Genomic DNA, 72,089 nt, shown 5'->3' with positions numbered 1-72,089 from the left:
CGATGCCATGAGAACACTGCTAAGGAAACCCAGATGATGTAGTGCCAGTAATATATTTGTGGCTGCAGGAGTCAGTACTTTAGAAGCTATCCTAAGAAATCACATGTATAAATTCATTTGCAGGATAAATGACTCTAAAAATGTAATTATTGTGGCCTTGTCAAACATAAGGGTTAGCACTACACGCTACGAATCCCAGTTGTGGAGACACTGGTATCGTTGTGTCATTGTAGGACATTGATCATTCTTTTAATCTGGATTTTTAACTCATGTATTGTGTTTTAAAAACATATAATTTATGATGCTTTTATGTGATTATACTAAGATTTTATATGTATTTTATGATATCTTTTTTTAATATGCAATGCATTTTTTTTAATGTAATGTTGCCCCTTGCCTGGACCTCGAGTCCGTAATAATGTTTATTATTATTATTATTATTATTATAACTCCTTGGGACAGGCAGCATCTCTTCAAATTCACACACAAACTGGAGGAACATCCTCTTTGATAGCTTCCAATCCAACGTCATGAACTTTGAATTCTCTAATTTTAGTTAACCAACAACCCTCTCCCCTTTTCCCTCTCCTCCTGCCCCACGTGGATGCACACCCATTTCTCAGACTATCCCACCGCTCTGCCACCTCCTCCCCATCGGCTTCCACCACCATCACATTTCATACCTCTTCCCTCCTTATCACAGCCTTTTGTTTCCTTTTCGTCCTTGGTCTTCTCTCCCCTATTACAATCAGTCTAAAGAAGTGTCCCGACCTGAAATGTTGCCCATCCATGTTCTCCAGAGATGCTGCATGACCAACTGACTTACTCCTGCAATGCATGTCTTTTTTTGTAAACCTGCATCTGCAGCTCCTTGTATCTACAGTGGCTTGTTAATAAAGAGGCCTTGGTGTGAATATAGCCCAAGTCTTATTTCTGCAGCAGCAGCAGACTATCTCACTCACTTGAAAGGCACACCTGAAATCTCTGCGGCCAGCCCCACAAATGATCAGGGAACCAACTTCAGAAAGCCATTATATCATCACCTCATGTATAGGAAGGAACTGCAGATGTTAGTTTAAACCAAAGATAGACACAAAGATCTGGTGTAACTCAGGTGGTCAGACAGCATCTCTGGAGAAAAGGAATAGGTGACGTTTTGGGTCGCGATGCTGTCTGACCCGCTGAGTTACTCCAGCCTTTTGTGTCTATCACCTCACACAGAATACTGTATGTGCAGAAATTTAAATTGGATGACTTTTGTAGGTCTAGTTTAAGCAGACTTATTACATGCAAACGTGCAGTTGTTTAACATTTATTTGAGGACAGGGGTTGTGGGGAAGCCATGTACTGAGTGACCAGGGCCGGATTTAGATAAAGAGAGGCCCTAAGCTATTTCCTTGTTCATTACCATTTGTCTGGATGCTTTTTTATCTAAATCAATGTATAAAAGAGATGGTTTTCAGCATCAGCTCAGAGAGGACTCCCACAGACACTTGGGCTCTGTGTGACTCTCTCTCTCACAATAAAGTTCGTTCAGTTTCTACCTCCGTTTTTGTAATAGTCTTTGTTGGAAAATTTCTAACATAATTGGCGCCCAAACGTGGGGCCCCAATACCTCTGTTGCCGGTTTTCAGGGGAACCAAGAGCGCTCATTTTAAGGTTCCTTACGGACACCGGGGCAGAGTGACGGGGCTCAACCGACACGTGTATATAATGATCCCATTAAAATGTATAATTATGTCACAAACTATGGAATTCATATTTTCATTATTGTTATCAAGGAAAAGAAAGCAGTTCCAATTGTTCGATACTATTTGACATTGTTTAATATTATTCATATGGAGGAGAAAATATAATAGATTTAAAACCAACCTTAATTTTGCAATTTCAATAAAGATAATCCCTCTTTCCCTCTCCCCTCCACCTCTCTCTCCCTCCCCCATCTCTATCTCCCCTCCCCTCCTTCCTCTCTCTCTCTCTCTCTCTCTCTCTCTCTCTCTCTCCTCCCCCCCCCCCCCCCACTCGCTGTGAGGGACCGCGGCAGGGGGGAAAGAAAGGCATGGGCCCGGCGGTGGTGGGGGGGGGGGGGGGGGGGGGTGGTGTCATGGTCCCGGAGGTGGGAGAGGCGAAGGCCAGGCCGGAGCAGAGCGGCGCCTGATGTCGAGGTTACGGCCGCTGCCAGCCGTACCCGCTCCCACCCGGCGACGGGAGAACTGTCTCTTGTTAGACCCTCGCGGGTAGTTTGCTACCCAGGATAAAAACCAGACTCCCCCTCCCACAACACAATATTCCACTACTTACCAGAGTAGACACAAGGCATCCAGGCGATCGCTGATTGTGTGGACTGCAAAATGCGATCTGATCACGCCCGGACCCACTGCGCACACGCGGAGAAGTGTTATTTTGCGTCGCTACGGTGTCACCGGCTTCCCCCAACTGCGCAGGCGCGGATGGTCGCAATTTTTCCCCCCAAATCATCCAGCCGGGAACCAGAATTTTGTAAACACTGATTGTGCTCCAAATCTTTTATTTTTTCTTAAATGCGAATGGACGGCCATGACTAATAATTGGAGATGGTTTTCACACATACAGCTCTCTAACTACTGTCCACACTGACACATTATCCCCCTCATGTGTGCCTCTCTCCACACTCCATAGGTTCTTGGTTCAGTTTCGACCTCCGTTTTGAATAGTCTTGGTTGTTGGAAAATTTCTAACATATTTGGCGCCCAAACGGGGAGCCCCAATAACCTCTGTATGCCAGTTTTTCAGGGGAACCAAGAGCGCTCATTTTAAGGTTCCTTACGGAAACCGGGGCAGAGTGACGGGGCTCAACCGACACGTGTATATAATGATCCCATTAAAATGTATAATTATGTCACAAACTATGGAATTCATATTTTCATTATTGTTATCAAGGAAAAGAAAGCAGTTCCAATTGTTCGATACTATTTGACATTGTTTAATATTATTCATATGGAGGAGAAAATAATAGATCTAAAACCAACCTTAATTTTGCAATTTCAATAAAGATAACCCCTCTTTCCCTCTCCCCTCCACATCTCTCTCCCTCCCCCATCTCTATCTCCCCTCCCCTCCTTCCCCTCTCTCTCTCTCTCCCCCCCCCCCCCCCACTCGCTGTGAGGGACCGCGGTAGGGGGGAAAGAAAGGCATGGGCCCGGCGGTGGTGGGGGGGGGGGGGGGGGGGGGTGATGTCATGGTCCCTGAGGTGGGAGAGGCGAAGGCCAGGCCGGAGCAGAGCGGCGCCTGATGTCAAGGTTACAGCCGCTGCCAGCCGTACCCGCTCCCACCCGGCGACGGGAGAACGGTCTCTTGTTAGACCCTCGCGGGTAGTTTGCTACCCAGGATAAAAACCAGACTCCCCCTCCCACAACACAATATTCCACTACTTACCAGAGTAGACACAAGGCATCCAGGCGATCGCTGATTGTGTGGACTGCAAAATGCGATCTGATCACGCCCGGACCCACTGCGCACACGCGGAGAGACTGTTATTTTGCGTCGCTACGGTGTCACCGGCTTCCCCCAACTGCGCAGGCGCGGATGGTCGCAATTTTTTCCCCCAAATCATCCAGCGGGCGGGAACCAGAATTTTGGGGTAAACACTGATTGCGCTCCAAATCTTTTTTTCCTCGGGATTTTTTCTTACTGTGGGAAAAAAAGGGGGGTGCGAGCGCACCCAACGCACCCCCCCTTTGGACGGCCATGACTACTTGGATAATTGGAGGTTTTTCTCATATTTTGAAAATGTGTGTAGGTTTTGTTCTTGACAAGTTATAGGTGTAAAAGAACTTGTTCGACACACAAAGTCTCTTACTAAGTATCTTTATTAAGTCACTACACACATTGTGCTCTAGCTGTCCGTGGTCATCACTGGGACTAGAGAGAGAGCTAGAGGCGGGGAAGCTACAATTATACAGGAGACAATGGGGAGTGGTTAGTAGTGGTGAGGTCACTATGTTAAAGGAGCATGCACTGATCTACATCCTTCCTCTTGGAAACAAAGCGACCACGGCTCATACGCTAGAGGCAAACCAGAAACAGTTGGAAAACATTATGAAGCCGACTACTCGCACACTCCGTACCGGACAGGCGGCTTGACCAAACGCCCAGAGCGGGTGCGCAACCCGCCTTCCCCTTCCACCGCAGGAGCTACAGGAACGGGGGCAGGGACAGAGATAGGGGAACCGGGAGACAAACGCCCAGGGGAAGGAGGAGAACGAGGCGGAGGAACGGGCCCCTCAGCAGGTGAAGAAGGAGAAGGGGGACCTCGTGGGCAGGGCACCATGAGCTGAGAGGGAAGAGTCCGTGGCGTGCGAGGAGTGACAGGGGCAGGAGGAGTCGTAGGCGGCGGTGAATGGACTGGCGGCGGGGAAGGGACAGGCGGCGGGGATTGGACAGACGGCGAATACGGGTCCGCTGGAGGCGGAGCAGGCTCGTTGACTAGCAGCAGGTGCTGGCGTGTCCGACGGTACACAGTGCCCTCGTAATTAACCAGGTAGGACCGGGGAGAGTCGGCATTGCCAACGACAACGGCCAGCCGGTGATGACCGGAGGTGGACATCATCCGGACAACCTGGCCTGGGAACAAACGGGGAAGCAGTCGGGAAGATTTGTCAAAGGAGCGCTTTTGGATGACCTGTTTCTCGATGATGCGCTCCTTGACAGCAGCAGGGCTGCGGACAGCGGGCTTTAGAGACTGCTGAGAAACCGGGAGAGGGGGTCTAGTGGTGCGGGACATGAGGCGCTGGGCAGGCGAACCAAGTGCGGGGTCCCGGGAAATGTTGCGGAGGTTGAGGAGGGCAAGATAGAAGTCCGAATGGGACAGACGACAATGTTGCAGCAGCTCCTTGGCGCTGCGGACAGCGCGCTCCGCAAGGCCGTTGCTCTGCGGGTACTCGGGGCTGCTGGTGATGTGGCGAAAATTCCATTGGGCGGCGAAGGCGGCGAACTCTGCGCTGGAAAACTGTCCGCCGTTGTCGGATTGGAGAGTCACCGGGGAACCAAAGGTCGAAAAGTGGCGGCGAAGCTTCCCGATGACGGCAGCAGACGTGAGGGAAGGCAGCTGGTCTACCTCGAACCAGCTGGAGTAGGAGTCCACCAGGACCAGGAAGTGTTTGCCGCGCCATTCGAAAATGTCAGTTGCGACAGCCATCCACGGCAACTCGGGATCCGGCTGCTGCATGAGAGGTTGGCGTCGTTGATGAGGCAGTAGGCTGTTGCAGGCAGCACAGGCGGAGACCCTGTCACGAATCTCCTGAATCATGCCAGGCCAGAAAAACTGAGCTTGGGCCTGGGACAGAGTGGCCTCCACCCCGGGGTGACCGCTGTGTGCAGTTTGGTAGTAGTGGTCACGCAGAGCGTCCGGCACCACGACCTTGTGACCCTTCACCACCACGCCGCTGTGCAGCACCAATTCGTCCCGAACCAGGAAGTAGGGCACGGCACCGGCCGGTAGGGAAGAGCGTCGGTCAGGCCAGCCACGGCGGATGACGCCCGCAAGCTGTTGCAGGGCAGGATCAGCGGCAGTGTGTTCGACCAGGGACTGCATCTGCCAAGAGGGAACAATATTAACGTTCAGCACCATCAGGTCAGACGATTCGTATGGATGGCGGGCAACGGAAGGGAGCAGCGCACGGGACAATGTGTCGGCCACGAACATTTCCTTGCCCTTGCGGTACACAATGTTGAACGTAAATCGTTGGAGCTGCAGCATCATTCGCTGCAACCGCGAGGAGGCCACATGGATAGGCTTGTTCAAGATAGAAACCAGCGGCTGGTGGTCCGTTTCAATGGTGAAAGTGTTGCCCAGAATGTAGTCTTTGAATTTGGAGCATGCGAAAACCACGGCAAGGAGCTCCTTCTCGATCTGAGCGTAGCGCTGCTCAGCAGGGGTCATGGTGCGAGAGGCATAGGAGACAGGCAGCTGCCGATCGTCCTGGAGCTGCAGGCAGGCAGCACCGAGTCCGAACCGAGATGCATCGCAGGTGAGGACGATTGGCCTGTTCAGGTCAAAATACGTTAAAGTCGGGGTGCGAGCGAGCTTGGACTTCAGGGCTACGAATGCCGACTGGTGATGCGGTAGCCAGACCCAGGCATTGTCCTTTTTGATTAGCTCCCTCAGGGGGGCACTCAGTTCACTGAGGTCGGGTATGAACTTACCCAGGTAGTTGACCATGCCCAGAAAGCGCTGCAGTCCGGGCACGTCGGAGGGATCTGCCAAAAGGAGCTCTTGGCATCTAGGACCGAGAAGACTGTGGCAGAACCGACCTGTGCAGCGACGTCCTCCACCGTCCGCATGGGGTAGTGCGGGCGTTGGATAGCAAGGTTCAGGTCCTTCGGGTTGATGCAGATCCTGATCTCGCTCGCATCTTTCTTGGCAGCGACGACCATGGTGGAGACCCACAGGGTGGGAGCGCTCACCTCCTTGAGAATGCCAGTGGAAACCATATCACGAAGTGTGGACTCCACGCGGCCCTTCATGGCAAAAGACATACGGTGGGCCGGTCTAACCACCGGGTCGACCCCCGGGTCAACAACGATCTTATAGGCACAGGGCAGTTTGCCCAGAATGTCATCGAAACGGTCGGGATACTCTATCAGGGGGTCCATGGGGGCCTGCACCAGGTGGACGTCGCGGTGAAAAGAGACCAATCCCAAGTCCTGGCATGCACGGGCGCCCAGCAGGGTGACGTTATCAGAGTCCAGCAGGAGAAAAGTGAGGGGCCGAGAGGTCTTGAGAACTGTGCAGATAACCGTGGCCTTCCCCATGGCGACCAGAACACCTCCCCCATAGGCATGAAGGCGGGAGTCATCGGGAAGCACTCTCTCCCCCGAGCTTATCTGTTTGAAGAAGCGAACAGACATAACGTTTGCAAACGCACCAGTATCGACCTTGGCCGAGAAGGAGTGTCCATTCACAGTAACATGTATGGAGGGATCCGTTATCAAAGCAGGTGCACTCAGGAGCGCAAACACAGTCGGATCACCATGGGAGGAAATCGTATCAGAATCAGGGAGTTCGAGCTGGTACTGGGAACCAGGCGCGCTATCAGTGTCCGCAAGAATGTTTAGACTCCTTCTAGGAGCAGGGACAGGTTTCCCACGAGAACGACAGGCTGCGGAAAAATGGTTTAGTTTCCCGCAGGAGTTGCAAGTTTTACCCAGCGCTGGGCAAACGTTGTACTGGTGCGAGGAGAAATTACAATTTTGGCATCGACGAGGGGTGACCTTAGCGGGAGTGGAGGGGGTTAACTGACGAGGCGGGCTATTGATCCGCCGGCGGCCAGCGGTACCAGTGAAGTTGATGTCCTGGGACGGCGGGTGGGATACGGAGCCGACAGCAGAGGCCATACGAGCAGAATGCATGGCATCCTTTAGCGTGAGGTCGGGTTTCATTAGGAGATCTTCGCGCAGCTTTGAGTTTAGGAGACCGTTGACCAGGACGTCCCTGATCAATTCGTCCGTTGTAATCGCTTCAAGGCGGCACCGCCGAGCCATATGTCGCAAAGAGGCAATGTAAGCGTCAATGTGCTCACCGGGAACCTGACGTCTTGTGAAGAACTTGAAACGCTCAATAATGTTATTGGTGGGAATGTCACATAGGGCAGTAAATTTGGTCATGAGACATACCGGGTCATGGCGGTCTTCCGGAGGGACGAACTCGAACGCCGCATAATGTTCCATAGCCTCCGGACCAGCCAGGTTGAGGAGTAGGTGAGCCTGTACCACAGGAGTGGCACCAGGATGAGCAATAGCGATGTAATGTTCATAGTCGCGCTGGAAGACAGTCCAGCGGTGCACGATGTCCGCGTCAAAAACGAGCTTGTCAGGACGACGGCACGAGTTAGCCATAGTAAAAAGCAAAGGTGGGAAAACAACTGGGAGAAACAAATAATAAAATAAAGCCGATAAACAGGAGACGCAAGTCTACCGCGCTGACACCATGTAAAAGGACTTGTTCGACACACAAAGTCTCTTACTAAGTATCTTTATTAAGTCACTACACACATTGTGCTCTAGCTGTCCATGGTCATCACTGGGACTAGAGAGAGAGCTAGAGGCGGGGAAGCTACAATTATACAGGAGACAATGGGGAGTGGTTAGTAGTGGTGAGGTCACTATGTTAAAGGAGCATGCACTGATCTACAATAGGTATGATTTCTATAATATTTTTACACAATATGGGATAAATACAGGTAGATACGTGATTTGGGTCACAAAACAAATTGAAAAAGTACCTCGGCCCAAGGTCTATTTATTTTTAACGTGGAGATTGAGAAATTCTTGATTAGTATGTGTGCAAAAGGTTATATGGAGAAGGTAGGAGAAGTTGAGAGAAAAAGAGGCGGCCACGGTGGCACAGCGGTAGAGTTGTTGCCTTACAGAAAAAATGCAGCGCCAGAGAACCGGGTTCGATCCCGAATATGGGCGCTGTCTGTATGGAGTTTGTACGTTCTCCCCGTGATCTGCGTGGGTTTTCTCCGAGATCTTCGGTTTCCTCCCACACTCCAAAGACGTACAGGTTTGTCGGTTAATTGGCTTGGTAAAAATGTAAGATTGTCTAAGTTGGTGAAATGCAGAGTACTGTCCTGACTGTCGGTACTGTCTGTACGTTTGTTTGTACATTATCCCTGTGACCTGCATGGATTTTCTCTGGGTGCCTCGGTTTCCTTCCACACTCCAAAGGTTTGTTGGGTAATTTGCTTGGTAAAATTGTAAATTGTCTCTAGTGTGTGTAGGATAGTGTTAGTGTTCTGGGATCGCTGGCCGGCATGGACCCAGTGGGCTGAAGGACTTTCCCTGAAGGATGTATCTCTAAACTAAAACTAAAAAGGTGGTTAAACATGATTGATGGGATGTGCAAATGCATATGTTGCAAGGGAAAGAATAGTGAGGGCTAATTACTAGTAAATAATGATGTGGACTGTACTAATATGTGACAGTGAACCACAGACAAAGCCTAAAAATAGCGACATGGAATGCAGCAGTGATAACACCCAAGTTTCAAGAAATTCATTGATTATATTATGGCATGCACCCATCATTGTAACAGAAAATTGGATCTACTGTCAACTAAGTTAGATCTGTGGATAATCATTTCATTCTGATATCAAGACCTAGTTTGTCACATAATTAAGTCTTTCTGTAAGCTCCATTCTGGAATCAAGACTGAGTTTTACTGTTAATCAATTGTCTATGTCAGAAGCTGTAAAAGCAAATGTAAAAGCTGTACAAAAGTTGTGCTCAGGAGACCTGCTTTGACTAGTCTCCTGGTAAGCACTAATTTTAATAAATCACCTGTTACTTTAAACAGCAACTCCACATGGCCTTTCCATTTGCTCTAACAACATACAAGCCGTTTCCATGGACAATTCTACAGACCAAACAATTATTTTAAAATTGAGAATAATCTGTGATTTAACAATATCCTGCAAAACACAATTTTAACATGATTTTACAATGTCCTGCAAAACACAGAGTACTGGAATAATTCAGCAGGTCGGGCAGCATCTGTGGAGGGAATAGACTGGTGACATTTTAGGTTGGGACTTTGCTTCAGACTGATTGTAGCAGAATAAAAACTAAATTCAAAACTAAAACTGTCCAAACGCTCTTCATACATTCTCAGTACTATACATTCAACAGTGTCATACAGAATAGTGTTTGCACTTATCTTTAAACAAAACACCTTTGCCAATCACCAGTTTCTTATGTCATCCTTCTCCCTGTTTGGTTTGTAGATGAGGGTGATAATGCCCTTTCCCATGGAGTCTGACATTTTTCTTTGTAATAAATACATTTTTTAGTTTAATTTAGTTTAGAGATACAGCACAGAAACAGACCCTTCGGCCCACCGAGTCTGCACCCACCAACGATTCCCGCACACTAACACTATCCTACACACATTAGGGACAATTTACATTTATACCAAGCCAATTAGCCTAGAAACCTGTACGTCTTGGATTGTGGGAGAAAACTGGAGATCCCGAAGAAAACCCACGCATGTCACAGGGAGAACGTACAAACTCCATACAGACATGCACCCATAGTCAGGATCTAACCCAGGCCTCTGGTGCTATAAGCTCTGCAAGGCAGCAACTCTACCACTGCACCACCCTAGGCCTTACATAATAGCATCGTACACTTCTAGCATGTCCAGACCCAATTGGCCAGCCATCACTTCTGGGAATTTTGAGGCAAAGGAATGGATAGAGCTAATCAGCTCTTCCAGGGTCAGTGGTTGGGCTGAACTCTCCCATTTGCTGTCCTCCAAGATCTCCATGATAGAGGATGGGAGACTGCAGCCTTTCTGTCATTCAGACCAGCAGAGAAGATCTGCAGATTATCAATATGTCTGTCTGTGAGGATATTACTTAGGTGTTTTCTTCCTTATGACTGTGGATCACAGAGCACCCCCCCCCCCCCCCCCCCCCCCCCCCCCAGTCAACCTTTGGTGAACCCGGTGGCACATCCCTCCCTGCTCCATGGAGTTGGTTTTGGGTCGTAAGATGATTTTGGAGAATTCTGAGGCAAAATCTGTGGCTTATCGGCTCTCTGTTCCTCACATTTACCCTCCCATCGACTGCAAAAGGTGGAGTTGCTGCAAGTTTGTCTGGAGTTGGTACAATTCCCTCTGACCCCATCATACTTTCCTAGAGAATGGAGAACACCTTGATGTTCACCTTAGTGCTTCCCACTAGTGTATCAGGCAGTCAAAAAGGGCTTCAAAGTTCTCCAACTTTTGTTCCTCGACATTCTATACGGTCAGCGGTTTGACATTTAACTTCCACGTGACCCTGCCTGCCCTCGGGTTATAAGGCCTTATGTGACAGGAGCAGAATTAGGCCATTCGGCCCATAAAGTCTACTCCGTCATTCAATTATGGCTGATCTATCTCTCCCTCCTAACCCTGTGGTTCTACTGTAGGTGACGGGAAGCCCAATGAAAGTGGTGGTAAGAGATGACCAATGGCGTGGTGTTGGTATGTCTGACCATGACGGCCTTCGACGTGAAGTGGAAGTCTGTCCGGTCTCAATCAGGTGAATTGCAGCCATGCTCTGCCTGCAGGGGTTGCTGAAAGCATCACACAGCTTTGTGTCTTTGATCATCTCCATCAGGAGCCTGCAGGTGCTGTCCAATCTGTTGTGGGCCCCGCCGGATCATCCATCGCATTGACGGTGCAGGTGAAGTCACTGGCTGGAACGAGCGACTGGGACATCGCCAACAGCAGTGAGAGCTGCTGGAGGATGGCCAGCCGCTCGCCTCGCACGGGCAAGGTGTGCACATTGATCAGCTTCAGCGGAGAGTCACAGTGCACTACATGCATCACAAGTAGACATCCGCCAAACCACCTCCCCGATTTTGTGATTGAGAAATTGCAGGATCCCTAGGGCAGAAGCAAGACTGTCATTGGCTCCCGACTGATCCATGTGGACACCATCGCGATCACCTCCAACACCTGCAGAGGAGTAGCAGCCCATACACTTGTAGAAAAGTCACATCTGCTTTGACTTTGGCAAGGTACTGCAATGCCTTAACACATCTCAGTGTTGTCATTGACTTTCGATTGCTGATCCTCCAACACTCCTGCAGCCCCAGTAAAGACGTTAACTGCACCTGCAGACAACCCATAGAGGGAGCCACTGTGCAGCTTTCTGCAGCAAATTTAATAATAAGATTAAACGAGAACTTACCAGTTTGAAGTTTGATCTTTATTTTATGAGGAGTTACGACGAGGGACTATGTGAAACATAGAAACATAGAAACATAGAAAGTAGGTGCGAGAGTAGACCACCAGGTCCGTCGAGCCCGCACCGCCATTCGCTCATGGCTGAACACTAAACAGACACACTTACCCACAAACAGTAGACACAAGACACAGAACACAAGACACTACCCTCCCTTTTATACCGCTATCACCCCTCTCCACCCCAAAAACCTCGTGATCTCCTGGGAGAGGCAAAAAAACGGATAAAAACCCAGGTCCAATTCGGGAAAAAAATCCGGGAAATTCATCTCCGACCCCAATCCAGGCGATCGACACTTGTCCAGGAGATCACTCAGGTCTTACTATACTAACCATACCTAGGTCCATATCCCTGCCCTCTCCCCGTAGCCCCTTATCCCCTTGGCAGCTAAAAAAACATCTATTTTAGTCTTAAATATATTTAAAGTTTCTGCTTCCACTGCTCCCTGGGGCAGTGAATTCCATAAATTAACCACCCTCTGGGTGAAGAAGTTCTTCCTCATCTCCGTTTTAAAAGAGCCCCCCCTTATTCTGCAACTATGTCCCCTAGTTCTAGTTTCCCCGATCATTGGGAACATCCTCGGTGCATCCACCCGATCAAGGCCCCTCACGATCTTATATGTTTCAATGAGATCGCCTCTCATTCTTCTAAACTCCAAAGAGTAGAGTTCCAGCCTACTTAACCTTTCCTCATATGTCAATCCCCTCATTGCAGGAATTAATCTTGTAAACCTTCGCTGCACTGCCTCCAGGGCTAGTACATCCTTTCTTAAGTATGGACCCCAGAACTGTACACAGTATTCCAAATGTGGTCTCACTAATACTGTGTACAGCTGCAGCAAGACCTCCGTGTTTTTATACTCAATCCCCCTAGCAATAAAGGCCAAAACTCCATTGGCCTTCCTGATTGCTTGCTGCACCTGCATACTAACTTTTAGTGATTCATGTACTAATACCCCTAGATCCCTTTGCGTTGCATTACAACGCAGCTCCTCCTCATTTAGAAAATAACTTGCCCTATCATTTTTTTTCCCAAAGTGAATGACTTCACATTTATTAGTATTAAACTTCATCTGCCAAGTTGTTGCCCACTCACCTAGCTTATCTATATCCTTTTGCAGACTCTTCCTATCCTCCTCATCCCCTACTTTTCCTCCCATTTTTGTATCGTCCGCAAATTTTGATATATTACACTTGGTTCCCTCCTCCAAATCATTTATATAAATTGTGAACAACTGGGGTCCCAGCACCGACCCTTGCGGAACCCCGCTAGTTACCGGTTGCCATCCCGAGTATGAACCATTTATCCCCACTCTCTGCTTCCTATTTGTTAGCCAATCCTCTACCCATGCTAATATATTACCCCCAATCCCATAATTTTTTATTTTTAGCAATAGTCTCTTATGTGGCACCTTGTCAAAAGCCTTTTGGAAGTCCAAGTATACCACATCCACCGGTTCCCCTTTATCCACCCGGGTTGTTACTTCCTCAAAGAATTCGAGCAGATTCGTTAAACAGGACTTCCCCTTCACAAAACCATGCTGGTTCTGTCCGATGAAGTCATGTTTATCCAAGTGCCCCGTTAGTGTTTCTTTAATAATTGTCTCTAACATTTTACCCACCACCGATGTTAGACTAACCGGTCTATAGTTACCCGCCTTCTGTTTACTTCCTTTTTTAAATATAGGTGTTACATTGGCCATTTTCCAATCCACTGGGACCGTTCCTGCCTTTAGGGAGTTTTGGAAAATTATCACCAATGCATCCACAATCCCCACCGCTATCTCCCTCAAGACCCTTGGATGTAATCCATCAGGCCCAGGGGATTTATCCTCCTTCAGTCTCATGTGAAGAAGAACCCCGCTCGTGCGCATGCGCGTCAATCTTCAAAGCAGCGGTGTGAAATCACAGATAATAGTGACTGAAATATAATAGTAAGCTGAGAGAAGACTAGAACTACCAGATTACCTTTATGAGGGTTGGGAGCGGAGGGCACGTAGTCCCTCATCGTAACTCCTCATAAAATAAAGATCAAACTTCAAACTGGTAAGTTCTCATTTAATCTTACTATTTTACTTCGGAGTCACGTGAGTGACTATGTGAAGATTTCAAAGCTCTGTGATTTCATGCCGTGAGAAACGAGTCTACACAACCACAACTGCTTCATTGACAAATGATGGAAAAACATTCATAATGCATATAGACATGACATTGATTTAAAACATGCTGATGCTTTTAATGAAGTAATAATCATAATAACACCTCCCGGGTGGAACTATAAATAAATAAAACGTAAATAGAGTTGACAAATACCTTTGGTCTGGCATTGGGTTATTATTAAATGTTTGGAAAACCCGTTCGTTTTTTACCATGCTGCAGCCGTTAGGATGTGATCCAACGGAACGTCAATAACCCTTGCTGCCAATGTTGCAGCAGCCCTGATGCAGTGAGATCTGGAATCAGTATCTACTCCTGCATAGATTGACCCCGTTTTATCCCTGGAAATCGTCCGACCGGATACGTTTTATAATGTTTTTTGTGTACTAACAAGCATTGCAAGTTCAGAGCCTTGAAAAGCTCTTGGCGACCTTGATATATAGTTGTATATGTGTGCCTTCACATAGCTAAAGGTCCCTGGGTATGCCTTGAACTATTCTGAGACCTGACACCCCTTCTGCTGTGCTTAAGTAATTATAAACATAAAATATTATATTTTATTTACAGATGTAATCATCCTGTCCCTTCGCAATATGTAGCGACTGAACCTGTTGTGCTAAACCAGCGCCAGTAGGATAACGACCTTTTGAGAGCCGGCCAAACTCAAGGATGTAACTGGAGCCCCCTTGTGCAATAGTATTAACACAATGTCAGTATCCCTTACTGCCTTGTAGTTGTGCTGGGAGAACTTGTGTTAAAGATATCCTTTACAAACTCGATATCCGGGGTGAACCTGACAGAGTGAGTCCCATTTGCTGCAGTAAATATGAGGGGAAAACAGTTAATGGCCCTATTACTTAAATTATTGTCAAAAGACCAATTAAAATGAACTCCAAGACGTCAGTAGTCTGTACCGTTTTAAATGGAACATTAGCATTAAACACTTCCCATTTCCTTCAAAGAAATGTACTGCTTTTCCCTTTTTTGGTGCTATATCAGCACTCTGGAGTGAACCATACAAGGATAAGTGTGCCAACTCCAACCGTAGGTCAGTCTATTCAAATACTGCAGAGCATAAATTGATTTTAACATGCAACGGCTGATTTCCCGAGCCATAGCCTCTTATACGGTTGTCTTATTATTCCCGACAAATTGGGAATTTAAGCTGCATAGGCCAATCAGACAGTAGGAAACCTAAAGCGGGATCTTGATGACTTTATTTGAAGACCCGACTGACGAGGCAAAATGGAGGAAGATATAAAACCATTCCTCCTCCTTGCATTTTCGCCACTGTTATGCCACATATTTGTGCAACCTGTGAATAAGCATGACAGCAACATATCAATATACGGTATTCCATTGAACCCAAAAATCATAAATACTGTGTGGTCCAACACCCATTCTGTGTTGTCATGATCTGTACTTGATGATACACCTGTGGCAAATGAAATTAAGGTAAAACCATTACATGATACTTTACTTTTACTTGATTGCACCCATGTGACCAACATATGCCTCCATCATAGTGTATCAACCTGAAATTGAGCATGCAGAATATGCATATTCGCTCAGTTACTCTTTAACCCATCGAATGCATGTAGGGTCTATAAATAGTTGATAACTGAAGAATTGATAAATCATGCAAAGCTCCTCCACATCCAAACTGGAGATGACCTTCGCAATATCCTACGTTAGGCCATTAGCCTTATTTTTGCAATATAACTGTAATATTTACTGACCAATGCTGGAACAATGCTGCATACTGTTTGTACATCATAGTGACTTTTGTAGCTTCAGTTAGTACAATACAATACAATATAATAGTTTTATTCCTCACATTGCACATAAGTGCAAGTGAAATGAATTTGTCAGCAGCAGCAGTAGTAATAGCGTCAGTGTATTAACAATGACCTACATGGCACTTTAGAGTTTGCCATTTAGCATGATGTCAATTCTCCCACTTGCACAGCTGAATCACAGCTATTATATTGCCAATTAGTCTTAATGAGTAGCGGCTGATTCTAACCACAAGGCTGTTACAGATTTCTATTAACTGCAATCTGTTGCCCAGGGTGGCGTCATAGGCCAATTAATAGTTAAAGGTAAATCCCAATGACCAACAAGTCTATTTGGTAACAACTGAATTTAACTGTATAGAAGAGCCCAATTACTTAAATATAGTTTGAGACTCCAAATGTCTCCAATGATCCATGTAAATGGGAACACCCTATGAAAATCAGTTGTTAATTAGCTATCTTTCATAATGACCAGGCCATTCCTGTCATCATTTTGTGCCTGTCTTAAATGACGACTCTGGCCCAATTTCCGAGCCTGTCTTGCAAGATAATCCTGGCCATAATACAATTCTGGCCCCAATTCTGGACCTGCATTGAAAAACAACTCTGACCATTATACCAAGCCTGTTTCGAAGGCAATTCTGGCCAAAATAATGAGCCTGTCTCAAACACAATTCTGGCCCAATTCCAACCTGCTTTACATGGTTAGATGCCTCTAAGGAGATGATTATGTCTTAATCATTCTTGTATTGTGCAATCAAGTGTAAATCTTACCAACTTGTAAGTGGTCCTTAGTTGCAGAGTAGAACTGGCAAAGTATATGGAGCCTCTGGCCCGCTTTCATGCTGCCTCCCGCTTCAGTGAACCACTTACTGCCGATTCAATGAAGCTTTGCTCGTTGTTGGCCTTGACTGGTCCAACAGCTTGTGCTTCGTCCTCCAGGTTTTCCCTGTTGAATGGGTCTTACCTGAATAGTAGGTTCAGCGGCTGTCTCTAATGTCCCCCTGAGCGGTGTTCACTGCATTGTGTTGGGATGGCAAACCTTGCTGCCAGGCATGGTCCTTCTGACACATGCCCTTTATCTGTTGGGTATGCTCCACAGCTCAACCCTCAAATTCGGTGTCAGATTTGTACTGACCCAGCATGCTCCCTACTCTAAAAAAGAGAGGCATTAAGCAGCCTTGTTACAAGGCGCTGCTGGCGCGGGCTCTCCCATAGGCCAACGCTGCCATTAGACTAGGCATCAACACGAAACAGCCCTGTCCAAATGTGCTGCTGGTGCTGGCTCTCCCATAGGCCCACGCTGCCATAGACTAGGCATCTACCTCAAGCAGCCCTGTTCCAAGGCGCTGCTGGCGCAAGCTCTCCCATAAGCCCATGCTGCCATAGACTAGGCATCCAAAGTAAGCAGCCCTGTTCCAAGGTGCTGCTGGCATGGGCTCTCCCATAGGCCCACGCGATATAATGCGCATGCGCATGAGCGGGGTACTTCTTCACGTAGTCACTCACGTGACTCCGAAGTAAAATTCCATTCTCGGTGGCAGATCTTAAAGCTTAAAAGAAGAATTTGAACCAAAAAACTGTAGCCTTTAGGACAATGCAGAATAGACTATCCACACCAGCTGTGAATTTGTGAACAAACTGATTGACTCTGCAATGGAAAATTGATGTCTCTGTAAACCGATAAATGAGAACAGATTCTTGGCATCTGTGTAGGGAAAGTGTTAGCTCGTTGGACTCCATAAGTCAACATCTCCAATGCCTTCTGCAAATTCATCAATGCCACCACTTTTGTTAACCAAATCATTGCCAGTGCAGCAGAGAGGTAGAACACCCGTCCACTGTTTTCTTTTGGATGTTTATCTAGTTCAGCCTGAACCTGCCAAAAGCATCACAGAGCAGACAAACCAGTCCTCTTTTAAAAAGTCAATAAAACCCAGCAATAAAACGTGGTTTCTGTTAAAAGGAACACCATAACCAAGTTGCTCTGTGCAGGAAGCAACTGCAGATGCTTGTTTAAACTGGATAGACACAAAGAGCTGGAGTAACTCAGCAGGACAGGCAGCATCTCTGGAGAGAAGGAATGGGTAACGATTCGGGTCGCGACCCTTCTTCAGACTAGTTAGGGAAAAGGGAAACAAGAGACATAGATGATATGGCAAATATATGGCATATATATATAGTCAATATGGCAAATGTGATGTGTGAAATACAGTAATTATGGGAGACTTTAAACTTTACATGGACCGGACAAAATAAATTTGCTGTAACATGGCGGAAGATGAATTAATGGAATATACACAAAGTGCATTTCTAGATCAAAATGGTGAGAATCAACTAAGGAAACTGGTGGATTGTGTTCCCAAGGAAAAAGACAAAATGCAGTAGTAACCCAGTGGGTCAGTCAACATCACCCAAGGAATGGGTGACGTTTCGGGTCAAGACCCTTCTTCAGACCGTTCTTCGAGTCTGAAGAAGGGTCTCAACCTGAAACGTTACCCATTCCTTCTATCTGGAGATGCTACCTGTCCTGCTGAGTTACTCCAGCATTTTGAGTCTATCCTCAATCTAAACCAGCATCTGCAGGTCCTTCCGACAGTGTTTCGCTGTCATTCCCTCTTTGTTTTCTCCATCAATTTGAAGTCAATCCAGACACACCTGTGTTGATCATGACTCTATAGGTAGTTTGGGTAGACCATTAAAAATTACTGTGTTCCTCATTCACAACCTTCCAGCTATCTGTTACATTTTACATGAGGGGAGGACGAACAAGAATGGTACAAACGTGTTTCCCAGTTACATGACTTTGCAAATCTGGAAAATACATCACAATTTTTCCCTGTGAGCTGGAAACCACCACCACAACTGCAACCACAGACCATTATTAATAACAGTTTTATGATGACCGGAAGATTTTAACTGAAAAAAATGATGTTTTCATAGCAACGGGGAGTGATTTCACCACAGAAACATAGAAACATAGAAACATAGAAATTAGGTGCAGGAGTAGGCCATTCGGCCCTTCGAGCCTGCACCGCCATTCAATATGATCATGGCTGATCATCCAACTCTGTATCCCGTACCTGCCTTCTCTCCATACCCTCTGATCCCCTTAGCCATAAGGGCCACATCAAACTCCCTCTTAAATATGGCCAATGAACTGGCCTCGACTACCCTCTGTGGCAGAGAGTTCCAGAGATTCACCACTCTCTGTGTGAAAAAAGTTCTTCTCATCTCGGTTTTAAAGGATTTCCCCCTTATCCTTAAGCTGTGACCCCTTGTCCTGGACTTCCCCAACATCGGGAGCAATCTTCCTGCATCTAGCCTGTCCAACCCCTTAAGAATTTTATAAGTTTCTATAAGATCCCCTCTCAATCTCCTAAATTCTAGAGAGTATAAACCAAGTCTATCCAGTCTTTCTTCATAAGACAATCCTGACATCCAAGGAATCAGTCTGGGGAACCTTCTCTGCACTCCCTCTATGGCAATAATGTCCTTCCTCAGATTTGGAGACCAAAACTGTACGCAATACTCCAGGTGTGGTCTCACCAAGACCCTGTACAACTGCAGTAGAACCTCCCTGCTCCTATACTCAAATCCTTTTGCTATGAAAGCTAACATACCATTTGCTTTCTTCACTGCCTGCTGCACCTGCATGCCTACTTTCAATGACTGGTGTACCATGACACCCAGGTCTCGCTGCATCTCCCCTTTTCCTAGTCGGCCACCATTTAGATAATAGTCTGCTTTCCTGTTTTTGCCACCAAAATGGATAACCTCACATTTATCCACATTATACTGCATCTGCAAACAGTTGCCCACTCACCCAGCCTATCCAAGTCACCTTGCAGTCTCCTAGCATCCTCCTCACAGCTAACACTGCCCCCCAGCTTAGTGTCATCCGCTAACTTGGAGATATTGCCTTCAATTCCCTCATCCAGATCATTAATATATATTGTAAATAGCTGGGGTCCCAGCACTGAGCCTTGCGGTACCCCACTAGTCACTGCCTGCCATTGTGAAAAGGACCCGTTTACTCCTACTCTTTGCTTCCTGTTTGCCAGCCAGTTCTCTATCCACATCAATACTGAACTTTGAAGATGGGAAAATGGGAAATTTGCACTGAAGAGTCCTTTGGCAATTGAACAGCACGTTGACTGGAATACATAGAAACATAGAAAATAGGTGCAGGAGGAGGCCATTCGGCCATTCGAGCCAGCACCGCCATTTATTGTGATCATGGCTGATCGTCCCCTATCAATAACCCGTGCCTGCCTTCTTCCCAAATCCCTTGATTCCACTAGCCCCTAGAGCTCTATCTAACTCTCTCTTAAATCCATCCAGTGATTTGGCCTCCACTGCCCTCAGTGGCAGGGAATTTCATAAATTCACAACCCTCTGGGAGAAAACATTTTTTCTCACCTGTCTTAAATTACCTCTCCTTTATTCGAAGACTGTGGCCCTTGGTTCTGGACTCGCCCAACATTGGGAACATTTTTCTGCATCTAGCTTGTCTAGTCCTTTTATAATTTTATATGTTTCTATAAGAATCCCCCTCATCCTTCTAGACTCCAGTGAATACAAGCCTAGTCTTTTCAATCTTTCCTCACATGACAGTCCCGCCATCCCAGGGATCAATCTCGTGAACCTACGCTGCACTGCCTCAATCACAAGGATGTCCTTCCTCAAATTAAGAGACCAAAACTGTACACAATATTCCAGATGTGGTCTCACCAGAGCCCTATACAACTGCAGAAGAACCTCTTTACCCCTATACTGAAATCTTCTTGTTATGAAGGCCAACATTCCATTAGCTTTCTTCACTGCCTGCTGTACCGGCACGGCAACTTTCAGTGACCGGTGTACAAGGACACCCAGGTCTCGCTGTACCTCCCCCTTACCTAACCTAACCCCATTGAGATAATAATCTTCCCCCTTGTTTTTTCCACCAAAGTGGATAACCTCACATTTATCTATATTATACTGCATCTGCCACACATCTGCCCATTCACTCAACCTGTCCAGGTCACCTTGCAACCTCCGAACATCCTCTTCACAGTTCACACTGCCACCCAGCTTTGTGTCATCAGCAAACTTGCTAGTGTTGCTCCTAATTCCCTCTTCCAAATCATTAATATATATGGTAAACAGTTGCGGCCCCAACACCGAGCCTTGTGGCGCTTCACTCGCCACTGCCTGCCATTCTGAAAATGACCCGTTCACTCCTACTCTTTGCTGCCAACCAATTTTCTATCCATGTCAACACCCTACCCCCAATACCATGTGCTCTAATTTTAGTCACCAGTCTCCCGTGCGGGACCTTATCAAAGGCTTTCTGAAAGTCTAAATACACTACATCCACTGGCACACCTTCATCCATTTTACTTGTCACATCCTCAAAAAATTCCAGAAGATTAGTCAAGCATGATTCCCCTTTCATAAATCCATGTTGACTTGGACTAATCCTTTTACTGTTATCCAAATGCCCCATTATTACCTCTTTAATAATTGAATCCAGCATCTTTCCCACCACCGAAGTCAGGCTAACTGGTCTATTATTCCCCATTTTCTCTCGCTCCTTTCTTGAAAAGTGGGATAACATTAGCTATCCTCCAATCCACAGTAACTGATCCTGAATCTATTGAACATTGGAAAATGATCACAAATGCGTCCATTATTTCTAGAGCCACCTCCCTGAGGACCCTGGGATGCAGACCATCGGATCCATGGGATTTATCATCCTTCAGTCCCATTAGCCTACCCAATACTATTTCTCGCCTAATGAAAATTTATTTCAGTTCCTCTACCCCCTTAGACCCTCTGTCCTCCAGTACATCTGGGAGATTGTTTGTGTCTTCCTTAGTGAAGACAGATCCGAAGTACCTATTCAACTCTTCTGCCGTTTCCTTGTTGCCCATAATAATTTCACCCGTGTCTGCCTTCAAGGGACCCACATTTGACTTTGCTACTCTTTATCACTTAACATATCTAAAGAAGCTTTTACTGTCCTTTATATTCCTGGCCAGCTTCCCCTCGTACTTCACCTTTTCAGCCCGTATTGCCCATTTTGTTTCCTTCTGTCCTATGAAAGTTTCCCAACCCTCTGGCTTCCGGCTACTCTTTGCTGTGTTACACATCTTTTCTTTTAGTTTTATTCTATCCCTAACTTCTCTTGTCAGCCAAGGTTGCCTCCTACTCCCCTTAGAATCTTTCTTCCTTTTTGGAATGAAATGATCCTGCGTCTTCCGGATTATGCCCAGAAATTCCTGCCATTGCTGTTCCACCGTAATTCCTGCTAGGATCCCTTTCCAGACTACTTTGGCCAGCTCCCCTCTCATGCCTTCATAGTCCCCTTTTTTTCGACTGCATCACTGCCACTTCTGATTTAACGTTCTCCTTCTCAAATTGCAGATTAAAACTAATCATATTATGATCACTACCTCCAAGCGGTTCCTTTACCTCGAGTTCTCTTATCATATCTGTTTCATTGGACAACACTAAATCCAGAATTGCCTTTTTTCTGGTCGGCTCCATTACAAGCTGCTCTAAGAATCCATCTCGGAGGCATTCCACAAACTCTCTTTCTTGGGGTCCTGAACCAACCTGATTTTCCCAGTCTACCTGCATATTGAAATCCCCCATCACCACAGTGGCATTACCTTTGTTACATGCCAGTTTTAACTCCTGCTGCAACTTACACCCTACATCCGGGCTACTATTTGGGGGTCTGTAGATAACACCAATAAGTGTCTTCTTGCCTTTACAATTCCTCAACTCGATCCAGTGACACTACCTCGTCAGTCCCTATGTCTTCCCTCACAAGGGGCTGAATTCCCTCCCTCTACCCCCCCTCCTCCGCCCACCTGCCTGTCCTTTCTATAGGATGTATAACCTTGAATATTAAGTTCCCAGGCCTGATCCTCCTGCAGCCACGTCTCAGTAATCCCCATAATGTCATATCTACCAACCTCTAACTGAGCCTCAAGCTCATCTACTTTACTTCTTATACTTCGTGCATCCATATACAATACTTTTAATTCTTTACGCATCTCACCTTTCACATCGATCCCTATTACACTTGGCCATACTCTCCTATCCCATTTGTGAGCTTCCTTTCCCATTAGTTCTGGGGTCATTAACCATCCCTTTACTCTCTTTCCCTTTAACTCCATCCTCGACTATCCCATTTGACACCCCACCCCCCTTATTCTGTTTAAAACCACCCGTGTACCAGTGGCAAACCTGCCTGCCAGAATGCTGATCCCCCACCTGTTAAGATGCAATCCATCCCTTTTGTACAGTTCCCCCTTACTCCAAAACAGATCCCAGTGATCTAAGAATCTAAATCCCTGTCCCCTGCAGCAGTTCCTCAGCCACACATTCAGGTCCCGTATCTCCCTGTTCTTGCTCTCACCAGCACGAGGAGCTGGAAGCAAACTGGAGATAACAACCCGGGAGGACCTGCTTTTCAGCATTTTTCCGAGCTCTCTAAAGTCACGCTGCCGAATATTCATCCCCTTCTTTCCGACATCGTTTGTGCCGACATGCACTACCACTTCCGGCAGTTCACCTTCGCCCTTGAGGATTTTCTGCACTCTGTCCGTGACATCCTGGATCCTGGCACCAGGAAGGCAGCACACCATCCTCGAATCCCGTCTGTTCCTGCAGAAACCCCTGTCCGTACCTCTCATAATGGAGTCTCCAACTACAATGGCGTTGACTGACGTTGGCCTCTTTGGTTTTGGCTCAACAGCACTTTTTGCTTCGCAAGCCAGTCCGCCGCTCAGTGTGATAACGTCTTCTGTCCCGACAGCTTCTAAGTAGGTGAACCTGTTTATAAGAGGTACAACACCCGGGGACGTTTGCATTCCATGCTTCCCTCCCTTTCTCACCGTCACCCACCTTCTCTCTTCCAGTACCTTAGGTGTAACAATCTTACTGTAGGACTTGTCGAGGAACGACTCAGTTTCCCGGACGAACCTGAGGTCATCCACTTGCTTCTCCAGTTCCCCAACATGGTCCTTCAGGAGCTGTACCTGGATGCACTTCTCACATTTGTAGCAGCCAGAGGCACCAGCAGTGTCCTTGACCTCCCTCATGCTGCAAGCATCACACTGAATCAGCTTGCCTGACATCTCCTTCCTTCGTCTCTCCCTCTCCAGCGTTTTGCGTAGCCTCGAGCCAAAGACTCGCACTTTTCTCACAGGGCACTTCCCTCATATTAGGAAATGTTTAGATATTTCCAAGAAAAACACAGAAATCCCCAATAGCCAAATAGTTTCTCGAACAGTCTTGGATAGCATTCATTTTATCACTTTGAGAATAATGGACAGGTAATTGAGGAATTATTAAATGATGGTAATCTAGTATGTCTAAATGATGGAAAGAAGACCAGGGTAGATGTTAGGACAGGGAAGGAGTCTGTGTTGGACCTTACACTTGTTTCTAATAGGATTGCTGCTAAATGTAACTGGGAAGTATATGAAAAGGGTACCATAGGAAGTGATCATCATCCTGTGCTATGCAAAATAAATATTACTTTAACTATGAGTAAAGAAAACAGAAGTGGACGATGGGTGTTTGGAAAGGCTAATTGGGAGAAATTTAAGGAGGAAAGTGATAGATATGTAAAATCGATACAAGAAGCGACAGATATAGAAAACTTTGAGAATAAATTGTCAGAAGGCATCAAAAGAGCAGCATTAGTTTCCATACCTAAAAGTAAAGGAAGATCAAAAAGGAAAGCTGTGCCATGGTGGGACAATAAATGTAAAGAGGCGGTGGTGAATAGAAACAGAGCATTCAGATTATTAAAAAGAACTCATAACTACCAACACATGATTAATTACAAACAGGCTCAGGCAATTGTAAGGAGGACTATAAGACAAACAAAAAGACCATATTGGAGGAAGTATTGTGATTCAATTGGAAACACAACACAGGTAGGGGAGATATGGGGGATGATTAAAAAAATGGAAGGTGATAAAAGGGAGTGGAGTTATCCTATCTTAACAAATGGAGATCAAACTGTAGTCTCAAATAAAGACAAAGCAGAACTAATGGTTAACACTTTTAGTAGGGTTCACAGCTCCCGCAACTTGTCAGATGAAGGAAGAAGAGGTAGGGAAAGAACAAGAGAGGAACATGTTGAGGCCTTACAAAGGAAAGGTATCACAGAGGACAAGTACAATATTCCATTTAATTTGGGGGAGCTAAAGAGAGCTCTGGCCAAGTGTAAGAACTCAGCCCCAGGGAAGGATGATATTTGTTACATAATGATAAAGCATCTAAGTGAGGAGGGACTCCAAAAGATACTTGCACTATATAACAAGGTGTGGGAAGAAGGGCGAATACCAGAGAGGTGGAAGGAAGCAATCATTGTGCCTATTAGGAAACCAGGGAAAGATGCAAGTAATCCAGTAAATTATAGACCTATAGCTTTAACAGCACACATGTGTAAACTGATGGAAAGAATGGTAAATGAAAGATTAAGGCATCTAATGGAAGAAAAAAGTATAGTGGCTAATTATCAGAGTGGCTTTAGAAAAGGGAGAGGTACTAATGGTCCAGTTCTGTGCTTGGAAGATGATATAAGGAAAGCACAAGTTAAAAAAGAATCTGTAGTTACCGTATTTATTGATGTAGAGAAGGCTTATGATATGTTGTGGAGAGAAGGTCTTCTAATAAAGCTGCATTTAATGGGAGTAGGAGGAAATATTTTTAACTGGATAATGGATTTTCTTAACGGTAGAAGTATCCAAGTTAAAATAGGGTCAGACATCTCTAGTAAATGTGTAGTCGAGAATGGAACTCCCCAGGGAAGTGCGATAAGCCCGATCCTATTCTCAATCATGATCAATGATATATTTGCAAACATTCAGCCAGAGATGGGCGATCGCTCTTTGCAGATGATGGCAGCCTATGGAGAAAGGGGAAGAATATAGATTTTATCGTGGAAAAAATGCAGCAAGGGATAGCCCAGGTGGAAGAGTGGGGAGTGAAATGGGGTTTTAAATTCTCTATAGAGAAGACAAAGACAATGGTTTTCACAAGGAAGAAAATTAAAGAGGATGTCCAGTTAAAACTATACGGCAACAATTTGGAAAGAGTAGAATATTTCCGTTTCCTGGGAGTCCATTTTGACTCCAGATTAACATGGAGGGTCCACATTACAAAAATAATTGGAAAATGCAAAAAAGCCATCAATGTAATGAGATGCTTAGCAGGTTTAGAGTGGGGAGCAGATATATTATCTCTTAAACATATCTATGTATCACTGATCAGATCCAGACTAGAGTATGGCAGTATAGCTTATGGATCAGCATCTAAGTCAGTGTTGTCCGAGTTGGACAAAGTCCAAGCGGAAGCTCTAAGTGTCTGTATAGGAGGTGTGCGGACGTCACCTGTATGTGCACTACAGGTGGAAACTGGGGAGATGCCATTGAGACTGCGCCGCAGACAACTAATGGCTAATTACTGGCTAAGCCTTAAGGGTCATGGAGAGAACCACCCAACAAAACAGTTGTACAGGAGTGCTGGGAGAGAGGGGTGGCTCAGTATGGAAGCTTCGGCTGGGTTGGAGGAGGTGTGGCAAGGCACATGGAAGTAGAGGACAAAGAATTCTGCCCTGCAGTATTGTGGCCAACTGTCCCAATATGGTTACTAAACATCCCAAAAGTTGATCTGGAGATATGGGAGGCAAAAAGGAGGGAAGAAAATTCGGACCTAAAAACAGAATACCATAACCATATATATAATAGATACAGTGAACACCTCTTAATTTTCACAGATGGATCAAAGGACCCAGTAGCTGAAACAACAGGGGCAGCTGTGGTAGTGCAAGGGATGAATGTTGAGATTTGCAAAAGAACAAATAACTATTTGGCAGTATATACAGTGGAACTGTACGCTATTTTGATGGCAGTTCGGTGGATAGAACTGGTGCAACCATGCAAAGTATTAATATGTAGCGACTCATTGTCTGCAATCCAGAGTATTGGGTATGATGCATCCCATAGGCGGCCTGACCTAGTGTATGAAATTCTACTACTATTAAGCCAAGTAACAAGGAAGGGCAGTGACGTGACTTTGTTGTGGGTCCCAGCACACATTGGTGTGCTAGGAAATGAAAAAGTGGACAAATTAGCAAAAGAGGCCGTTAAAAAAGAGAACATAGAGGAAACCTACAATTATCCAAATCTGAAGGAAGACACATTGTGTGGAAGAAAATAAATCAGGAATGGCAACAATACTGGGAACAGGAGACAAAGGAGAGACACCTCTATTCGCTACAAAACAGAGTGGGATTACAGCAAGAAGAGGGGGGAACAGGAGAGAACAGGTAGTATTAGCAAGATTGAGGATAAGACACACTCACCTGAACAGCACATTAAAAATGTTGGGAAAACACCCTACTGGGATGTGTGAGGAATGCCATCACCCGGAAACAGTTCAGCATGCTCTAGTTGCATGTAGAAGATGTGAAACAGAAAGAAGAGTTTTGATCAGTGAAATTAAGAAAATTGGAATGACAGATATATCAGAAAAGAACATTCTAGAGTATGGAGGGGAAGGAAAAGGAGTAAAGGTGTTGTTTAATTTCTTGAGGGCCTCTGGCCTTATAAAAAGAATATAATGTAAAGACATGAGGACTGTGGAGTGAAGCCAGAAGGTGGCAGTAATGCAACATTGTGGATGCCGGCTGCCGTAAAACTCCAAAGAAGAAGTAGTAGAAGAAGGCAGGCTCGGAACTATGGCAGGCATGGCCTGATGATTGGGTAAGATGCAGGATGTCGGTTCATCCTTGATTAACTCGCATGTGCAGTATAGACATTTTCAGCATAGCAAACTTCGTTACTGTCTAACAACAGATTCCATAGGATCTTTATGGCATGCCTTGATCTCAAGGATGCATACTGTTCAGTTCTCATTCACTGGGATCACCGGAGATATTTGAAATTTAGCTGGATGGGGCAATGATAACAGTTCAAGCGTTGCAAAATATGCTAACTTCAGTTCCCAGGCTATTTACCAAATTACTAAAACCGGTGCTTGGGCTGCTTAAAGCTCAAGAAACACTTGTTATGGCCTATCTACACGATATTCTAAACGCTGTATTTTGCTAAAATTAACTGTTTCGGCCGCACACTATATTTGAGAAATTGTGGTTTCTCATCCATCCAGTTAAGTTTAAGTTGATACCAACTAGAGTTATTGATTATTGGGATCTATCTTTAACTCTATTAATTTACTGTGACCCTGCCCTGCGGCAAGAGATTGAAATTAATAAAAGCCTGTAACAAATTTGTTGTTATAAAGCAGCCTCTATTCATCAAGTGGGCAATATAGTGGCTGTGTTTTCAGCTGTGCATTTGGACCTTTGCATTATCAGAACTTAGAACGTGCAAAGGAGTAACTTCTTCAGTGCCATATAGGTCATTATTAACAGGCCTATGCTATTACCAGCTGAAGCTATCAAAGTCACAATGGTGGATGAACAGTATTCAACATTGCTCCTGTAACTTTTTGCTCAGTTGTGCCCCTGTCCCACTTAGGAAACCTGAACGGAAACTTCTGGAGACTTTGCGCCCCACCCAAGGTTTCCGTGCGGTTCCCGGAGGTTGCAGGTGGTTGCCAGAGGTTGCAGGTAGTGACTGATGCTAGTACTCAAAGATGAAAAATTACCAATACCATCTCTAGTTACACAGGCAGATGGGCTTTGCATGAGTTACCATTTTTCAGTTATATGGTATCAACTACCTATAAGACACTAGGTGTATTCTATGGGTTAAAAGTTTATTGTGCGAATATGCATAAACTGCATGCGCAACTCCAAATTGATACACTATGGTGATGGCATATGTTAGTCACATGGGTGCAGTCGTTAAATATCCTGTGATAATTTACCTAACCCCGTTTGGCACTGGTATATCATCACGTAAAGGTCTATGACAACACAGAATGGATGTTGTATCACAAAGTATTTAATGACATTGTGGTTCGATGGAACACCGAATATCAATATGTTTACATCCAGGCTAAATCACCATAGTAAAAATATGTGGCACAGTGGCAATAGATGTATTCTCGCTACACTGAGGAGGAATGTTCTTTATGTCTTTCCTCCATTTTGCCTCATCAGTCAGGTCTTGCACAAAATCCAGCAAGATCTCGCCTCAGGCATTTCGTACTGCCTGAATGGCCTATGCAGCCATGGTTCCCGCTAAATATTGGGAATAATATAGGACCTTATGTGGTTATCCTAAACACTAAAATTTGGTGGTTCAAACCCTTGACTCGGGAAACCATCCTCTGCATGATAAAATCAATTTATAGACTTGCAGACTCTGAGAGACCGTTTCAGTGGCTCGGATTGCCAGACTGATCTATGTACATGCTCACTACAGAGTGCAGGAATAGCACCGAAAAGTAAGCAGCACAGTTTACCTCATCAGGAGATGGGAAGTGTTTTATTTTAATGCCTGTGTTGCATATATACGGCACGGATAACTAATGTCTCGGAGTTCATTTTCAGATGGGTTTTGACAATTAATTAAGTTACAGTACCATTAACTGTGCCAACGTGCTTTCTCATCATAGTTGCTGCAGCAATCGGGACCCACTCTGTCGGGTCTCACCCTCTGATATCCATATTTCTAAAGGATATCTTTAATGCAAATTCTCCCAGGCCCAAGGTACTTGGAGATATGGGATGTTAGTAGTTGTTCTAAACTGCTTCGCCAGTAGGGCCCAGCTACATCTCTATCCCTGGTCAAACTCACTTTCAAAGTGGTTATGCTCATGGCGCCAGTCTCAGCGCTACGGGTCCAGCCACTACTTAAATTGTGACTTGACAGGATGGTTACTGTACATCTGCTAATAATATAATAATTTATGTTTATGAAGTAGTTAAGCAGAGCAGACCAGGGCATCAGGTCCAAAACAATTTTCATGGCATACCCCATGGACCCTTGGTTATCTGTGGTCACACATTTACAACAATACGTCAAGGTCACCAAGAGCCTTAGAGGCTCTGTACTAGCAATGTTTGTTAGTTACTATAAACCTCATAAAGGTATCAATCCAGACCATCTCCAGGTGGTTAAACGGGGTTTGGCTTATGCAGTAGTAGATACTAATATTCTATCTCACTCCACTGGGGCTGCTACAATATTAGCAGCAAGGGTTATGTACGTTCCACAAGACCACATCCTAGCGGCTGCAGGATGGTCAAACGAACGAACTTTCCAACATTTTATAATAACCCAATGCCAGACCGGGGTTTTTTTTGCCAAATTCCATTTATGTTTTGTTTCATAGTTTCCCCCAGGATGGTAGGGGTCACTATTATTTTCCTTGATGATTAAAGCATCAGCATTTTTAGCAAACTATGTCATGTCTGAATGCATTAATCTTTTTCCCTCATCCATGGTCAATTGATGCAGTGTGTGACGCCTGGACTCGTATCCTGCATGAAGTCACAGAGCTTCAAAGTCTTCACGTGGTCACTCACGTGACTCCGAAGTAAAATAGTAAGATTAAACGAGAACTTACCAGTTTGAAGTTTGATCTTTATTTTATGAGGAGTTACGATGAGGGATTACGTGCCCTCCGCTCCCAACCCTCCTCATAAAAAGTTCAGCTGGTGGTTTCTAGTTTCTCTCCAATCTTACTATGTTTAGGTCAACTACTGTTATCTGTGATTTCACACCGCTGCTTTGAAGCTTGACGCGCATGCAGGCTAACGGCATTCTATTCACGTAATCCCTCATCGTAACTCCTCATAAAATAAAGATCAAACTTGAAATTGGTAAGTTCGCATTTAATCTTACTATCAATTACTGGAAATATGAGCTAGGAGTTTCCTTTCACTTTGTTTCTGGGATTTTCAATTTGTTTTGCTGTTAGAACTATGAATTAATATAAAATGCTGCAAACCGATCCAATCCCTGTTTCCACAGAGAAGAGCAACTGGATGAAATCTTTGATGCTGCTCATTCTAATAAATTAAATAACTTCAGAGAAATGAATGCACTTTACAGCCCGTTCAATCAATGCAATTATCGCAGGCTGGCTCAGTAATTTCCACACAAGCCAGCACAGTGGCGCAGCAGTAGAGTTTTTGGCTTACAACTCTTGCAGCATTGGAGACCCAGGTTCGATCCCGATTATGAGTGCAGTCTGTACAGAGTTTTGCACGTTCTCCCTGTGAGTTTTCTCCGGGATCTTCGGTTTCCTCCCACACTCCAAAGACGTACAGGTATATTCAATTCAATTCAATTCAATTCAACTTTATTGTCATTGCACAGATACAAGTATGGGTACAACGAAATGCAGTTTAGCATCAGTCCGTAGTAATAGTGCAATATAGAAATAAAAATACAGAATAAGCAAACAATATGGACGGAGAGACTGGAGAAATCTATCGGCGGGACTCAGAGTTCAGCAATGTGATAGTGTTGTTGTAGAAGCTGTTCCTCATCCTACTAGTACGAGACCTGAGGCTCCTGTACCGCCTCCCTGATGGGAGGAGGGCAAACAGTCCATGGTTAGGGTGGGAGGGGTCTTTGATGATCTTCCCGGCCCATCTCAGACACGGTTTTCGGTGGAGGGCATCCATGGCAGGGAGCGGGGCACCGATGATATACTGAGCGGTTTTCACCACCCGTTGTAGTGCCTTCCTGTCCGCTACGGTGCAACTGCTGTACATACCATGAAGTAGGTGGTCAGGATGCTTTCGATGGTACAGCGGTAAAAGTTGGACAGGATCTGGGGGGACAGGTGAGCTTTCTTGAGCCTCCTCAGGAAGTAAAGGCGCTGCTGCTCCTTTTTGATCAGCTTGGAGGTGTTGAGGGACCAGGACAGATCCTCCGAGATGTGTACCCCGAGGAATTTGTAGTTGGAGACGCGTTCCACCTCAGTCCCATTTATATGGATGGGGGTATGTCTGCCCCCTCTGTTCTTCCTGAAGTCAACAATAATTTCCTTCGTCTTCTTGGAGTTGAGGACGAGGTTATTGTTGGCACACCAGGTTGTCAGGTGCTGGACCTCCTCCCTGTAGGCTGACTCGTCGTTGTCACTGATCAGTCCTACCACCGTGGTGTCATCGGCAAATTTAATGATGGCGTTGGAGCCATTCTTAGGGATGCAGTCATGCGTGAAGAGGGAGTAGTGGAGAGGGCTGAGCACACAGCCCTGTGGCACGCCGGTTTTTTAAGTGTTATAGTGGAGGAGGTGAGGTTGTTGACCCTAACAGACTGTGGTCTGTTGGTGAGGAAATCCAGTGTCCAATTGCAGAGGGAGGTGGAGATGCCAAGTCTGCTGAGTTTGGTGACCAAGCTAGCGGGGATGACAGTGTTAAAGGCAGAGCTGAAATCAATGAACAACAACCTGATGTAGGTGTTATTGCTGTCCAGGTGGGTCAGGGCAGAGTGTAGAGCCGCCAATATGGCGTCCTCTGTAGACCTGTTGGTCCGGTAGGCAAACTGATGGGGGTCCAGTGTGGGGGGGAGGCTGGCTTTGAGGTGAGCCAAGATCAGCCGCTCAAAGCACTTTGCAATGACAGGGGTGAGTGCCACTGGGCAGAAGTCGTTGAGACTCCCTGTAGCTGATTGTTTGGGCACTGGCACAATGGTTGATGTCTTGAGGCAAGTGGGGACAACACCCTGAGCCAGTGACAGATTGAAAATGTCAGTGAAGACCAGGGATAGTTGTCCAGCACATGCCCTGAGCACCCGCCCGGGGATGCCGTCGTGGCCGGCAGATTTGTGCTCATTCACCTTGCTCAGTGCATCTTGTACAGCAGAGGTGGAGAGACTGAGGGGTTGTTCATTCAGGGGTGGAGCAGCTTTGATGGCTGGAGTTTTGTTGTCCCGGTCAAAGCGAGCATAGAAATGGTTTAGCTCGTCAGGAAGGGAGGCGTTGTCTGGGGGGGGGGGGGGGGTGTTAACTTTATGGTAATCGGCAATGGATTTGATTCCTTGCCACATGCGCCTGGGGTCGGAGTTGTTTTGGAAATGCTCCTCAATCCACCATTTGTGATTGAGTTTAGCATTCCTAATTCCCTTTTTCAGATTGGCCCTAGTTGAGCTGTATCCCTCAGTGTTGCCAGATCTGAAAGCGGCATCGCGAGCCTTCAGCAGGAGTCTGACCTCCCTGCTCATTTACGGCTTCTGGTTAGGGAAGGTCTTTATCTCTTTGTGGGTAGTGACGTTGTCAGTGCAGAATTTTATATAGTCCAAAACGGTTGAGGTGTATGAGTTGGTACACAAAATTGCTGGGGAAACTCAGCGGGTGCAGCAGCATCTATGGAGCGAAGGAAATAGGCGACGTTTCGGGCCGAAACCCTTCCTCAGACTGAGGAAGGAAATAGGCGACGTTTCGGGCCGAAACGTCGCCTATTTCCTTCGCTCCATAGATGCTGCTGCACCCGCTGAGTTTCCCCAGCAATTTTGTGTACCTTCGATATTCCAGCATCTGCAGTTCCCTTTTGAACACGAGGTGTATGAGTTGATGTCCACTTGGGAGTTAAAGGTGGCCTGGGTGGCAAACAGACTCCAGTCTGTTTGCTGAAACTGTTCCTGTAAAACAGAGACAGCCCCCTCAGGCCAAACCTTCACTGTCCTCACGGTAGGTTTCACACGTCTGATCAGAGGTGTGTATTTGGGGAGCAGGAACAGAGAGAGGTGATCAGACTGTCCAGGGAGGGGGAGGGCTTTGTAGGCTTCAGTAATATTAGTATATACTAAGTCCAGAATATTGTTTCCTCTGGTTGGGCAGGAGACATGCTGGTGGAATCTGGGGAGTACAGTTTTAAGGTTGGAGTGGTTAATATATAAACAATATATGCCCCCTCTGGGTGTGCAGTTAGTTGTATGCTGATAGCAGCTTGCAGCTCTTCCATTGCTAGCCTGGCATTAGCGTCCGGGGGTACATAGACTGCAGTGATAACAGTCGATGTGAATTCGCTGGGCAGATAGAAGGGCCTGCACTTTATCATCAGGTATTCCAGATCAGCAGAGCAGTGACTACCAATCCTAACAACTATAGGTTAATTGGCTTGGTAAAATAATAAATTTCCCTGCAACCCTTCTTGAATAGAGACACAACATTTGCCACCCTCCAGTCTTCATTGGGACGACAGATGGCACAATGGGCTAAATGTTCGGCTGGCGACTGGAAGGTAGCCGGTTCGAATCCCGCTTGGAGTGCATACTGTCGTTGTGTCCTTGGGCAAGACACTTCACCCACCTTTGCCTGTGTGTGAATGTGTGTGAGTGATTGGTGGTGGTCGGAGGGGCCGTAGGCGCAGAATGGCAGCCACGCTTCCGTCAGTCTGCCCCAGGGCAGCTGTGGCTACAGAAGTAGCTTACCACCACCGAGTGTGACTGAGGAGTGAATGAATAATGCGATGTAAAGCGCCTTGAGTATTAGAAAGGCGCTATATAAATCCCATCCATTATTATTATTATTCTGGCACCTCGCCTGTATTTAATAATAACTCAGAAATCTCCGAGAGGGCTCCTCTAATTTCCGCTCTAGCTTCCCACGGTGTTCTTGGATATATATCTTCATGCTCAGGGGATTTGTCTATCACAGATGATGGTTCTCTTTGATAGGCAGATTGTTGGACAAAGGCTAGAATGAAGACAAATGTGAGCTCTAAAGAGATGAATGGTTGTGAATTGTGAAGCTTGGGGATAGAAACATTTTGAATTGTGTAGCCAGAAGGGATGCAAAGAAATGGACTGGGAGAGGGGAGAAACAAGGATAGCCAGGGTTCAGGGGAAGCAGTGTGGGTAGTGTGGGGAGGGAGGAAATGGGGAAGGGGAAGGGGGCTTTGTGGGTTAGTTACCTCAAATTGGTGAATTTAATATTCATACTATTGGTTTTCGACTTGCCCAGGCAGAATATGAGGTGTCGTTTCTCCAGTTTGCATGTGGCCTCTCTCTAGGAGTGGAAGAGGCCTGGAAAGAAAGGTCAGTGTGGGAATGGGAAAGAGTTGAAATGTAGAGCAACCGGGAGATCCATTAAGCCTTGGAAGCGTAAATATTCGGTAAAGAGGTTGTCAAGTACATGCTATGAATCTATGAATCTATTCTCTTAAGAATGATCTTCTGTTCTCAGCATAATTGCTTTTGAAACATTATTGTATTGGAGCAAGGCGCGGACTAAGTGGGCTGAAGGGCCTGTTTCCACACTGTATCTCTATACTCTAAAAAACTAAACCTTAACTGATTCCTCAGCGCTCAATGAAAAGAAAACAACATGAAGTTGCACCCTTTAACCAGAGTTTTCAGCATGACCTTCCAGTCACTAACCATTTCTTTAAGTTTTGCTCGTGAATGTCAGATGTGAAACTCATGAAAATCTCTGAGGGTATTGAATTAAATCTCACTTCAAAGGTTTTGCAAGATTCTTATAAAAAGGCCTTGCCCTTAGTCTGTGGTATTAATAGACTCACCAGTAAGATATACATCTCCAGTCTTACTGATTGTGATAGTCTTGTTTTTCACTGATCACATTTGGCCATATAGCTCGAGCTTGCGTCTCCTCCCAGGATCTCAGTGTCATTTTTGTTTCTAAGAACATCTGCACATGTTGCGCGTACAAACAAAAAGTTTGTGACCTCCCATGTATCTCCAACTCACCAACCTAGCCAGGTGGTGGAATAGCTGCCAACTACCAAGGTAATGCAGTTGTCACTGTTCCAGCAATCCAGACCTCATCTCTGGTTAGAGTTTGAATATACTCCACACGACCATATGGATTTCTTTCACGGACTCTAAGACCACCTGCTTTAGTGTCATCTGCAAACGTACTAACCATGCCATCTCTCCTGCACATTTTTCCCTCTAATTCCTGTTGACTATTCGGGTGTCAAAAGTACAACTCCCAGCAAGGTGATCATTCCCTTCTTATTTCTCAGCTCCACCCAGTAAGCCTCACGGTAATGTCGCTTTGCACAACTGCCTTGACGTTCTTCTCAATCTATAATAATAATAATAATAATAATAAATACTTTATTGATCCCCTCAGGGAAATTCAGATGTCCAGAAGCTCCCAATCAACAAACCCACAGATTCAAAACGAACGCAGACAGAAAACAACTCCCCCTCCTCTTTTACCCCCACTTGTATCCTGCCTGCCAGGGATGCAGCTGCCACTTTGAGAACCACCCTGTTAAATGCTCATTGGTTGGCATCGTGCCGTCCCGCTCCTTATGAGATACAATTTAATTCTACATCTGAAATAAATGGGATGAAAGACCCTTCAGGGTTACGACTGGGTATGACTGGAGATTACACATTATAAGGTGATTTCAATGAGATGTGTGTCATTTTGAGGAACTACAGAAGAAATGCTCAGAGGTCTGGAGAAAATCTTTATGGCACTGGGGTAGAGTGCAGTCATTAAGCAGTACACACAGTAGGAACAACATTCAACACTACCCAGTGACTAAGACCTTGACTGCTACTAAATGGCCATCATCCATGTTCCTTCACGTACTGTACCATTACAGAATTGCAAAGTATGCCATCAGGTTAGGCCAGGTTCATTATTGTCACATGTACCAATGTACAATGCAAAGCTTTATTTTGCATGCTGTCCAATTAAATCAGATAATATTACATGTCAATACCATCAAACCAAACTCAAGTACAATAGGTAAAATGTAGGGAAAAATCCAGAGTGCAGAATATAGTTTTCAGCATTGTAATGCACCCGTTCCAGAGACAAGGTCCAATGTTCGCAATGAGGTAGAGGGGAATTAGACAGTTCCCTAGCCTATGGAAGGTTTTTCCTGATACCAAAGGAGAAGAAGCTGTTCCTGAGAATGGTGGTGAACGCTTTCAACCTTCTGTATCTTCTGCCCGAGTGAGGATAAGAATGAATGTCTTGGGTGGGAAAGGTCTTAGATCATGTTGACTGCTTCCCCCCCTTCCCCCACACACCCCACCTACACCACACACACCCCCATACACCCCCACGCCCCTATCCCCCCACACACACCGCCTATCCCATACACCGCCACTCCCCCACACACTCTCCCCCCCACACATACACCCACACATCACCCACACCCCCCTACCCCACAGCCCCCCTCCCCCACAGCACCCGCAACAGCCTCCTCCCCCACAAACCCCCTCCCCCACACCCCGCCTCCCCCACAACCCCCCTCCCCTCCCCCATACCCCCTCTCTCCCACACACATCCACTCCCCCACACCTCCCATCCCCTGCACCCCCCACACACCCCCACCCCCCGTTGGGGAATGGTTTGCGTTGGGGACCAGGCTCCCGTGTGACTGTGACCCAACGGGTCCCACTTAGTCTGGTTTTCCTTTAATTTCCCACCAAATTAATTTCTTCCACACAAACAAAGATTTAATATCAAAGCTAACATTATTAATGTCAGGTAATAGTTAAGAATTATAACTAATTAAAATAATAGAATCGAATCAAAAGATACAGTGACAAAGATGAATTCAAAACGTAGAAATCAAAATGTTCAAAATATTTAAAATTACATTCAGTTTTAGACAGGTAGATCTATGATTTGCAATGTAATTGTGGTGATGCATGGTAAGCAGATGTCGTTACCACTTATTGGAAGGGCACACGTGTGAAAGAAACACATCTATTTCATTCTTTATTATGATTTGTAGAGGGTGTAGGTTATGGGGCAGGTAGTGGGCTATGGTCATTGCCCATGCATCCACAAATGCTACGTTAATGCCGGCAAACATCCTTCTCAACACTAAATCAAGTTGAAAAGAGTACCAGTCACTGTGGTTAAGAATTGAATCTATTTCAAAGGCCCGTACATTAACAGTCTTTATAACGACCACCGTATCTGGATTCCTGCTAAGCAGCTGTAGAACCGATCTTCGAATATGCTGCAGCCTTCTGATGTACACTTCCACTGGGAAAATGCAGAAATGGGCACAGATACAAATGGTAATAACTGTGTTTTTCCCTCCTTCAATTTCATTCAGTTTGTTTGAAATGTAGAACAAATGCTGGCTTGAAAAGGGGGCGAAATAGATTGGCGGGCCATGAGCAAAATATTCCAGCATGATGTTGTTTTGCATGTCGAGGGCACGCAGAGGGCCAGCCATTATTGGATTACCAAGGTCAAACCTTCTAATACCTAAACAGAAAAATACCTGAACACTTAAATTGATGTCACAATATTGGTAATGTTAATATTGAAGAAACTAGGATGGGCACTTCAATCCAAACAACATCACACCAAAGGGAGCTGTCAATTTACCTGCCACCCAAGGTAAAGGTTGAACAAAGGGAGATAGTTTTCACAGTGGATTGGTGGGGAGGACAGTATCTGTAATGGGCTAAACAATGTCCACCACTTACTGCATCCTCCTTCGTTCTTGAGCGTTTGAAGTACCAAACTAAAAAGTGATGCAACCATCTTTATGCTCCCCATCTAACACTGCCATTGCATCAGAGGCATCTATATTCCACCTAGGCTCCATAGAGGATGTACTTGGTCAGGCTAGTGGGAATTATCCACCTTTAAGTGCTTTAAAACAAATCAATACCTTCTCTTTGATAAATCATATATGGTCCAAGGCATCAACATCTATGTCCCAATTCCTTAGCTTCCATGACCGTCTCCTCAGTAAATAAACTGATTAGACATTTTTATTTAATACCTACCTCAACTCTTGTGGCACTACACAAAGATGGTTATGTTAATACCTAAGTGGACCTATTCGCTCTCTAGCCTCCCTTTTCCTCTTAATACACCTGTAGAATATCTTGGATTTGCCTTTACCTTGACTGCCAGATCATGTCCTCTTTTTGCCTTTCTGATTGATTTCAGTATACTCCTGCGCCTCTTATACTCACTGAGGGATTTGCTTGATCCCGACTGCCTATAGCCAATATATATCTCCTCAAATGTCCTTGCACCTCCAACCTTGGCTTTGTCCAGGGACCCCGACAGTCCTTTCATCTGAGACGGAGGTTCACATGTACTTCTTCTAACATCTGGTGTTCCCAATGTGGGCTCCAATGTACATCAGTGAAAGCAAACGTAGACTTGGCGACTTAACATGCTTGTTATACTTGACGAAACGTAGACTTATTTTGCTGAATACTTACACACTGAGACCGACAGGATATCCTGATTGCCAACCATTTCAACACCCCTCCCATTCCCACACTGACCTTTCCGTCCTGGGCCTCCTCCATTGCCAGAGTGAGGCCACACGCAAATTGGAGGAACAGCACCTCATATTTCACTTGGGTAGCTTACGTCCCAATGGTATGAATGCTTCAGGAAGTCTAGGGGCGGCACACACACCCCCATCCACATCAACGGGACGGAGGTGGAACGTGTTTCTAGCTTCAGGTTCCTGGGAGTCAACATCTCCGATGACCTCTCTTGGACCCACAATACCTCAACTCTGGTCAAGAAGGCTCACCAGCGTCTCTTCTTCCTGAGGAGACTGAAGAAGGTCCATCTGTCTCCTCAGATCCTGGTGAAGCTCTACCGCTGCACCATCGAGAGCATCCTTACCAACTATATCACAGGATGGTACGGCAACTGCTCTGTCTCCGACCGGAAAGCACTGCAGAGGGTGGTGAAAATTGCCCAACGCATCACCGGTTCCTCGCTCCCCTCCATTGAGTCTGTCCAAAGCAAGCGTTGTCTGCGGAGGGCGCTCAGCATCGTCAAGGACTGCTCTCACCCCAACCATGGACTGTTTACCCTCCTACCATCCGGGAGGCGCTACAGGCCTCTCCGTTGCCGGACCAGCAGGTCCAGGAACAGCTTCTTCCCTGCGGCTGTCACACTACTCAACAATGTACCTCGGTGACTGCCAATCACCCCCCCCCCCACCCCCTGTCTGTATACATGTAAATAGATTTATTTATTGAAATCATATTCTATGTCGCTCTTCCAGGGGGATGCTAACTGCATTTCGTTGTCTCTGTACTGTACACTGACAATGACAATTAAAGTTGAATCTGATCTGAATCTGATTTGCTAATTTTAAGTAACTTATACTTAACTCCACTCCCTTCTCCCCTGCTTCCTCAACCTAGTCATTTAACCAGTTCCCCAGTCTCCACATTGCTTCCCTCTTGAGATCACACCTTCCCTAGCCAACAATGGGCCTACTAGGGTACTGCCCTGTCTGAGGGTCATCTGTGGCCAGCCCTGATTGGTCCTGGTCTTTTCTTGGCTCCAGGTCTTCATAACACCTACCCCTACTCTCAGTCTGAAGAAGGTTCCCCACTCGGTAGGTCACTCACCCTTTTTCACCAGAGATGCTGCCTGGCCCACTGAGTTACATAGAAACATAGCAAATAGGTGCAGGAGTAGTCCATTTGGCCCTTCGAGCCTGCACCGCCATTCAATATGATCATGGCTGATCATCCAACTCAGTATCCTGTACCTGCTTTCTCTCCATACCCCCTGATCCCTTTAGCCACAAGGGCCACATCTAACTCCCTCTTAAATATAGCCAATGAACTGGCCTCAACTACCTTCTGTGGCAGAGGATGAGAGGGCATCTTATTGAAACATGTAAGATTATTAAGGGTTTGGACACACGAGAGGCAGGAAACATGTTCCTGATGTTGGGGGAGTCCTGAACCAAGGGCCACAGTTTAAGAATAAGGGGTAAAGCATTTAGAACGGAGATGAGGAAACACTTGTGTCTGTGGAATTTTCTGCCTCAGAGGGCGGTGGAGGCCGGTTCTCTGGATACTTTCAAGAGAGAGCTTGATAGGGCTCTTAAAGATAGTGGAGTCAGGGGATATGGGGAGAAGGCGGGAACAGGGTACTGATTGTGGATGATCAGCCATGATCACATTGAATGGCGGTACTGACTGGAAGGGCCGAATGGCCTACTGCTGCACCTATTGTCTATTGTCTATCTGACCTTGACTATGCTCCTGAGGTCATATAACTTTCTACACCATTGCGTCAGGGTCCTTGGCATTGCACTTCTCTAAATCACTTCTACACCCATCTCCGCCCTGTTCCACACTATTTCAGTAAGATGATTGTCTACAATTACTTTGGTTCATTTCACTGATCCACGCACTCTTTTCGTACCACATTTAAGACTGGCTACTCACACAATTGCTGAAATTTCTCATTTCCTTTCTCATTTAACTCTTTTCCTTATTTCAGTTTTGTACTTGGATATAAAACGGATAGGCAAATAAGCCAGACAATTCTGTATAGAGTGATTAATCACACTAACCTGGAACAAATGCAGTCAAGTATTCAAACCACTGACGCATAGTGGAATCTCCAAACAAATGAACTTTTTTCCTACGAAGGCATTCGGTAACTTTTGCAGGAGTGTTGAAGCTATGAATATTGCAGGTCAGTGACATCCACTGGTCCTTATAATAAAAGCCAGATGGTGTAGACATTGGTTTTCCCCGGACGCATTTGTCAAGAACTGTGGCTGAAAATAAGGGGACAAAGAGAAACATTTTGCCTTTGGCTATCAATACATTTTTGAGTGGTTAGGTATAATTTCCATGGACAGAATGTACAAAGTAAACTAATCTGAGCAGTACGTGAACAATGTTGTGTCAATTACGTTGGCACCAGCCCATCTTTGTTAAGATGCATTAGCCAGAAATGAATTTCTGAAAGCAGGGAGGGTGGCTAATGTTGCACCATTATTTGAGAAAGGCTCTAGGACAAATCAGGGAACTGCAGGCCAGCGAGCCAGCTGCCAGTGGTGGGAGAGTTGTTGGAAGGGATTCTAGGGGACAGAATTGGTGAGAATAGTCAGCAAGGCTTTGGTTGCGTGACTTTAGAGAGCTCGGAAAAATGCTGAAAAGCAGGACCTCCAGGGTTGTTATCTCCGGTTTGCTTCCAGTTCCTCGTGCTGGCGAGAGCAGGAACAGGGAGATACGGGACCTGAACGTGTGGCTGAAGAACTGGTGCACGGGGCAGGTATCTGTTTTGGGGTAAGGGGGAACTGTACAAAAGGGACGGATTGCATCTTAACATGTGTGGGACCAGCATTCTGGCAGGCAGGTTTGCCACTGCTACACGGGTGGTTTTAGACTGAATAAGGGGGGTGGGGTGGCGAATGGGATAGTGAAGGATGGAGTTAAAGGGAAAGGGTTTCTTAAATGCGTGAGCGTAGAGACAGAGGGGTGTAAAATGAGGGTAGAAGCAATAGGTAGCAAGGTGAAAAATAAAAGTGGCAGGCAGACAAAACCAGGGCAAAAATCAAAAAGGGCCACTTTTCAACATAATTGTATAAGGGGTAAGAGTGTTGTAAAAACAAGCCTGACGGCTTTGTGTCTCAATGCAAGGAGCATTCGTAATAAGGTGGATGAGTTGAATGTGCAGATAGCTATTGATGACTATGATATAGTTGGGATCACGGAGACATGGCTCCAGGGTGACCAAGGCTGGGAGCTGAACATCCAGGGATATTCAATATTCAGGAGGGATAGAGAGAAAGGAAAAGGAGGTGGGGTAGCGTTGCTGATTAGAGAGGAGCTTAACGCAATGGAAAGGAAGGACATTAGTTTGGAGGATGTGGAATCGGTATGGGTAGAGCTGCGAAACACTAAGGGGCAGAAAACGCTGGTGGGTGTTGTGTACAAGCTACCTAACAGTAGTAGTGAAGTTGGAGATGGTATCAAACAGGAAATTAGAAATGCGTGCGACAAAGGCAAAACCGTTATAATGGGTGACTTCAATCTACATATAGATTGGGTGAATCAAATTGGCAGGGGTGCTGAGGAAGAGGATTTCTTGGAATGTATGCGGGATAGTTATCTAAATCAACATGTAGAGGAACCAACGAGAGAGCAGGCTATTTTAGACTGGATATTGAGTAATGAGGAAGGGTTAGTTAGCAGTCTTGTTGTACGTGCCCCCTTGGGCAAGAGTGACCATAATATGGTTGAGTTCTTCATTAGGATGGAGAGTGACATTGTTAATTCAGAAACAATGGTTCTGAACTTAAAGAAAGGTAACTTTGAGGGTATGAGACGTGAATTGGCCAAGATTGACTGGCCATTAATTCTAAAAGGGTTGACGGTGGATATGCAATGGAAGACATTTAAAGACTGCATGGATGAACTACAAAAATTGTTCATCCCAGTTTGGCAAAAGAATAAATCAGGGAAGGTAGTGCATCCGTGGATAACAAGGGAAATCAGGGATAGTATCAAAGCGAAGGATGATGCGTACAAATTAGCCAGAAAAAGCAGCATACCAGAGGACTGGGGGAAATTCAGAGACCAGCAGAGGAGGACAAAGGGCTTAATTAGGAAAGGAAAAATAGATTATGAAAGAAAACTGGCAGGGAACATAAAAACTGACTGCAAAAGTTTTTATAGATATGTGAAAAGAAAGAGATTAGTTAAAACAAATGTAGGTCCCTTGCAGTCAGAAACAGGTGAGTTGATCATGGGGAACAAGGATATGGCGGGCCAATTGAATAACTACTTTGGTTCCGTCTTCACTAAGGAAGACATAAATAATCTGCCGGAAATAGCAGGGGAGCGCGGGTCAAAGGAGTTGGAGGAATTGAGTGAAATCCAGGTTAGCCGGGAAGTGGTGTTGGGTAAATTGAATGGATTAAAGGCCGATAAATCCCCAGGGCCAGATAGGCTGCATCCCAGAGTACTTAAGGAAGTAGCTCCAGAAATAGTGGATGCATTAGTAATAATCTTTCAAAACTCTTTAGATTCTGGAGTAGTTCCTGAGGATTGGCGGGTAGCAAACGTAACCCCACCTTTTAAGAAGGGAGGGAGAGAGAAAACGGGGAATTACAGACCAGTTAGTCTAACATCGGTAGTGGGGAAACTGCTAGAGTCAGTTATTAAAGATGGGATAGCAGCACATTTGGAAAGTGGTGAAATCATTGGACAAAGTCAGCATGGATTTACAAAAGGTAAATCATGTCTGACGAATCTTATAGAATTTTTCGAGGATGTAACTAGTAGCGTGGATAGGGGACAACCAGTGGATGTGGTGTATCTGGACTTCCAGAAGGCTTTCGACAAGGTCCCACATAAGAGATTAGTATACAAACTTAAAGCACACGGCATTGGGGGATCAGTATTGATGTGGATAGAGAACTGGCTGGCAAACAGGAAGCAAAGAGTAGGAGTAAACGGGTCCTTTTCACAATGGCAGGCAGTGACTAGTGGGGTACCGCAAGGCTCAGTGCTGGGACCCCAGCTATTTACGATATATATTAATGATCTGGATGAGGGAATTGAAGGCAATATCTCCAAGTTTGCGGATGACACTAAGCTGGGGGGCAGTGTTAGCTGTGAGGAGGATGCTAGGAGACTGCAAGGTGACTTGGATAGGCTGGGTGAGTGGGCAAATGTTTGGCAGATGCAGTATAATGTGGATAAATGTGAGGTTATCCATTTTGGTGGCAAAAACAGGAGAGCAGACTATTATCTAAATGGTGGCCGACTAGGAAAAGGGGAGATGCAGCGAGACCTGGGTGTCATGGTACACCAGTCATTGAAAGTAGGCATGCAGGTGCAGCAGGCAGTGAAGAAAGCAAATGGTATGTTAGCTTTCATAGCAAAAGGATTTGAGTATAGGAGCAGGGAGGTTCTACTGCAGTTGTACAGGGTCTTGGTGAGACCACACCTGGAGTATTGCGTACAGTTTTGGTCTCCAAATCTGAGGAAGGACATTATTGCCATAGAGGGAGTGCAGAGAAGGTTCACCATACTGATTCCTGGGATGTCAGGACTGTCTTATGAAGAAAGACTGGATAGACTTGGTTTATACTCTCTAGAATTTAGGAGATTGAGAGGGGTTCTTATAGAAATTTACAAAATTCTTAAGGGGTTGGACAGGCTAGATGCAGGAAGATTGCTCCCGATGTTGGGGAAGTCCAGGACAAGGGGTCACAGCTTAAGGATAAGGGGGAAATCCTTTAAAACCGAGATGAGAAGAACATTTTTTCACACAGAGAGTGGTGAATCTCTGGAACTCTCTGCCACAGAGGGTAGTTGAGGCCAATTCATTGGCTATATTTAAGAGGGAGTAAGATGTGGCCCTTGTGGCTAAGGGGATCAGAGGGTATGGAGAGAAGGCAGGTACGGGATACTGAGTTGGATGATCAGCCATGATCATATTGAATGGCGGTGCAGGCTCGATGGGCCGAATGGCCTACTCCTGCACCTAATTTCTATGTTTCTATGTTTATATGACCAAGGGGGAGGATGTAGATGATGAAGAGGAGGGGACCGAGAACAGAGGCTTGGGGAACGCCTTGAGTGACAGTGGCTGTAGCAGAGGTGTGGTTATGGAGAGAGATGAAGTGGGATCGGTTGGAATGGTAGGAACGGAGCCAGCTGTGTGCCGAACCTTCAATGCCAAGGTCTTTAAGTCTGGTAAGCAGGATGTTATGGTTCACAGTATCGAAGGCCGCACTCAGGTCGAGGAGGATGAGGATGTTGAGGGAACCAGTGTCAGCAAAGGTGAGGAGGTCGTTGAGGACTTTGAGGAGAGCAGTTTCTGTGCTATGGAGGGGGCGAAATCCAGATTGGAGGGGTTCGAATAGGTTATACGCGAGGAGGTGGGACTGAAGTTGTGACGCGACGATACGCTCCAGGGTTTTTGAAAGAAAGGGGAGGTTTGAGATTGGGCGGTAGTTAATGAGAGAGGAGGGATCAAGACTAGGTTTCTTTAAGATTGGTGTGACCGCAGCAGTTTTGAAAGCAGAGGGGACAATTCCTTGGGACAATGAGGAGTTGAAGAGATTAATGAGGTAGGGGCAGAGAACGGGGAGGCAGGACCTCAGCAGGGGAGTGGGGAGAGGGTCGAGGGAGCAGGTAGTGGGTTTGGAAGAGCTAATGAGTTTGGAGATTTCAGTAGGGGTGACCAGGTCAAACTGGGAGAGGAAGCAGTGTGGAGGAGGGGTAAGGAGGTCAGCGGAGATAGAAAGGGTAGTTGTGGAGGTTGTTTTTCTGAATGAAGGCCTGTGACCAGTTGTGTATGGCCGGGGTCAGTGTGGGTCCACTGCTGTTAGTTAACATTGTTAGTAAATTTATACCCAAATTGCTGATATGGTGGACAGTGAGTAATACTTACACAACATAGCTCATTTTCTCCATATTCTACTGAATCACAGAGCTATAGAGCATGGAAACAGATTCTTCGGACTACTTTGTCCATGTTGATCATTCTGCGATTCTGAGCTAGTCCCATTTGCCCACATTTAGCCTGTAACTGCTCATATCAATTTCTATCTTATTAAAGTAGCAATTGTATCTTCTTCTGTAGCCTTATCTGGCAGCTCATTCAAGAGTGAAAATGATGCCCGAGATCCTTCTTACCCTATGCTCTCTCAAACCTCACAGTAATATTGAAGTACATAACAGAATAGCTCAGTTGGGGAGGTGAGCTAAGGACTGGCCAATGGAATTTAACTGTGATAAGTGTGATACATTGCATTTTGGTCTGTCAACCAGGGTTGGACTTGCACAGTAAATAGTAGAACCTTGTAAAATGGTGCAGATGGAGTTACTACAGATAAATTATATCAAATGATGAGAGGCAGCAATAAAGTGAACACCCAGTATTTATCCCAACTTAGAGGATTCTAAAGTTAGAGAGCAAAGGGTAAGAAAGATCTCAGAGGCATATTTTTCACTCTGGAATGAACTGCCAGGAGGTCACAGAATTGCTAATTTAAAATTTCATATCACCCAAGTGATTAGTAGCAAGTTAACCAATAGTACTTCAAGCCCATACCTTTTCTGTTCAAAACGTTAACACCTTCATTTATTGGTACAGTTACTGTTGAGATGTGGCTCGGTGAACTCAATGGAAGAGCTGCACTGACTAGATGTATTTTGGGTGATGATCTGCCTCCACTACTGATGGTCCACACCAGGAAAGAGGGTTCAGTCCCAGAAAAATGCAGTTTTATCAGATTATATTTTCAACCTTCTATTAACATTATAAAAATACAATTGGCAACCATATCTCCTATAAGAATAAATGGATTGTATTGGTTGAGAAGTGACAGGTGCATAATATTGAATCAATACTAGCCCTGGAAAATACTACATTTTGCTGAATAAATTATAACATAAATGTTCTTCAAATTCAAGAAAGAACTACATGTGCTGTAAAGTTATATTTTGTTTGTAAGGTCTGCATATTTATTCTGCGAGGAACTGCTTCACTGGGTATTGAGTAACTGGGTATTGAGTAATGAGGAAGGGTTAGTTAGCAGTCTTGTTGTACGTGCCCCCTTGGGCAAGAGTGACCATAATATGGTTGAGTTCTTCATTAGGATGGAGAGTGACATTGTTAATTCAGAAACAATGGTTCTGAACTTAAAGAAAGGTAACTTTGAGGGTATGAGACGTGAATTGGCCAAGATTGACTGGCAATTAATTCTAAAAGGGTTGACGGTGGATATGCAATGGAAGACATTTAAAGACTGCATGGATGAACTACAAAAATTGTTCATCCCAGTTTGGCAAAAGAATAAATCAGGGAAGATAGTGCATCCGTGGATAACAAGGGAAATCAGGGATAGTATCAAAGCGAAGGATGATGCGTACAAATTAGCCAGAAAAAGCAGCATACCGGAGGACTGGGAGAAATTCAGAGACCAGCAGAGGAGGACAAAGGGCTTAATTAGGAAAGGAAAAATAGATTATGAAAGAAAACTGGCAGGGAACATAAAAACTGACTGCAAAAGTTTTTATAGATATGTGAAAAGAAAGAGATTAGTTAAAACAAATGTAGGTCCCTTGCAGTCAGAAACAGGTGAGTTGATCATGGGGAACAAGGATATGGCGGACCAATTGAATAACTACTTTGGTTCCGTCTTCACTAAGGAAGACATAAATAATCTGCCGGAAATAGCAGACTATTATCTAAATGGTGGCCGACTAGGAAAAGGGGAGATGCAGCGAGACCTGGGTTTCATGGTACACCAGTCATTGAAAGTAGGCATGCAGGTGCAGCAGGCAGTGAAAAAAGCAAATGGTATGTTAGCTTTCATAGCAAAAGGATTTGAGTAAAGGAGCAGGGAGGTTCTACTGCAGTTGTACAGGGTCTTGGTGAGACCACACCTGGAGTATTGCGTACAGTTTTGGTCTCCAAATCTGAGGAAGGACATTATTGCCATAGAGGGAGTGCAGAGAAGGTTCCCCAGACTGATTCCTTGGATGTCAGGATTGTCTTATGAAGAAAGACTGGATAGACTTGGTTTATACTCGCTAGAATTTAGGAGATTGAGAGGGGATCTTATAGAAACTTACAAAATTCTTAAGGGGTTGGACAGGCTAGATACAGGAAGATTGCTCCCGATGTTGGGGAAGTCCAGGACAAGGGGTCACAGCTTAAGGATAAGGGGGAAATCCTTTAAAACCGAGATGAGAAGAACTTTTTTCACACAGAGAGTGGTGAATCTCTGGAACTCCCTGCCACAGAGGGTAGTCGAGGCCAGTTCATTGGCTATATTTAAGAGGGAGTTAGATGTGGCCCTTGTGGCTAAGGGGATCAGAGGGTATGGAGAGAAGGCAGGTACGGGATACTGAGTTGGATGATCAGCCATGATCATATTGAATGGCGGTGCAGGCTCGAAGGGCCGAATGGCCTACTCCTGCACCTAATTTCTATGTTTCTATGTTTCTATGTTTCACTATTCTATTATTATTTCCTCCAATACACTAGACTATAATTTTTTTTAGACATGATTGAAAATGATCTTACTTGGTTGAGGTGATGGCTCTACGATTATATAACCCATGGCACAGGGTAATATGGGCATGTTGACGTTGACTTTACTGCAAATGTTAATACCATTCATTAAGTCACTGTGTCAATATAAAATGCATACAAAGGACAGTCCATGAAAGTCATCAAATAATCTACTTATCCAACCTAGCACATCGTAATTAACATAGCTTCTACAATATTAGTTTCAAATGTCATCTTCTGAATAGTATGGAACCTGTCATTTAGCAAATCCATCTAAATCCAAATTGATCTACGTAAAATTACTTTATTCTACTGGTAACAATTGATTTTCTTAAAATATCAGACTCTGTAACTAACAACTAAAACATCAGGTTAGAGGATAATCAAAGATTATTCACAATTCAAGCAAAACCCGTTTTCTAGAACAAGGTCCGAAGCCTGGCAGGTCATAGTTTTTCATGCACATGAGGGTGACAAAACTTCTCATATCCAGTCATTGTTCCAGTAACTCATTTACATTTTTATGGTCTGCTAAGAAAAGAGTCTCTTTCTATTTCCTCATCCAGGGCCTTCATAATTTAATCCATCTCAAATAAATCACCCCTCAGTCTCATGTTCGATGGAAACAACTGAATTTGATTCATTTTTTGAAGAAGCAACTATGAATGTTAATGAGGGCAGGGTTGTAGATGTAGACTATATAGACAATATCAAGGCCTTGGTAGCAGGTTAACCAATGGTCGTCTGCTCTGGAAGAGTGGACTGCTCGGGATCCAGAGAGAGATAGCTAACTGGAAACAAAATTGGCTTCATGGTAGAAGAAGATGGTGGTAGAAGGTTGCTTTTTGGACTGGTGGTCTGTGAATAGAGGTGTGCCTCAGGGATCTCCAGGACAAGGGGTCACAGCTTAAGGATAAGGGGGAAATCCTTTAAAACCAAGATGAGAAAAACTTTTTTCAGACAGAGAGTGGTGAATCTCTGGAACTCTCTGCCACAGAGGGTAGTTGAGGCCAGTTCATTGGCTATATTTAAGAGGGAGTTAGATGTGGCCCTTGTGGCTAAGGGGATCAGAGGGTATGGAGAGAAGGCAGGTACGGGATACTGAGTTGGATGCTCAGCCATGATCATATTGAATGGCGGTGCAGGCTCGAAGGGCCGAATGGCCTACTCCTGCACCTAATTTCTATGTTTCTATGTTTCTATCAGTATGGGGTCCATCGCTGTTTGTCATCTGCTTGAGATTTGGATGTGGATAAGCGAGTTTTCAAATGATACTGAAATAGATTGTTTCATAAACAATGAAGATGATTATCAAGAACTATGGCAGGGTGTTGATCAGCTGAGCAAATGTGCCCAGGGCTTGCTAATGGAGTTTAATGTAGTTAAGTATGAGCAGCTGTATGTCTTTATTGTAGCCACATGGCTAGCAACTAAACTTCTACAAAGCAAGTTATTGTGAGACAATTGTTGAAAATAATCATTCCAGAACAGAGGGTAGTCACAAGCGATGGTAGATGCCGGAATTTGGAACAAAAAAATAAACTGCTGGAAGAACTCAGCAGGTCAAGCAGCATCTGTGGAGCCAAAGGGATAGTCGTCTCAGATTGAAACTGATGCAGGGTTTCAAACATGAAACATAGACTGGACATTTTACTTTGGAGTCATGTGAGTGACTATGTGAAGAACCCGCCAGCCCGCATGCGCATCATATCATCTATCATATGGCGCAGCAACTGGACGGCTGGCGCGTGGCTCCAGCGGTAAGTTAAAAAAAGACCCACAGGTAAGTTCTTATCTATTCTGAGGTTGTTTCTTGTTCTGGAAATTGCTTTGCAGAACGGTGTGTTCCAGTAGTATGGACAAATCGAGGGTCAAGCCCAAATGGACCGCGAAACAGGCTACAGACACGGATGTACGGGCAGTCAGCAGCGGCCGAATTCACCTCCCGGGTCGCTGGCAGCGTAGCCAGCAACCTCCGACTTGGTCCATCTAACATCCGCAGTGGTTCCCCAAAAAGGGGGTAAAGCCTTAGGGCTGCAGTCTCTTCCCTCCTCTTCTCCCTCTGCGCTGAGGCGATTCCCCACCGGGCGATGTAACAAACAGTCCCGCGGTTCACCGAACCCCGCAACGGGCCGGCTCAAACACCGCGGCCCGGGGTGGTCGAAGCTGCCGCTCTCTAGTCCAGTGGACGCAGCCGCTGGCCCGCGGCTTAATCCCGGACTCAGGTCACCGACGCCAGAAAGCCGTCCCAGCCACCGGAGCACCGATCCAGCCCCGAGCCGGATCGCCCTCACGTGAGTGCCGTTCCTCCCTCGAGCTGGGCCGCTCCGACGGGAGCGCGGTACCTCCCTCGGGCTGGGCCACTCCGACGTGAGTGCCGTTCCTCCCTCGGGCTGGGCCACTCCGACGGGAGTGCCGTTCCTCCCTCGTGCTGGGCCACTCCGACAGGAGTGCCGTTCCTCCCTCGGGCTGGGCCACTCCGACGGGAGTGCCGTTCCTCCCTCGGGCTGGGCCACTCCGACGGGAGTGCCACAGCCCCTCACGGGAGAGTCTCAGTCCCTCGCCAGGCCGTCCTCACGAGAGTGCAGTTCCAGCCCCGAGCTGGCCCGCCCTCACGGGAGCAAGCCCAGGGCAAGTCCTGACTGGCTCTGCCTCCGGAGCCTCGAGGTCGCCAGCTCCGCCATTAGACCTCAGCGCAGACGGAGGCAGAGAAGGGGGATACGACAAAAAGTCGTATTCCCCCCAAGGGAGAGACAGCAAGCCCCGTTTCAACCCCCCACCCCCCCCCCCCACATAAACACAACTTAAAAACCAAAAACGTAACTACACAAAACGAAAAAGAACAACACAAAAAAGTAAAGACAAACGGACTGCAGGCGAGCCGCAGCCGTTCCCAGCGCCGCCACTTCCGCCACTTACGGCGTTTGTCAGGTTTATAGATAGAACATCTCTATCAGATGTACAGGAGGATGCCCTGGCACTGTTATGCAGTGCTCGGTACGAGATCAACCACTTTAGGAAAAGTGCCATCAGACCGGCCTTGAACCCTAAATTTGCGGGGTTATGCAGAACCAGCAACACCCAGCCGCCAAGTCTACTATTCGGTGAGAACCTGTCAAAACAGGTCAAGGCTGTTGGGCTGATAAAGGGACCGTCAACCGGCAAGACCTCCCAACCTCGGCGACAGCAACCCTATGCATCCACCAGCAGGAAACGATACCCGGTAGCTGGTGAAAGCTCGAAGCCCGTGTACTCTGGACAAAGGTCTTTTTTAGGCCAAGGCCCAGAACGGCCTACTTGGAAAATGCGCCAACCCCACATCCCAGCACCCCTACCCCCCAGGACTCAGGTACGGAAGAAGTAAATACTAACCCATTGGTAACCATGGAGGTAGGTGGGTCTAGCTTCTTCCGGGACTTAGGGGGTGAAAATGATTCACTAGTTGGTGGTAGGTTACGCTTGTTTTTGAGTGCATGGAGTTCAATAACGTCTGACCCTTTTATACTGCACAGTATTCAAGGTTATAAAATTGAGTTCCTTCACAATTCTTTTCCACCCACACAGCATGCACCTAAACGGACGTTTGTGCTTTCACAGCAAGAACATTTACATGTGCATACTGAATTTTTGAGGTTATATTTGAAAGGGATAAATGAGAAATCCCGGCATACCTCTCGTGAATTTGTATCTAATATATTTACAAGGGAAAAGAAAGATGGCGGTTGCCGCATCATCATTGATTTAACACAGCTTAATACTTTTGTGCAGTACAAACACTTTAAAATGGAAACATTTGTTACTGCCAAGCATATGATTTCCAAAGGTTACTTTATGGCTTGCATCGATCTCAAAGATGCGTACTATTCAGTACCCATACACAAGGATCACCATAGGTATTTGAAATTTAACTGGATAGGGCAACAGTGGCAGTTTAATGCTTTGCCTAATGAGTTAACATCAGCCCCCAGATTGTTTATCAAAATCTTAAAACCAGCACTTGCGCTTCTTAGGGCGCAGAAATATATTGGCGTGGCATATCTGGATGATATCTTAATTATTGGGAAAACTATGGAATCAGCTAAAATAGCTTTTGCGGCCACCAAACTGTTATTGGAAAAATTGGGGTTTCTTATCCATCCAGATAAATCCAAATTGATACCTTCCACGGTTATGGATTATTTAGGATTTACTGTTAACTTTCTTCACATGTCTGTGACTCTGCCTGGGGGCAAGGCCACAGAATTAGTAGAGGCCTGTTACAGCCTTATTGCCGTTAAGCAACTCTCAATTCAACAAGTATCTAGTGTCATTGCCAAGCTAGTGGCAGCATTTTCAGCCACAGTTTGGACCTTTACATTATCAAAATTTACAGAGGGCAAAGGTACAAGCACTCACAATTTGTGCTGGTCACTTTGACAGACCTATTCAGATTCAGATTCAATTTTAATTGTCATTGTCAGTGTACAGTACAGAGACAACGAAATGCATTTAGCATCTCCCTGGAAGAGCGACATAGCAAATGATTTAAATAAATAATAATAAGTGATAATAAGTGTCCGGGGGGTGGGGGGGTGATTGGCAGTCACCGAGGTACGTTGTTGAGTAGAGTGACAGCCGCCGGGAAGAAGCTGTTCCTGGACCTGCTGGTTCGGCAACGGAGAGACCTGTAGCGCCTCCCGGATGGTAGGAGGGTAAACAGTCCATGGTTGGGGTGAGAGCAGTCCTTGGCGATGCTGAGCGCCCTCCGCAGATAACGCTTGCTTTGGACAGACTCAATGGAGGGGAGCGAGGAACCGGTGATGCGTTGGGCAATTTTCACCACCCTCTGCAATGCCTTCCGGTCGGAGACAGAGCAGTTGCCATACCATACTGTGATGCAGTTGGTAAGGATGCTCTCGATGGTGCAGCGGTAGAAGTTCACCAGGATCTGAGGAGACAGATGGACCTTCTTCAGTCTCCTCAGGAAGAAGAGACGCTGGTGAGTCTTCTTGATCAGAGTTGAGGTATTGTGGGTCCAAGAGAGGTCATCGGAGATGTTGACTCCCAGGAACCTGAAGCTAGAAACACGTTCCACCTCCGTCCCGTTAATGTGGATGGGGGTGTGCGTGCCGCCCCTGGACTTCCTGAAGTCTACAATGAGCTCCTTGGTCTTCTTGGAGTTAAGGGCCAGGTTGTTGTCAGCGCACCATGCTGCTAAGTGCTGGACCTCCTCCCTGTAGGCCGACTCATCGTTGTTGCTGATGAGGCCAATCACCGTTGTATCATCTGCATACTTGATGATGGTGTTAGTACCATGTACAGGTGTGCAGTCATAGGTGAAGAGGGAGTAGAGGAGGGGGCTCAGCACACAGCCCTGTGGAACGCCGGTGTTCAGGGTGAGGGTTGAAGAGGTGTGCTTGTCTAACCTAACAGACTGGGGTCTGTTGGTTAGAAAGTCCAGTATCCAGTTGCAGAGGGAGGGGTCGATGCCCAGGTTACCGAGTTTGGTGATCAGTTTTGATGGTATAATGGTGTTGAATGCTGAGCTGTAATCGATGAACAGCATTCTTACGTAAGTGTCTCTGTTGTCGAGGTGGGAGAGGGCGGAGTGAAGTGCCGTTGAGATGGCATCCTCCGTACTCCTGTTCTTGCGGTAGGCAAACTGATAGGGATCCAGTGTGGGGGGTAGGCAGCTTTTGAGGTGTGCCAGGACCAGCCTCTCGAAGCACTTGGTGATGATGGGGGTAAGTGCAACTGGGCGGAAGTCGTTGAGGCTTGCCGCAGTGGAGTGTTTTGGCACTGGCACGATGGAGGTGGTTTTAAGGCACGTGGGGACAACTGCTTGGGCAAGTGACAGGTTGAAGATGTCTATGCGGTTACCAGCCAGTGCTATTTCTGAATTGCAATGGTGGATATCAAACATTCGGCATTGTTCTAATACCATTGTAGTCAGTAGTCCTTCAGTTGTTTTACAGACTGATGCTAGCGCTCTAGGTTGGGGTGCTACTGATACCATCTCTAGTTGTGGTGGCAGATGGGGTATGCATGAATCCTCGTTGCTTCAATCACATGGTATTAATTATTTAGAATTGTTGGGTGTGTTCTATGGCCTAAGAGCTACTGCACAGACATGCACCATTTGCATGTCCAACTTCAGGTCAACAACAGGTGGCTTATATTAATCACATGGGTGGAATTAAGTCAATATCCTGTGATTATTTGGCTAAACTTATTTGGCACTGGTGCATCAAGAAAAATATTTGGGTATCAGCTACTTACCTTCCAGTAAACTTAATACAGTGGCAGACACCAGGTCACGACTATTTAATGACAACACCGAATGGATGTTGGACCACAAAGTGTTTACCGACATTGTAGCCGGATATCGACCTGTTTGCATCCAGGCTCAATCACCAATTGCCTACATATGTTGCTTGGCAGCCAGATCCTGGGGCAGTGGTGATGTATGCATTCTCGCTGCATTGGGGAGGACTGTTTTTCTATGCATTTCCTCCCTTCTGCCTCATCAGTCGGGTCTTGCAAAAAATCCAAAAAGACTCCGCTTCGGGTATTTTGGCAGTACCCAACTGGCCTCCTCAACCATGGTTCCCTGTGGTTCTGGGTATGGTATCAGAACCCTGCATGGCCAATCCCAAATACTATAGTTTGTTGGTTTATCCTGTGACAGGTGAGAGTCACCCGTGCCATGACCGGTCAAATTTGTTCATTTGCAGAATCTGAGGAGATCGTTTTTGGGACTTGGACTAGCGGATCGAACCGTGGATATGATCATAGCGGCATGGAGAGATTCCACCAAAAAACAATATATCTCCTATATCAGAAAATGGGAGACGTTTTGTGAACGAACTGACATAACGTAAAATACGCCTTGCGTGACTGATGTATTAGAAATCTTGACCGGTCTGTACTTTGATGAAGGTCTGTCCTACAGTGCCATTAACTGTGCCAGAAGTGCACTGTCATCCTACTTGTGGCGAGCGTCTAGACACCACGCTGTCGGGTCTCACCCTCTTGTGTCGTGGCTTATGAAGGGTATTTTCAATATCAATCCCCCCAGGTCTAGGTACTCCCACGTTTGGGATGTTAGCACTGTCCTGACATTGCTTAGGGGATGGGCAGCTGCTACATCCCTGTCTCTGACCAGGCTAACATATAAAGTAGTCATGCTTATGGCACTGATCTTGGCTCAACGAGTCCAGTCGCTGCATAAGTTACGGCTGGACACTATGACCATAACTACCGATAAAATAACATTCTACATATTTGAATTAATTAAATAGGACAGACCAGGGACGTCTGGGCAAAGATTGGAATTTGTAGCCTATCCCATGGTCCGTCGTTTATACATAGTCACCCATTGACTTCAATATGTCAGGATCACAAAAAACCTTAGAGACTCTGAAATGGCTTTATTTGTCAGTCATAAAAAAACTCACAAAGGGGTGTCTGGGCAGACCATCTCTAGGTGGCTAAGACAGGTTTTGGCTTTGGCAGGTGTGGATACTGATGTTTTTAAATCTCATTCCACCAGAGCTGCAAAGATTTTGGAAGTTCCCATGGACCACATCCTTGCGACCCTATGCATCCACCAGCAGGAAACGATACCCGGAAGCTGGTGAAAGCTCGAAGCCCGTGTACTCTGGACAAAGGTCTTTTTTAGGCCAAGGCCCAGAACGGCCTACTTGTAAATTGCGCCAACCCCACATCCCAGCACCCCTACCCCCCAGGACTCGGGTACGGAAGAAGTAAATACTAACCCATTGGTAACCATGGAGGTAGGTGGGTCTAGCTTCTTCCGGGACTTAGGGGGTGAAAATGATTCACTAGTTGGTGGTAGGTTACGCTTGTTTTTGAGTGCATGGAGTTCAATAATGTCTGACCCTTTTATACTGCACAGTATTCAAGGTTATAAAATTGAGTTCCTTCACAATTCTTTTCCACCCACACAGCATGCACCTAAACGGACGTTTGTGCTTTCACAGCAAGAACATTTACATGTGCATACTGAATTTTTGAGGTTATATTCGAAAGGGATAAATGAGAAATCCCGGCATACCTCTCGTGAATTTGTATCTAATATATTTACAAGGGAAAAGAAAGATGGCGGTTGCCGCATCATCATTGATTTAACACAGCTTAATACTTTTGTGCAGTACAAACACTTTAAAATGGAAACATTTGTTACTGCCAAGCATATGATTTCCAAAGGTTACTTTATGGCTTGCATCGATCTCAAAGATGCGTACTATTCAGTACCCATACACAAGGATCACCGTAGGTATTTGAAATTTAACTGGATAGGGCAACAGTGGCAGTTTAATGCTTTGCCTAAAGAGTTAACATCAGCCCCCAGATTGTTTATCAAAATCTTAAAACCAGCACTTGCGCTTCTTAGGGCGCAGAAATATATTGGCGTGGCATATCTGGATGATATCTTAATTATTGGGAAAACTATGGAATCAGCTAAAATAGCTTTTGCGGCCACCAAACTGTTATTGGAAAAATTGGGGTTTCTTATCCATCCAGATAAATCCAAATTGATACCTTCCACGGTTATGGATTATTTAGGATTTACTGTTAACTTTCTTCACATGTCTGTGACTCTGCCTGGGGGCAAGGCCACAGAATTAGTAGAGGCCTGTTACAGCCTTATTGCCGTTAAGCAACTCTCAATTCAACAAGTATCTAGTGTCATTGCCAAGCTAGTGGCAGCATTTTCAGCCACAGTTTGGACCTTTACATTATCAAAATTTACAGAGGGCAAAGGTACAAGCACTCACAATTCGTGCTGGTCACTTTGACAGACCTATGCGGTTACCAGCCAGTGCTATTTCTGAATTGCAATGGTGGATATCAAACATTCGGCATTGTTCTAATACCAATGTAGTCAGTAGTCCTTCAGTTGTTTTACAGACTGATGCTAGCGCTCTAGGTTGGGGTGCTACTGATACCATCTCTAGTTGTGGTGGCAGATGGGATATGCATGAATCCTCGTTGCTTCAATCACATGGTATTAATTATTTAGAATTGTTGGGTGTGTTCTATGGCCTAAGAGCTACTGCACAGACATGCACTATTTGCATGTCCAACTTCAGGTCAACAACAGGTGGCTTATATTAATCACATGGGTGGAATTAAGTCAATATCCTGTGATTATTTGGCTACACTTATTTGGCACTGGTGCATCAAGAAAAATATTTGGGTATCAGCTACTTACCTTCCAGTAAACTTAATACAGTGGCAGACACCAGGTCACGACTATTTAATGACAACACCGAATGGATGTTGGACCACAAAGTGTTTACCGACATTGTAGCCGGATATCGACCTGTTTGCATCCAGGCTCAATCACCAATTGCCAACATATGTTGCTTGGCAGCCAGATCCTGGGGCAGTGGTGATGTATGCATTCTCGCTGCATTGGGGAGGACTGTTTTTCTATGCATTTCCTCCCTTCTGCCTCATCAGTCGGGTCTTGCAAAAAATCCAAAAAGACTCCGCTTCGGGTATTTTGGCAGTACCCAACTGGCCTCCTCAACCATGGTTCCCTGTGGTTCTGGGTATGGTATCAGAACCCTGCATGGCCAATCCCAAATACTATAGTTTGTTGGTTCATCCTGTGACAGGTGAGAGTCACCCGTGCCATGACCGGTCAAATTTGTTCATTTGCAGAATCTGAGGAGATCGTTTTTGGGACTTGGACTAGCGGATCGAACCGTGGATATGATCACAGCGGCATGGAGAGATTCCACCAAAAACCAATATATCTCCTATATCAGAAAATGGGAGACGTTCTGTGAACGAACTGACATAACGTAAAATATGCCTTGCGTGACTGATGTATTAGAAATCTTGACCGGTCTGTATTTTGATGAAGGTCTGTCCTACAGTGCCATTAACTGTGCCAGAAGTGCACTGTCATCCTACTTGTGGCGAGCGTCTAGACACCACGCTGTCGGGTCTCACCCTCTTGTGTCGTGGCTTATGAAGGGTATTTTCAATACCAATCCCCCCAGGTCTAGGTACTCCCACGTTTGGGATGTTAGCACTGTCCTGACATTGCTTAGGGGATGGGCTGCTGCTACATCCCTGTCTCTGACCAGGCTAACGTATAAAGTATTCATGCTTATGGCACTGATCTTGGCTCAACGAGTCCAGTCGCTGCATAAGTTACGGCTGGACACTATGACCATAACTACCGATAAAATAACATTCTACATATTTGAATTAATTAAATAGGACAGACCGGGGACGTCTGGGCAAAGAATGGAATTTGTAGCCTATCCCATGGTCCGTCGTTTATACATAGTCACCCATTGACTTCAATATGTCAGGATCACAAAAAACCTTAGAGACTCTGAAATGGCTTTATTTGTCAGTCATAAAAAACCTCACAAAAGGGTGTCTGGGCAGACCATCTCTAGGTGGCTAAGACAGGTTTTGGCTTTGGCAGGTGTGGATACTGATGTTTTTAAATCTCATTCCACCAGAGCTGCAAAGATTTTGGAAGTTCCCATGGACCACATCCTTGCGACAGCAGGATGGTCTAGTGAAAGAACTTTTCAAACATATTATAATAAACCCATAGACAAGCCTGGGTTATTTGCTGACTCAATTCTAAACTCTGTCTTATAATTTGCCCCGAATGTAAGGGGTCATTATTATTTTTGTTAATAAAGCATCAGCATGTTCAAATAACTATGTCATGTCTGAGTGCATTTTACAGTTACTCCTCCTCGGTCAGTTATTACAGTGTGTGACGCATGGACTTGTTCCACGGCACGAAATCACAGAGCTTTGAAATCTTCACGAAGTCACTCACGTGACTCTGAAGTAAAATAGTAAGATTAAACGAGAACTTGCCAGTTTGAAGTTTGATCTTTATTTTATGAGGAGTTACGTTGAGGGATTACATGCCCTCCACTCCCAACCCTTATCATAAAGGTCAGCTGGTATGCTAGTTCTCTAATCTTACTATATTCAGTTCACCAATTATCATCTGTGATTTCACACCGCTGCTTTGAAGATTGATGCGCATGCGGGCTGGCGGGTTCTTCACATAATCCCTCAACGTAACTCCTCATAAAATAAAGTTCAAACTTCAAACTGGTAAGTTCTCGTTTAATCTTACTATCATTTTCCATTTGATTACTTCACACATGCTTGCCTCATGATCTATAAAGTTTATCGAGAAGACTAAAATAATTAACAACAATTTAACTGGAAGAATATTGACACAGAATAGAGAATCAGGAACTGTTGCAAAAGGCCATCGATGGCGATTAAACTATGTGGGACAAACTGTAATCAGATCTTCATGATAGAAGGAAAAGCAGAAGCAAGTAACAGTCTATCTTCTCATCATTCTCACAGGGTTTCCAGGCTCAGAGGCAAAATGAAGTGAAAGCACAACAGTGCTTAAGGCAAGAAAATCCGATAGTAACGAAGGCATCAAACTCATGAAAAAGGGCTTTATCACTATGGCAATAAGGAATAACCAGATGTACAGTTTAAAACGATGAAATAGCAACGTAGGAAGACTTAGTTATGATACCCATTTGAGAATATTGTCAGGAGCAATCAAATCCAAGCTCCAATTTCCAATTGCCTCATTTGGGATTTGAGGACTCCCAGCCTTCTAGAAGATTGATGTGAAAACATCAAAGAAACATCAAGTACACCAGGAGTGAGTGATATTACTCAAGGACAACTGACACAGAAGGCGAACCCTGACATCTTAACTCAGAGAAGATTACAACCCATTGAAGTAATCCCAACCAGTTAATCTTACATCTGGAATCTAAGTCCAAGTGTTGTTTCAATTATTGGGCAGCAAGATGGGAAAAGTATATCAGTAAATTAGGTGATTAAGAGTTACAAAGCTCTTGTTGAATGGTTTAGTTAAATGCCTGTAAATTTAGAAACATAGAACATAGAAAATAGGTGCAGGAGTAGACCATTCGGTCCTTCGAGCCAGCACCACCATTCAATATGATCATGGCTGCTCATCTAAAATCAGTACCCTTTTGCTGTTTTTTCCCCATATCTCTTGATGCCTTTAGCCCTAAGAGCTAGATCTAACTATCTTTATAATAGTTTAACTCATTTAAAACTGATATGAATATTAATAAAGATTGAGTTGTGTCAGTGCCTTCTTTGTCACCACATCAATTGAGCCCCCACGTTGCAGAGGTTTCAGTCAGTCAGCATCCTTGGATGGGCATGTCAAGTGATCATCTCATCATTACAATGCAGATGTCTTAACAACAAAAAGGAGTTGCAGAGAACTTATTAGTTAGGGTAAGCTGGATGAGTTAGCGTAAACTCTGCAAGTCAGCCTCAAGCAGTGCTCAGTATAACTTCCCTGCTTTGACAGAGGGATCAAACAACAAAGTTAATAAAGTAAGGCTGTGATTTACAGTCAAAAGGGTTTGCCAGTATAAACCTATCCCTGCAAAGACTAGATTTGCTGCATTCCAACTGGATGTCTGTTGGTGATAAGGTGCAACATTGTGGTGAGAAAGACTATGAAACGTTTTGGAGCAACAATGTGGCCTTGTTTGGACATTGCTCTCCATGGAGATTACTTCTGTTTGTGAACACATCAGATAGATCCATGGCTTGTGTGCCACTGTGGGGCAAATGCAGGCTGCATATTAATTTCTGTAGACACCTAGGGAGAAGGAACCAGTTCAATATGGATAGGCTTACTTAACTTTGTGCTGGAAAATAAAATACTTCAAGGAGTGGACCAAGGTAGTGGGGGTTCAACTGAGGAAACATTTAGAAAATTAGAGACAAATTACAAGATGGTTGTGCAAGGTAACAAATGTGTAATAAGACCAATGTTGTCAGGATGGATCAGAACCTCTGCATGTAAAAAGTACCCTCCAAATAGAGAGTAGAGAAAAACGATAAACAGACAAAATAAAAATACATTTTACCTGAACCCATGAAGCATTCATTATAATATCATCACATTGGTAGCATAAATAAAATAACAATATCATTTAAATATAAAGACAATTGGTTATAAGAAGAGGTTGGACAAACTTGGATTGTTTTCTCTGGAATGTCAGAAGCTGACGGGCTACCTGAGAGAATTATGTCGGGGTGGGAGATTGCAACCTTCACGTGGTCCACCCTGTTTCAACGAATGCAATCAACCCGGCGTGCATAAACAGATCAAACAGAACAAGTTGTCTTACAACTTTAGGCTGTGCACGCCATATGCAAGAAAAATATAGAATTATGTTAATTTATGAGAGATAATGATAGGCCAGATTATCAGAATCTTTTTTCCAGGGTGAGATACTTCGCACTTGTCCGACTTAAATTCCATCTGTCAGTCCCCAGCCCAAGCTAATACAGATCCTGTTGTAATCTTAGATAACCTTCTTCACTTCACTATACCAAAAATGTTGGTCTCATCCATAATCTTAGTAACCATGCCACCTACACGTTCAGCCAAATCATATAGTTGAGAAACAACAGATCCCTGTGGCATACCGCTGGTCACAGGCCGCTAATTTGATCAACAACTCTCCACTATCACTCTCTGACTTCTACCACCAAGCCAATTTTGTATTCAATTTTGCCAGCTCACCCTGGATCCGATGTGATCTAACCTTCAAGACCAGCCTACCATGTGGGAGCTCATCAAAGACCTCACTAAGTACCCTGCAGTCAATGTCTACTAACCTGCCTCTTGCAATCCTCTGCCACCTCTTGAAAAAACTCAATCAAATTTAGGAGATGCGATTTCCCATGCATAAATCCATGCTGGCTATCCATATATCAGTCCTTGACTTTCCGAATGCTGCTGGATCTAATCTCTCAGAATTCCCTTCAGTAACTTTCCCACCACTGATGTTGGGCTCGCCAGGCTATAGTTCCCTAGCCTATCCTCTCCTTAAATAAAGGCACAACTTTAGCCACCCTTCTGTCCTCCGATACCTTACCTATGGTTAACGATGAATTAAATATCTCTGCCCGAACCCCTGCAATTTATTTCCTCCCATCCCACAATGTTCTAGGATACACTCGGTCAGGCTCCAGGGATTTATCCACCTTTATGTGTTTTAAGGCAGCTTTAATAATAAGCAACTGACCTATCAACCAGCGTGTACTTGGGATACGAGAGGAAACTGGACTACCTAAATTTTTATTAATAAGTTAATAAATACTATAAATCACTAAGAACTCCATAAATAAAGAACCAAAATGAATTGTAACTTAAAAGCAAAAAGCTGCAGATGCTAGATATCTGAAATAAAACAGAAAACACTAAATGGAAATATCAAAATATAAAAGATAAAATGTAGGTGGAATACCTTTGGATAAACAGCCTCTCTTCTCCAATTAAAACATCTCTCAAATATCCACGTCCAGCATGATTGATTCGAGTAGAACATGGAAGATTTTCTGGTTTGTAACAGAACCAAGGCTCTCCTGTCCTGAGATCAGTAAAGTTACATAGTGGTTTAGTTGGAGTTAAAAACAGATGGCAAACAGTAGTCTTTGAAATTGCTCCAGCCTTGAAAGTGCTTTTCATATAAATTCGATCTGGTCGTTCTTCACGCAGCCGTTTTAGTACTTTGATCCCTTCACTGGGATGAATTAGGGAAACTGACACTTGGACTTTTCCCTGGCCAGGATAAAGTAAAATTAATGTAATAATATCCATTTTGGTTATCTATAACTGTCCCTGCTGAACCAGCCTTTAACTCTGGGGTGTGAATCCGTGCTTGCAGATAGCCACCTCCATATTGTTTTGGATTTCCGTCAAAGTCAAACATTCGCAGCATCACCTGCAATTGATCTCCAACGTGGAAAGTCTTCTCAGGATTTAAAATGATAAAGCAAGTATGCAATGGGTCGCTGCTTTTCCTAAAGGGCACACTGGTATCGGGAGGCTTTGGCCATTCAATCATTTTCATCAGTACTGTCCCCTCTGTTCTTTCTTCAAGGGTGAAACTATGAGTCTGATAGCCATACTGCATCAGCTTGTGGATCCATTCAGTCTTCGGCATTTTTACTTCCTGCTGTAGTGTGGAATGATTCTTCGGAGCTGGGTATCTGATCCACACTGACTTTGCTCCGGAAATTGAAAATTGCGCAAACTATGGAAAACAGCAAATTCAATTAAATTTTTTTTCAAATTTTTCTACAGCATTTATAATCATCAAGACTAAAAATTCAAATTTTAGTTTCAATCACAGAATTTTACAACGTGATTAGAATATTATTATTCAAGATTCAAGAGTGTTTTCTTGTCATATGTATTAGAACGGAACAATGACATTCTTACTGGCAGCAGCAGCACAACAGGTTCACAACACAGTACTCAATCGATTAAATCATAAACAGACAAACAAAGATAGACAATAGATAATAGGCGCAGGAGTAGGCCATTCGGCCCTTCCAGCCAGCACCGCCATACCATGTGACCATGGCTAACATCTACAATCAGTACCCCGTTCCTGCCTTCTCTCCATATTCCTTAATTTCGCTAATCCCTAAGAGATATATTTAACTCTCGCTTGAAAACATCCGGAGAACCAGCCTCCACCGCCTCTGAGGCAGAGAATTCCACACACTAACAACTCTCTGTGTGAAAAAGTTCTTTCTCATCTCCGTTCTAAATGGCTTACTCCTTATTCTTAAACTATGGCCCCTGGTTCTGGACTCCCCCAACATTGGGAACAGGTTTCCTGCCTCTAATGTGTCCAAACCCACTTTATTTGTGTTTCAATAAGATAATGTGGGGGGAGGGGATTAAAATGCCGTTTTCTCCTGCCTGTCGGAGGCGGAGGTGGACTTCCTCGGGCTCCTAGCTGATGAAGAAAATTCGATTGGACTAGCGTTCCCGGTTTTTTTTTTTGTTAATCGCGAGACAATTTAATGATTTGATTAACATAATAAGTGACTTCTAACGCCCTCAGCACCTACAGCGTGACGGATCGCATGAACGGGACAAAACTCCAGGTAATTCGTGTATTTTACATATAATCTTGCTTCTTGGGATGGTATTAATCAAATTTTAAGTTGCGAAAATGTGTCTTGGCCCCATACGAACTGGCAGTGTTTTTCCTGCCGATATGGGGGTTCAAATTCACCGCAAATGCAACGTTCCAATCGATCGCGTTCCAGAAAAATCCACTCGCAAGATGATTTGAATGCTCTTTTTTTTTGGACAATCATGTCATAGGAGCATCTAAATCATCTATATTTTGTGTTATTGTCTACCCATAGTCAATATTTTTTATAATAAATATCAGTTTTAGTCACATGTATTGTGCCAAAAATTTTGATAATATTGAATGGATGTTTCTAGATTAATTTATGGGAATTAAACATCAAATTCATTCCATCTGGCATATGAATTCACGACAGTGAGATTTAAAAATCACGTTATATTGTGAATTCTTGTGTGAATGGGATTAGTTTGTTATTTGGATACTTAGGCTATTTAAAAAATATATCATTTTCTTAAGAAATGGAATCTACAGGACATTCTTAATGGGAAAGTAGTGGGCAGAAAGGCATGTCATGCGTGGTTTGAAGAGCAAAAACTTGTAGTTTACAATGTCAAAATTGAAAAGTTGAGGAAAAACAAGGTGTACAGAGTTGCTTATTGGTTACAATCTGAGGAGTATGATGATGCTACTGATTATGATATGTCAATGTACCAGCTAGCAACTGATCTTCTCCATAAAGACTTGGTCTATTGCTAGAAATTGTAATTTATTTACCTATCTGTTACGGACTTACAGCATATAATACAATAATATTAAAGTTCTGATCTTGAGAATATCGCATTTTTGAATTTTCAAGGCAGTCTGGGTATTTATTACTATTTCCGTCACAGCGGTCAATTTTATAATTGACTACAATTAGGTAATTAACTAATTATATTTCAGGTCATCCAAGTAAGATGTTTTATATTTGTTTCAGAATGCTTCAATCTATAATAACTGAAAATTTCATGAATTTCTCTTAATTTTTAAGAAATTTATGGGCTTTTGACTGTCCTCGATCACAGCTTTTGTGTTGTCAATGCAAAAGCAATAGGGAACAAGATGCTAATTTCCGAGTATGAAAATGGCCATAACTTTTTTAATGCTGAAGATATGAAAGTGAATTTGGTGTCAAATTAAACTTCGTTTTATGCTTTATCTGATGGGATAAATTGCAGAATTGATTTTTTAAATCTCAAACTTTGTAACGTTGCTAAATGGTGGCCGACGGGCAGGATTTCAGGTCAGACTGAAGCGCAGGGGACTTCGATCCCCTCTCCCTACTATCCTACTGGCCAATGTACAGTCCCTTGAAAATAAAGTGGAGGAATTAAGGGCAAGACTGCATTACCAAAGGGAGCTGAGGGAATGCTCTGTGTTCTGTTTCACAGAGACATGGCTCACCCCCAGCTCCCCAGACTCAGCGGTCCAGCCTGACGGGTTCTCCATCCACCGTATGGACCGTACCCTGGTATCTGGGAAAGGGAGAGGAGGGGGTATCTGCCTCATGGTCAACTCTGTGTGGTGCTCAAACGTGGCAGTCCAGTCCAACTCATGCTCTCCACACCTGGAACTTCTGGCTGTGAAGTGCCATCCCGTCTACCTACCGAGGGAATTCACCTCCATCATCCTGACCGCGGTCTACATCCCACCTGATGCCCATCTGGCACTTCAAGATCAAACTTCAAACGGTAAGTTCTCGGTAATCTTACTATTTTACATAGTTATCAATTTAATGCGTGGTGGCATGAGCGTAAGTTTTATCTTACTACGCACCTTTATATGCTGCAAGTTTAGAAACACCAATGCCAGTGCCAGCAACGCCACAATCAGGAATCGTCCGACATTAGTGGGGGTTTTTGTAGCTTGTTTGTCCATGTTGTGGGCCCCCGCACTCCCGTGTACATCTACAACTAAGAAAACAATTAACAGCTCGAGAGTTTCCGCCCGTGGCTTCACACGTTAACTTTACAAAATGACAGTGGGAGTAAAACTGTGGCAAAGGACTGGAGGAATATCTTTGGTATGAAGTTAGTTACGTTTCGTATGTAATTGTCGCTTCACTACGTTAAGTACAGCGTTCTGTTAGGAAAATTGTCACCCGGCCGTCGCGTATATTACATGACTTCTGCTGAAGCTCTCAAGTTTTGCAATTGGTTCTAATGCCAATATAATCTAATATTCTGGTCCCTGAACGGCTGAACCCATGAAGACCCCGGGTAAAACACCCGCACGCATCCTCCGTATTTTCCGCCCGTCATCGGATTTCTTGATCAACCTGTGATATTGATTTAGCGTTACATAGAAACATAGAAACATAGAAATTAGGTGCAGGAGTAGGCCATTCGGCCCTTCGAGCCTGCACCGCCATTCAATATGATCATGGCTGATCATCCAACTCAGTATCCCGTACCTGCCTTCTCTCCATACCCTCTGATCCCCTTAGCCACAAGGGCCACATCTAACTCCCTCTTAAATATAGCCAATGAACTGGCCTCGACTACCCTCTGTGGCAGGGAGTTCCAGAGATTCACCACTCTCTGTGTGAAAAAAGTTCTTCTCATCTCGGTTTTAAAGGATTTCCCCCTTATCCTTAAGCTGTGACCCCTTGTCCTGGACTTCCCCAACATCGGGAGCAATCTTCCTGCATCTAGCCTGTCCAACCCCGTAAGAATTTTGTAAGTTTCTATAAGATCCCCTCTCAATCTCCTAAATTCTAGAGAGTATAAACCAAGTCTATCCAGTCTTTCTTCATAAGACAGTCCTGACATCCCAGGAATCAGTCTGGTGAACCTTCTCTGCACTCCCTCTATGGCAATAATGTCCTTCCTCAGATTTGGAGACCAAAACTGTACGCAATACTCCAGGTGTGGTCTCACCAAGACCCTGTACAACTGCAGTAGAACCTCCCTGCTCCTATACTCAAATCCTTTTGCTATGAAAGCTAACATACCATTCGCTTTCTTCACTGCCTGCTGCACCTACATGCCCACTTTCAATGACTGGTGTACCATGACACCCAGGTCTCGCTGAATCTCCCCTTTTCCTAGTCGGCCACCATTTAGATGATAGTCTGCTTTCCTGTTTTTGCCACCAAAATGGATAACCTCACATTTATCCACATTATACTGCATCTGCCAAACATTTGCCCACTCACCCAGCCTATCCAAGTCACCTTGCAGTCTCCTAGCATCCTCCTCACAGCTAACACTGCCCCCCAGCTTAGTGTCATCCGCAAACTTGGAGATATTGCCTTCAATTCCCTCATCCAGATCATTAATATATATTGTAAATAGCTGGGGTCCCAGCACTGAGCCTTGCGGTACCCCACTAGTCAATGCCTGCCATTGTGAAAAGGACCCGTTTACTCCTACTCTTTGCTTCCTGTTTGCCAGCCAGTTCTCTATCCACATCAATACTGAACCCCCAATGCCGTGTGCTTTAAGTTTGTAAACTAATCTCTTATGTGGGACCTTGTCGAAAGCCTTCTGGAAGTCCAGATACACCACATCCACTGGTTCTCCCCTATCCACGCTACTAGTTACATCCTCGAAAAATTCTATAAGATTCGTCAGACATGATTTACCTTTTGTAAATCCATGCTGACTTTGTCCAATGATTTCACCACTTTCCAAATGTGCTACTATCCCATCTTTAATAACTACGCCATTCATCGTGAGTCAATCTATAATCTGCCCCGTGCTTTAAATAAATTTGTCGAAAATACATGAAATAATAGTTCTATGAATCAGCCCTCCATCGACCAGTTTACTTCCGAGAGTTCAAAGCCGCAGCTTTTATCTGGCGGCATCTCTGGAGAACATCGATAAGATGGAATTTGTCGTCGAGTCCCTTCTTCAGACTGATTGTGGTGGTTGGAGAGGTTGTGGTGGTGGTTGGTCGGATATTATTGTTTCTAGGGGCAACAATATCTACCAAAGATACTAATATCTACCCCTCAAAAAAAACCTCCACGCCACACTCAGTCTGATGAAGGGTCCTGACCATGTTCTCCAGAGATGCTGCCTGACCCGCTGAGTTACTCCAGCACTTCGTGTCTTTTTCTTTGTCAACCAGCATCTGCGGTTCCTTGTATCTGCTTTTATCGCGAGGGTGGTTTCTCAGGCACCAACAGTTTATTTGATTCTAAAACATAATAACATAAACGAGTTCGCAACGGCGTTGAATTACCTGTGATTTGCAATTATTTTCTTTTCATTGATGTCGAGAAGCTTTGAAATTATCTGCAGGAGACAGATTGCTGTTGGTATTACCTGGTCACATTTAGCACGAATGAATGCTTCAAACATTGAATGAGAAGTCGTCTCTTTCCACTTTCGCTGTTCTTCTGCATATTTGTCATACAATGGCACACCCATTACACATTCGACACGCACTCCTGTTCCGTGTGCAACAAGTAATCAGACGCTTCTTCAGACGAAATAAACTTGACACCCATTTTTATAAAAATTAAAGTATCAGTAAAAGTTATTTTGTTTGGCCATTGACATCATGAACAGCACGGAGTAAAACTGTGTCTTGAACTTCTATGAGAAAATTTCTGAATTCCTTCTCAGGAGGTGAAAGGCAAGAACAATAATAAAAAATATAAAAAGCAGGACATCAGTGTTCACATTGAGCAAAACGAATTCATGGTTTTGCAAGAAGTGGGCTGAAATGTACCGCTGCCAAGTCAGGATTAGAGTTATGCAGGTTGTTCAAACATTTGACATTTGTGGGAAAGTAGCTGAAGCTGGTTGTGTGTCTTCTGCCTGGCGGAAGCATTAAGAAGTGGGCATGGACTTGATGATAGATTCATACTTGAGATGATTCATATCGATGCTATCAATTGTGACATGTGTGGTTCCCCTGATAGATCGAGATGAGACCAACACCCTCTGCAGCCTGGCATTGCCACACCATTCAATTATACCATTAGTCAAGGTGCTTTCTCAATATATTATGCTGAATCTCTTTAAACCAAAGAAAGTTTAAGGAGATCAGAGAGTGAAACAAAATTGATTTTTCAGATCAAGGACTCTTCATTGGAATGAAAAAAATAAGAAACCAATTATAAAAGTCTCTTTCCCAAAGAACATCTTGAAAGGAACTGCACAATGGATAGATCACCCTTAAAGATGGCCACAAACTCTTTCAAGTGATTTGGGATCAGCGCCTGACTTAATGATACTGTTAAAAGCTAAAAGATATCTAGTTGTGTAAGAGAGTACAGAGGTTATGCCATTTTATGTCACGAAAATAAATTAGTCAAATTCAGATTAGTTTGTGGTTATATATATAGGTTGCAATTAATTTCCTTGTTCAGATGAATTTTACACAGCAATTCAATTCAATTCAACTTTATTGTCATTGCACAGATACGAGTATAGGTACAACGAAATGCAGTTTAGCGTCTGGACATAGTCATAGTGCAAGATAGTAGAAGTAAAAATAAAAATACAAAAATAAGCATACAATAAAAATTAAAAATACTGGTTAACAGTGTGTGGATTGTGGATGAATTAAAACTGGTACATAGGCAAATAACTGTATGCAAATGGGAGAGTCTAAAGATAGCTAGCGACGGGACTCTGAGTTCAGCAGTGTAATGGTGTTATTGAAAAAGCTTTTCCTCAGCCTGCTTGTGCGAGACCTGAGGCTCGTGTACCGCCTCCCTGATGGGAGGAGGGCAAACAGTCCATGGTTAGGGTGTGAGGGGTCCTTGATGATTTTCCCGGCCCGTCTCAGACATCGTTTTCGGTGGAGGGCATCCATGGCAGGGAGCGGGGCACCGATGATGTGCTGAGCGGTTTTCACCACCCGTTGCAGTGCCTTCCTGTCAAACAGTATATGGCAATGATAGATACACCTATAAATACAACAACAAATGCAAAGCAGCAGATTGGGGAAAGGATTGCTGTACTCTTTGAAGTGGAGCAAAGAATCAAAGGGCAATCGTGGAATAACTGTGTTCAAAAGGGAACTGCAGATGCTGGAATATCGAAGGTACACAAAATTGCTGGGGAAACTCAGCGGGTGCAGCAGCATCTATGGAGCGAAGGAAATAGGCGACGTTTCGGGCCGAAACCCTTCTTCAGTGGAATAACTGTATCAGGTAGTGTTAAGAGTAAAAATATGTCAGCACCTCTGGAAGGGAGTGTGAAATAGGTGGTTGGTTCAGGGGATGAAGCTGTTTTTAAGTCTGCACGATAGGCTTTCAAGCTCCTGTCTCTTCTCCCAGAATGAAGAAAAGAAACACAAATATTTCAGGTTTATTATTGTCACTTGGACAGAGGTACCGTGAAAAGCTTTATTTAGATGATATTCAATCAAATCAGAAAGTACACACATCAGTACAATCGAGTTAAACTCAAGTACAATAAGTAGGGCAAAGAGAAATTGGCTTCTCCAATCTCATCCAACACATGTTCCAGAGAAAATTCTATTGTCCAGATTGGCGTAGTTTGGAGAATTGGAACTATAATCTATCTTATGAATGGACTATTCAGAAGCCTAATAACAGTGGAGAAGTAGCTATTTGTGAGTCTGATGGTGCACGCTTGCAAGCTTCTATTTCTCCTGCCTAAACAGAGAGTGGGGCCAGGGTGCTTGCTTATGTTGGCTACTTTCCTGAGGTATAGTGAAATGTCGAGTCAATGGTGGGGAGACTGGTCTGTGTGATAGTCTGAGCTTCTTCCACAACACTTTGCAATTTTTTGTGGTCTTGGGCAGAGCTGTTCCAAACCAAGCTGTGATGCAACCCTCCTGACAGTTTCATTGGTGCATCTGTGGAAGTTTGTAAGAGTCATTGGAGAATGCTGAATTGTCTCAGTCTATTGAGGAAGCAGAGGTGTTAATGTGCTACTTGGTTGTCGCTTCAATGAGGTTGGTCCACGACAGCTTTTTGATAATATTTACATTAAGGAACTTGAAGCTCTCAACCATTTCCACTTTGGCATCATTGATGCTGGTTGGGACATCTACTTCACCGCGCCTTCTGTGGTTGATAAATATTTTCTTTGTCTCGCTGACATTGAGGGGATGGATATTGTCCTCCATCCTCTAACTATGCTCTCTATCTCCTTTCCGTATTCTGTCTCTTCATTGTGCATGATACAACCCACCACAGTGGTGTCATCTGCAAACTTGTAGTTGGAGTTAGAGTAGTGTTTCCCCAAAGTAGTCGTGAGTGTATGGAGAGTATAGTAAGGGACTGAGAAGACATCCTTGTCAGTCCTTGTTGATGATTATTGTGGAGTATGTGTTGTTGACTATCCTCACTTATTGTGGTCTATGGATCAGAAGATCGAGGATCCAGGAGCAGGGAAGTATGCTGAGTCTTTGGTCCAGATTTTGGAGATGAGGACACGGGCCAGTGGCATTCTGCCGAATCACTCTCAGGAAAGCCGATCTTACAACTGCCACAGTAACCAGTTTAGGTGGGATTATGGTGATGAAGGTGGATCTATAGGTGATAAATGGGAGTTTGGCATTGTGCCTATGTTGTCCAGGTGTTCCGGAGATGAGTTTTGGGCCAGCGAGATGGAGTCTGCTCTGCTGCCGTGTAAACAAACTGCAGTGAATCAAGGCTGGTGGCTGGTGTTAATGTGCGTTACCACCAACATC

General features: G+C 44.8%; 1 pseudogene; it reads right to left on the bottom strand.

Moving 5' to 3' along the window:
• Positions 1-37,056: 37,056 nt before the first annotated feature.
• LOC116972910 lies at positions 37,057-68,802 on the bottom strand (annotated as a pseudogene).
• Between the last annotated feature and the right edge of the window lie 3,287 nt (positions 68,803-72,089).

The sequence above is a fragment of the Amblyraja radiata genome, chromosome 5 (genome assembly GCF_010909765.2).
Source record: "Amblyraja radiata isolate CabotCenter1 chromosome 5, sAmbRad1.1.pri, whole genome shotgun sequence".
NCBI classification, from domain to species: Eukaryota; Metazoa; Chordata; class Chondrichthyes; order Rajiformes; family Rajidae; genus Amblyraja; species Amblyraja radiata.
This window is presented reverse-complemented; position numbering and strand designations above follow the sequence as displayed.